At 34.0% G+C, this 61,122-nt stretch overlaps 1 protein-coding gene across 1 annotated transcript; it reads right to left on the reverse strand.

Annotated features, from left to right (window-relative positions):
• Positions 1-28,081: 28,081 nt before the first annotated feature.
• Positions 28,082-44,496, reverse strand: LOC123526590 (alpha-(1,3)-fucosyltransferase fut-3-like). Its single transcript, XM_045305834.2, has 2 exons — positions 43,286-44,496; positions 28,082-29,107 (listed from the first exon to the last, which is right to left on the reverse strand). Exon 1 carries the CDS (start codon positions 44,426-44,428, stop codon positions 43,316-43,318), a length of 1,113 nt encoding a protein of 370 aa, XP_045161769.2. The 5' UTR covers positions 44,429-44,496; the 3' UTR covers positions 28,082-29,107; positions 43,286-43,315.
• Positions 44,497-61,122: the final 16,626 nt, after the last annotated feature.

A 61,122-nucleotide genomic window follows, 5' to 3' on the forward strand; every position in this document is an offset into this window, starting at 1 on the left:
TTTATGTTTTTATTACTGCAGAAATATTTTATAAACGAATAACATCGTTACCAATATTTTACTTAACCATTACATGTTCTGCCGTACTGTCCCGTACTGAAAATATTCTGAAAAAGTTGTCCCCCTTTGAAAATGAATGCCATTTGTAAAGAAATAAAAATAAACAATTGCTGAGAACTGTGTTCCACTTAATTATGTAAAATTTCAACACTCGCATGCGATTGCAAATGAATCAAAACTAACATGTGTAACAGTTCTTTGAAAATGGTGAGTTTTTGAAGGCGTTTGACTGCCCGGAAGTGGGTCCCATTTAGGAAGTCTTTTTTTCGGAATTCAATGTTTATTTTAGTATACTGACACTTGTTGTGTTGTTTTTATAATGATAGCGTGTATATTACTTATATTACTCTACAAAACAAGTGTCAGTATACTGATATAAGCATTGAATTCCGAAAAAAGAACTGTTTAAACAGGCCCCACTTCCAGACAGTCAAGCGCTTTTAAAAACTCACCATTTTCAAGTAACTGTTACTCATGTTTGTTTTGATGCATTTGTAATAGCGTGCGAGTGTTGTAATTTCACATAACTAGGTGGAACACAGTTTTCAGCGATTGTTTATTTTTATTTCTTTACAAATGGCATTCATTTTAAAAGGGGGACAAATTTTTCAGAATATTTTCAGTACGGGACAGTACGGCAGAACATGTAATGGTCAGGTAAAATATTGGTAACGATGTTGTTCGTTTATAAAATATTTCTGTGTTTTGGTGATATACTCATAAACCTGAAACATTTTTATTCATGTCATGTGGGCGACTTAAGGTTTTCCACTTTTTCTATTCCGTATTTTCTCAAATGTTAATCTTTAAAATGTCATTTGATGTTAACCAGTGTGTGTTGAATAACCTATTCTCATTGAAATAAACAAGCACTCTGGTTTTAACATGTCCGACAATGTGTTAATTTATCATATACAGTATTAAATGACATTCAATGCCAGTCTTTCACTAAACTTTTTGATCTTTAGATATTTACTCCGAACGTAACAAATCCTAATAAAATATATTTATGTTAATATTATAAATATGAATAAGTTGTGTACGTGAAGCTGCATTCATACTTATATGTAATAAAGAAATGAAAAACAGTAAAAATCAACAGTTACGAAAACGTCCCATTGTTTATTGGTAGTACACATTAATACTAGTTCTAGCTATACATCTATTAAGGTAGTTCTGCACGTTTGATTAACCGGAAGTAATAGCGTAACGTCAATTATTCTGATAACGCAGAAGAAAGCCTGGGCTCGGCATACGGAAACAAAAACGAGTTCAAGAATAAATGGCAACCTGCGAGAATACTTACAAAAACAGAAACGCTACTGTCTTTCAAGAGATACACTCCGATATTAAAAAGTTGAAAAGGTTGAGTAATTCCACATTATGTCTTAAAACCTATTTGAAAGGTGCGAATCTCTTCCATAATGGTCAAATATCTTCAAAAGAAGCACACGGACCTATACATTTTATTTCATCATAATATAGACCCTAATTATGTTAGTTTATAATCGTGTATTATTTTAGTAAAATCAACATTGCAGTAAAAAAGTTCTATTCGCGAAAATGTCATCAAAATAGTTATTTTCCCATACAATTCCAATATAAAAACATTGTGTGAGATGCAAATTTTTGAAATCAGCCTAGCAAAATTTCTAGCCCTTATCTTTTGTATTTGGCTAATTTTCTTAGTACATTCTGAAGATTTGAAAAATCAGTGTTTAATCAAATTCTAGAGTTGAAAATAAATTATCCGAATGTGCAGCATTACCTTAAGTGTGCAATGTTGTAAATATCTTAAACAAAGTACTATTGATTCAGATCAGCATGTTACTTATATGTTAGCATTAACTATATGCTGAAACTGTTTATTGAAAAAATTATAATCGTCGTAATTGTTTCAGAATTCAGTTGTAATGCTTTTGCTTCAAGAAGTTCCACAATCCGTTTCTGTGAATCAGGAGACACTGTAGATCCCTCTGTAATAAATGTAATCAAGACCTAGTGTTTGTGAGTTGCCAAAAAGAGTTATGCTTAAGTTAATGCTGGGGGACTTAAATGGTATTGCACGGTTCATTAACTACCATGATCATGACCAGACTCATTCAAACAGTCTACTTTTGTTTTGTTTTGTTGTATTTTTTTCTAATCTGCTTTTGTAGCCATGGGGCTTAAAGACGCACCACAAAATAACTGTATTCTTTTGTATTCCAATAATGTTTATTATACATGGTTTGCATTAAAAAAAATGAGAACTGACAAGTATCTAGTTACAAATTGACAGTGACATATATACGGCCGAGGCAATGTGTTAACCATCTAAATATATTATCAAATTTGTGTAGTTGTATGCACAGTACTTGGTGTATTAAGGTGAGTTTAGATCACACTTTGTATCTACAGTGTCAGATAGTTATTATTATATGCTTTTATAACTGTACTGTAAAGAGAATGACTGAATAATTTTGTAGATGAAGTTGAGAAAACGCATTAATTCATGAAGGGCCTAAATTGTTCATCTGTCATCTTAATATAGAATAGTTGTAAATTATATCATTCTTGTGGGAGGAAAAAGTAGGTAACTAGGTTGTATTGGGTCTTTAACTGTACTGCTTTTAGGCACATAATGTTTTGCATCTCTCTCTTAAAAGCTTCATATATGTTCGTCAGTTTTGTTGGATTTCATTGTGCACATGGAAAAAAATATGTTTGCACATGAATAAGGGTCGATTTTATTATAATAGATTATTATGCTCTTTTTGTGCTCTTCTCCGACACTTAAATTTTGTCTAGTAATATCCTTGTTATTTTTACGATTTATATATGTACAACACCCGACATTTCTAACTACTAAACAGTAAAGGAATAGCTTTGGTTCAATTGAAAAGACAAAGAAAAGAAAAATTACCATATCTATTTGGGGATTTACTTAACCACTGTTTCATCAGTGCAAAGAGATATGCAAACTGATTTATCAGTTGCGGGCTATTTGTCTAATAAGGTAAATAAAAATCATCAGACAATTATTTCAGCATGGAAGAAATATTGTCGTATTGTAACAGGCTGTAGATCCTATGATTGTCAGAGAACCTTTTCTCGAGTTTGAAACGGACATATTCAATACAGTGGCAAAATGGTCCAATATTTCATCCGTAAAAGACAACTTCATCCAACGAAAGAATTTTTAATTTTCCATCTACAAAAATAAAGTACATGCAACACAATTTTGAATAATTATATCAATTCATTTAACCAATTTGTCATCCTCAGCGATATGATAACAATAAATATGATAAGATATCAGAGTTCTACATGCAAATAATAAACAATGAAATCAGAGTATTATATTCTAAAAATAAACCTGATATGATATCAACGTCATACACTTCATTATTTATCACAAAAATTCATGATTACATTAATAATATTATTGTTATTAATAATAATATTAACTGCTCAATTCAGTTTTTATTAGCAAAGCGGCACTTACAAAACATTGCCTTTAGTCATCTAGAGGCCTCCATGGCCGAGTGGATAAGGTCGCTGACTTTAAATCAATTGCCCCTCATCGATGTGGGTTCAAGCCTCACTCGGGGTATTAAATTCTTCATGTGAAGAAGCCATCCAGTTGACTTACGGAAGGTCGGTGTTTCTACTCAGGTGCCCGCTCGTGATGAAATAATGCACGGAGGGGCATCTATGGTCTTCCTCCACCATAAAAGCTAGTAAGTTGCCATATGACGTATATAACTATGTCTATGCGACGTTACACCCAACATAATAAATTAATAAATTTAGTCATCTAAGGGCCTCGATGGCCGAGTGGATAAGGTCGCTGACTTTAAATCAACTGCCCCTCATCGATGTGGGTTCAAGCCTCACTCGGGGTATTAAATTCTTCATGTGAAGAAGCCATCCAGTTGACTTACGGAAGGTCGGTGTTTCTACTCAGGTGCCCGCTCGTGATGAAATAATGCACGGAGGGGCATCTATGGTCTTCCTCCACCATAAAAGCTAGTAAATTGCCATATGACGTATACAACTATGTCTATGCGACGTTACACCCAACATAATAAATTAATAAATTTAGTCATCTAAGGGCCTCCATGGCCGAGTGGTTAAGGTTGCTGACTTTAAATCAATTGCTCCTCATCGATGTGGGTTTGAGACTTACTCGGGGTGTTGAATTCTTCATGTGAAGAAGCCATCCAGCTGACTTATGGAAGGTCGGTGATTCTACTCAGGTGCCAGCTCGTGATGAAATAATGCACGGAGAGGCATCTAGGGTCTTCCTCCACAATCAAAGCAGGTAAGTTGCCATATGACGTATACAACTGTGTCTATGCGACGTTAAAGCAGCATGCCTCCAGATTTGGCTAAAAATTATCTTTCATTCAAATTGAAGTTTCGTCTTATTATGAACATTAGAATATGAATTTTTGTTTCTAAAATATTTTACAAGTTCCAAATCAAGAGAAAAAAGATGATCGCGTCGGGAATCGAACACCGGACCGCCGCGGCAATATAGACATTTTCCCGTCGTCGTAACCAATAGCGCTGTAGCTGAAGTAGTGAATAATGACTTCAAAATATAGATATTTATAATCGAGACAGTTTACACGGAGTAAAAGCGTGACAAACGCTTTTCGCTTTTTATCGTTTAAAGTAGTAAAAACAGTAAATTCTCATGTGTTTCCGTAACATAAAGTTTGTCAGTAATTAAGTTTTAAAGCCTTCTTAAAAAATATAGCATTTATTTCAAGATATTCAACAAAATATTTTTTTTGATGTCTAACGATCTGGTGGCATGCTGCTTTAAACTCAACAGAATAAAAAAATAAATTTTGTCATCTAAAAATGTGTAATTATACGCCGAAACACATAGAAGAGCTATTAAAAAACTGTTGTTAGAAGACAGTTTTAATGTACTAAATATTTCCAATATTTCCGCATGAACCTCAAGAATACTAACAATTGTTTAAGGCTATACATTTTACTATGGTGTTCTGTAAGGACCATATTTGTTTCCGCCGGTCCTCGTGCTGATTGATAAGCGCGAGAGTTTACGATGACTTGAGACGAAAACAAAAATGCAGTGACACGGGAGCACGATGCAAAGGCGCGATAATGAGATGCGAGGGTTCTATATTTTATATCACAATTTTGCATCATTTTCTCGTGTCATCTCCGCTTCGAATTAAGGACGATATTACGATACGAAGAAACGAATAACGGGTTGATGGAACAATTTCACGATTTAAATGCACGATACTAATCATATTAAAACATATATTTTTGCATCGTGTGTTAATATTATCGCGCTTTTCGTGATTCACTTTTTTTGGAAATGTTGTTACTGTCGAAATGACAATGACAATGTTCTGTGACTTTTGCTCATAATGGTCCGAGAGCTCATGGACTTTTATTGCAACAAATGAGGCCAAAAGAAGTTTATACTTTTGTGGAAATAATATTTCATTTCCTCCATGAAAACCCATTTCTTAAGTGTTAAAGCCGTGCCTATCTATATTTTGTTCACTTATGTTTGTGATAGGGGAGGTAAAACTCACTTGTAAAGAATTAGGTGTAGGGTAAATTTTACGTCTACCAGTTCTTTACTGTTCAATAACAGTAACTATCTGATTGTCAGTAAATGTATATATGTCAACTAATGTCAGCAAAAAGAATTTCATCAAAAAGGAATGAAGAGCAAACTTTATATTTAAGGTCAAATGTCAAATTTATGTACAAATCACAAAAATTGGCATACATGAAATTTGTTTATATTCTTAAAAATTAGTTTGTTATCATAAGTCACTCAGTTTTATTTATGTAATGTGTATATATCAGCCAAAGTCAGAAATGCAAATCTTATTGCAAAACGTCAAGGTCAGCTTTGATAATTATAGGTCAAAGTTCATTTTCATGCAAAAATGTGAAAAATGTTACCTTTACTTCTTCTAACCTGCTTATTCACATTATTAGTCACTGAAGTTAATTCGTTTTAATGTCTCTATGTCGGGCAAAGTCAGCAGTGCAGATTTAACCCGAAAACTGTCAAGGGAAAAGCTTATATCAAAGGTCAAATTTGTGTGGAAAAATGCATGAGTAGCTTCCTGTTTGAAACAGCTATTTCCAATCATTATTAGTAATTGCTCGTGATTTATTGTAATTAATATATGTCCCACAATGTCAGTAATAAAGATATCGTCTAAAAGCAGACATGTTCAAATGTGATGTTAAGGGTCAAAGATCATTTTCAAGTAAAGACATGAAAAAAGAGCTTTTTAACTTTTCTTCTTGTTAATAATACCTTATCGATATATATCTTGTCGATATTAATCAACGATATCAGTCATTTTAATGTATAAAAATTAGGCGATGTCTGATATGCACATATAATTTTCAAGGTCAACAAATTATATCTAAGGTAAAACATGTGAGTAAAATGTTGCAATAATATCACCTGTTTGTAATAATGTTTATTGTTTAAAAGTATTTGTTTTATCATTTTAGTAACTGATCGTTGTTCATTTTACTGTATATATGTCATACGATGTCATGGAAAAGAAAATAAGTCAAGGTCGAACCTGGTGTAAAAGGTCAGGGGTTATTTTTGTGTAAAAGATCAAGATATAGAATACTTACTCATTACTTTGTTAAAAAGTAATAGCTCCTTGTTATAATTTACTGTTAGCAATTTATTTAATGTATACATGTCAAGCAATGTCAAGAATATAGGTCTTATCCCAATAAGGCAAAGCCAAACCTATTATCAAAGGTCAAGGGTCACATCTGTGTGAAAATTAGCAAACAAAAGCATTTTTGCAATTATTTTTCTATATATTTTTAGGGTATTTCAAAACTAGTAACTGATCATTATTCATTCTAAAGTATATATAACAGATGATATCATTCTTGAAATAATAAGGAATAGTCAGGGTCAAATCTGACATTAAAGGTCAAAGGAGAGGGCCTTCAAAGAACCCGCCATTACGAAAAAAAATGGCTGGAACAAGTTAGGGAGCAAATGCAAAGATCCTACGGCAAATCTTCACAGACACTGTACGGATCAGATTGGAGTGCCAGGAGTAGAAGAAAAGGGAAAGCAACATCATGCTTACCAACAATCTCTTACGCTAGAAATGATCAATAACCGTTATCAAGCACACTCTTGGATCCAAGCACTTACCGACGGATCAGTGGAAAAGACAGTTCAGAATGCTGGGAGTGGTGCCTACATCAAATTTTCAGACAGATCCATTCTCACACTTTCTCATCCAGTCGGCAAGAGATGCTCTAACTACAGATCCAAATCCAGATGCAAGCCCTCACACCGGCCACACTAGAACTGTATGAGCGACGGGAAAATGGGCAATATATTCCTAACAGACTCCATGTCAGCTCTTCAGTCTGTCTCAGCAGGTCCATCAGACAACTTAACCAGACAGCTGTTGAACAACATCAATCTCGTGTCTGAGAACAACAATATAGCATTTCGATGGATTCCAGCACATGTGGGCATAGCTGGAAATGAAACTGAGCACAAACTTGCAATGGAAGTAACCAGACAAATACAGCCCCAACCTCCAACTTCATACAGAGAAGCTCAGACTCTGTGGAAGAACAGCTTTGCGTCAGACTGGAAGAAAAATGGAGGCTACTTGCCAAATCATGACAGTCTACACAAGCTAAACAGGCACAGCCAATTAACTGTCTTCCGTCTGCGCACTCGAGACTGTGGCCTGAGAAAACATATGAAAAGGCTGGGTGTTGTAGAGACAGCTAAATGTCAGTGCGGATCAGAGGAACAAACACCATTTCACATTCTGCAGAGCGGTTCCTGTCTGGAAGAAGCACGCCAGAACGTTTGGCGCACAGATATCCCATCTGAGACCAAGCTGTGGAGAGATGCCAGCGATCTGCAGAATACGGTGCAGTTCATTACCTCATCTAATCATAAGATATAAAACGGCCATAAGAAGATGAAACAAAGTAAGGAAATAAGTAAGTAAAGGTTAACATGAAAATGAATTAACATCTAGTTATAACGATAAGATATGTTTGAACAAAGAAATAAAATAACAGTGCTATCTTTTGAATTAATTACCCTAAAATGAATTTTAAACTTTATCATCAGGGCTGATCTAGACACATGTCTTATGATATCTTTATTGTTGACATTAACCCATATATACATGAAAGTTCAAGGAATAACTATAAGATACTAATAATGACAAAATACTTCTAAACAATGAAAAGTATTGCAAAAATGCTGTTGTTGCGATTTTTCACGCAAAGTTGACCTTTTACCTTTGATATAAGCTTTACCAATCACTGTTTTTGAAAATAGATCTGCATTGCTGACATTGACTTACAAATAAACATAAGACAGAACTATTTTCAATAAAAAAAATGACAAGATAATTTTCAACGAAGAAGAAATTAAAAAAATGCTGTATTTTGAATTTTTACATGAACATTACCTTTGACCTTTAATGTCAGGTTTGACCTTGACTAATTTTTCATTACTATTACAACAGTGATATTGCCTGTTATATATACTTTAAAATGAATAATGATCATTTTTACTAGTAGTGACAAAAATAACCTACACAATATAGAAAAGTCATTGCAAAATTGCTGGTTTTTTTTTTTTGCGAATTCTTACACAAATTTGACATTTGACCTTTGATAATAGGTTTGTCTTTGACTTATAGGGGTAAGACTTACATTGTTGACCTTACCTGACATGTATACATTAAAGAAAATTGCTAACAGTGAATTATAACAACAAGCTATTTTTGAACAAAGTAATGAGTAAGAATTTGTGATTTTTTTATACAAAAGTGACCCCTGACCTCCAATACCAGGTTTGACCTTAACTTATTTTCTCTTCCATGACATCGTCTGACATATATACAGTGAGATGAACAACGACCAATTACTAAAATGACTAAACAAATACCTTTAATCAATAAAATTATTACAAAGAGGTGATATTTTTGCAACATTTTACTCACTTTTTTTACCTTTGACCTTTGATATTATGGTTGACTTTGAATGTTTTGAAATCATATGTGCATACAAGACATCGCTTAACATTTATACGTTAAAATGAACTGATATTTTTGACTAACATCGACAAGATATTATTAACAAGAAGAAAAGTTAAAAAGCTATTTTTTCATTCTTTTATATGAAAATGAACTTTGACCCTTAATACCACATTTGAACTTGTCTGATTTCATACGATATCTTTTTTACTGACATTGTGGGACATATATACATTAAAATAAACCACGAGCAATTACTAATAATGATAAGAAAAAGCTGTTATATTTCAAACAGGAAGATATTCATGCATTTTCTTTTTACACAAATTTGACCTTTGACCTTTGATATAAGCTTTTCCCTTGACAGTTTTGGGGTAACATCTGCACTGCACATACAGACATTCAAACGAATTGAATTCAGTGACTAATAATGTGAATATATATTAAAAAGATTTTAAAAAGTAAATGTAACAGTTTTCACATTTTTGTATGAAAATGAACTTTGACCTTCAATTATCAGAGCTGACCTTGACGTTTTGCAACACGATTTGCATTCCTGACTTTAGCTGATATATACACATTACATAAATAAAACTGACTGACTTAATATGATAACAAACTAATTTTTAAGAATAAAATATGCAAATTTTTGTGATTTGTTCATAAATTTGACCTTTGACTTTAAATATAAAGTTTGCCCTTCATTCCTTTTTGATGAATTTCTTTTTGCTGACATTGGTTGACTTATATACATTTACTGACAGTCAGATAATTACTGTAATTAAACATTGAAAAAACTGGTAGACGTAAACTTTACCCTACCCCCTAAAATTCTAACGTTAAGAATTTTTTCATACTCTGTGAGCTTGAAGAACATTAGTTTCTAAGACAAACAAGAGAAGAAAAAACACTGGTCACCGAACTCGTTTTATCTTTATAGGGCATTTTCTTCACCCACTGTTTAAGTATTTCTGAAATTTTGAAAAATTGAAAAAATGGTGGTACGTTATAAAATATATAATATCCCATTTGATGTTATAGGGATTTCATATCTTACAAGTTAATATGAATACAAGGTGATGTCAGTATTATATAAGCATAAATGTCACTAACAAATCTCTTTCATTTTTACATGTTGACAAAATTACCCCACCCACTTTATTTTCAATGGAAAAAATGTATTTAGATCTGCAAAACAATTCTGATGGTAAGATTTTCAAAATATTTTGCATCTTTAATGACACACAAAAATGCTTCAAAACGGAAAGAAAAGAGGTTGGGTTCACCGTGCATCTAAGAGATTTATTAAGAAAAAACTGTTAAAAACTGTTGAATTTTGATATTTTTTGTAATTTTTGTTTTAATCTATATTTTCTAGATAAAATAAAGTGCTATCTTGAAAAGTTTTTTTTCCCTTTATTTAGGTTACTGACCGCTCCAAGGCGGTGCCCCTATTTTCAACAGGTTGTTTTATCAGTCTTGTATTGCGTGTTGCATATGTTTTCTTGTTTGTTGTAAGCGTTTTTCCTCCGCCCCCCCCCCCCCCCCCCCCCTTGTGCCCTTCCTTCCCCTTGCATTTACGCTACCTTCCCCTTTACTTTTAGTAAGTTTTCGTGGCTCCTCTTTGTTTTGGCAGCCGGGCCCCAAGACAGTGCTTGATTGTTTTTCCTATTTGTGTGGGTACGTTTGTGGGATTTTGAGTCTATTACGGTGCTCTACTGTTTTCTTATGTTTTACTTGTTCGTTTTCCTATGTTATTCGGTTGTTCGTTGTTGTGTGATTATCTTTGGTACATAGTGTCTGCGCTATTGTGGTTTGCGTTGTAGTGCGACTGTTGAAAATGGCATTCCCTTGCATATTCTTCCTTGTTTGGCTTTCCCCTTTGGATTCCTCCTCCACCCCGTCCCCTTTTTGCCACTTACCATTTCCTTCCCCTTTGATGTTTGAAGCAACCCGTCTGAAATATTTTTCCATTACAGCTTCTTTTTGTTGTGCGCCTACTATGTAAATGCGTAGGGCTGTGTTTTTGGTGTTCTGTGCTTCCGAGAAATCTACCCTAACCTTTTATCTTTTGTTAACTGATTTAGCTACCTGTAAGCTAGTTTGTTTTTGACACTTGATTGTTCGTGATAAATCTACCTAATTCGTCAAAAATGACATATTGCGTCTTTTTTTCCATATCAAATGTGGTAAAACTCAACAGGTTAATTGTAAAAACAGGTTGATGTGTATGACCTCATCAATATCTGCGTACATAACATGTAAACAAATAACCAGCTGTTCAGTGAGATGATAACCTTTGATATATGGATCTGTGTAAAGTTTGTTTCAAGTGAATGAAAATGTGTTTACATTACTTCTGTTAGGCTTCTGGTTAGGTAAGTGTAGTTAGTTTGCATAAACTATAGATATTAGATTTTATAGGATATAATTTAATATATTTAGATTGCCATGATCTGTAGATGACCCAAATTGTTTTTGAGATCATTAGCTCACAAAATATCTCTCACAATAAAAAAGGACATTCATTATGACTGATCTGAATATACATTTCTGGCGGCGGAAAACTTTTGCCTTGTTTTGTATGAACAGCGGAAGGAAAGGCGCGTATGTTACGCCTAGGTTTAGCGATAACGGACCGCTGTTCTGACGACGTCCGCGTATAGTCAGGGAGAATGTTCCTTAGATGACGTAACAGTTGTTCCATCTGATGAACAGAATGGCCGGGAAAATTAATTCTAATATTTAATGCAACAAAATTTAATATATATAACTCCTTGTTTACAGATGGAAAAGAAATATAATGTTTATGTACATGTGTATAAGAAATGCATTAATTTTTTCCAGAGTTTATGCGAAATGAACGTCAGAATAGGATCGGCAAAAATGCAAAACGAACGACAGAATAGGATAGGAACGTGCATGTTTCATCCAGGAGCCATTTATGGCGTCATTTTAATGTGTTACATATATATACAGAAGGAAGCTATGTTTTGCTAATCATATTGATGATTCTCTTGTATATATGGCTATTATTCTTCACATTTCTTTCGAGCTGTCCAATCTTTAGCTTTCACATAGCATCATGAAATGTCACATTAACGTAACCCTCCAGTTTTCCGCTATACTCTATTTGTCATTGTCCGTTTGCGAATAGCTTTGTATTAACAGCTATATCACCGAAGTAGAAAACAAAACAACAAAGGCATTATCGAAATAACCTGTCTGAATTAAAGAAAACATCAATATATTTTATTGACATATCCAGTTTGAGTACCAAATACATCAAAAACATGATCAACCAATAGTTCCTGAAGTAATTAAAACATCAACAACATTATCGACAAAACCTGTCATAAGTTAAGGAAACATGAAACTGCTACTGACATAACCTGCTTGAGGTACATGCAACAAGAAAAAATATTACTGTCAGAACGTCAGAATGCCAGAACTGCCATAATCTGTCTGAAGTACAGAAAATATCAAAATTAGAACTTACAACCTGTCTGAAGTACAGAAAGTATCAAAATCATGACTGACATAACCTAACTGAAATTAAAGAAACACCAAAAGCAGTATCGACATAATATACCTGACATAGATAACGTTATGAACACCACTTGCTTCGAATAAGGAAAACACGGTTAAACATCGTTTATGGCACCTGCCTCAGATAAAGAAAACGTGATATAACATTGTCCCTGACACGTGTCTCAAATTAGTAAAACATGATATAACATCGTGCTTTACATCCGTTTGAAATAAGAAAAACATGATCAATTATAATACTGTGCATGACACCTGCATCAAATAAGGAAAACATCATCAATTGTAACATTGTGCTTGACACCTGCCTCAAACTGGTAAAACATGATATACCATGGCGCCTGACACCTGTCTCAAATAAGGAAAACATGATCAGTTATAACATTGCGCCTGAAACCTGCCTCCGATAAGAAAAATATGATATAACACTGTCAGCCACTCCTACCTTAAATAAGAAAAAGCATGACAAAACATTGTGAAAAACTTCTATCTCAAAAAAGGGAAACTTGAGTATGATATTATAACATTATAAGACTACTGGTTTTTTTCTTCCTTTTTTCACAGTTCGTGTCTTCATAGAGTTTACGTTACTATCCTGGTATTTATTCAGCTTTGTTTGACATTTTACTTTTTCATCAAGTAACTACACTTTCTGTTCAGCCTTTATTACTGCACTTTTTAAACTATTTTTTTTTCAGTCTTTATAGAGAATTTTTTTTTGTATTTTGTTTTTAAAATGTTTTCCAAACTCTGCCATAGGGTCCCTGGTTCTGCAACTGGTTAGCCTCATATCTAGCCTGTATTCTAGCCCTTGTAATAGGCTCACCCATGGAGGAATTTCATTTGGGTCTTGTCTTGACAACGGGGGTGGTTGTGGGCTAGACTGTATATGTGCTTGAGATTGTGGTTGTTGAATACTCATATTTCTACCATTCTTGTTAATACTGTTCTTGTCGTACAAACATGTATGTCCTGGTAAACTGTTCATGACATTTAATTATTTGGTGCATATCTATATGGGTGATATGTCATATTTTGCATACCTGTGTTTAGTTGAATTATGGGTGGGGTATTTTATAACATCTGTTGTGCCTGTTGAAGTTGTTTTACCACAGAAGAATGTTCCACGTTGTATTTATAATGTTCATAGTTATTTGCAACAGTTATATTATAGTGCATTTTATTTGACCTGGCGGGGCGTGGTTTCGCGGCGGTCCACTACATTTTGTGCAGGGTATGTTGTACATGTAACCAATGTAGCGTTGAATTTTAGTCGTTGGTTACCGAAGATTACGGAATGAAACAATTATATTGCTTTACCTATTTTGCTCACTGGGACTCTCTTGACTGTGCGACTTTTTGCCTTGTAAGGATGTGGGTGGGGTATTAATGCCCTTTAAAATATTGCCTTTTTACCACCATTTTTTTCGTCCTATCTCATACTTCGATCAAGGTATTTTCTTTATGACTGGCTTAATTAACAATACACAAGAAATAGCCGACTTCTAACGTACAGCCTCACTATTTTGTTACCGTTTTGTTTACATATACGCTGCCGCCATGCTCACGTGACCGTGACCTTTTGCAGACATCTATTTCTTGACATTAACTAGACACATTTGTAGGGAAAGGAAAGAAACAATAAACAGAGCAGACATTTTTCAAAGAGGAAAGTACAGTAAAACTTTTTTACTATGCTATTTTTAATAAGTATTTAAGGACTAATCATTATGTTTGTTTTATAAGTGATTGACATTAAAATGATATTGTTAAGATTAAAAAAAACTGTCGTTGAAAGGTACAGGCATCCGAACTCTTAATCGGTAAAACATAGAACATATATATATATATATATATATATATATATATATATATATATATATATATATATATTATCTTTTCATATCTTGGTAAAATATCAAGTGGACGGAACAGTTTCCTCCGCGGAAATGAAAAAATATGGAAGCTAACATGATTGTATGCTGTAATTGTAACCGTTTTGATGAGATTCGGGTTTCAATTTGTGGAATGGTTGTTTGCCTATGCGTTGTTCAATGATCTGCTTATTTAGAATGGATTTGAATTAAGAATACATCAGTACATATTTTTTTTCAGTTTTTTCTTTGCACATCGGTTGCGATTGTAGAGAAGTGAGAGTGTAAGTGACAGCTAGCCTAAGGGCAATAATCGGTTCCAGCTATTACCTTCTTTTGTTGGATGTTCTTTTACATGTAAATACATATTAATTATATCAGAAAACTTGACTCCTCGTGTGTTTACCTTATCTTTGTCTATGGGTGTGTTTTTCTATGTGTACTAGTCTTTTGCATTTCTGCTTGCTGTGGGCTGTATCTGTCGGGAGGCTGGGTGTTTGAAAGGTGGCTTAACAATGCACTACGAAAAAATATTTTTACGAGACAGTTTTGCATCCGAGAGAGAGCGGCTTTATCTGATTATATTGTGCCAGAATTTACGTCTGTACAATTGTACCAACTAATACACATTAACAGGTATCTTATGTTATAAGAACATAGCTTAAATAATCGACGACTGTCCAGCTAGTGTGATACACGTATTTAAACTGTCCCATAAATTTTATTTATACACTTCAAATGGGGTCGACTGGATTTTGAACGTGCAATAGCTTTGTTGTGAATCAAGTTATCATAATGAAAATTACCCAAGTATTTTGGTTTTGTCCTACCAAAGTTTGATTTTCCTAACACTGATGTCCAACCAGGATTTTTAAAACAAATGTTGATTTGTTAGAATATATAACACTACAGACATTGACACTGGGCGAGAAAAGGAATATTTTTTGCAAACGTTTGGAATAAAAAAAATTGAAAATTCAATTCATCTCCCTTTCTATTGCGTTGCTAAGACAAATATGTTCATTTCATAAATCTAATAAATTGCCTACCGAATCTTTAAACTACAAAAAAACCTGCAAAATTCTTAAACATAACAATGTGATAGACTACCCTAAATTCAAGAATAATACAAATGTACTAAATATTGTACTTGGATCAATATCACAAGGCGTGAGGTACGATAGTCAAAATAAAAACTTATTTATTTGCACAACGTCACAAAAACTTCATGTATTGATTCAAATTAACATAGAATCATTAGAAAAATTAGGCCAACCTACTGACAACGCGTTTGATATAAGTACAAACAAACAAAACATGCATGAAGTTGTAAAGCAAATGCATAGTATTTATGAAGGAGTGCAGCATTATCAAAATTGCTTATCAGACTTATTCTTAGACTGGCATGCCTCGTTGTTTTTTTTTTAGTGGTATCATTTTTCGTCTTTGAAGTACTTTAGGCATTTCAGGGTCAGCCAACCTCCCCCCCCCCCCACCCCCCCAAAAAAAATAAAAATAAAATCATCTTAATTACCATAGAAGTAAATATAGTTGTATCAAACAAACTATCAAATTGAACTTGAAAGTGATCACGTACCTAGATATCGCAACGAAATTGTGGAAAATGTAGAAACACGATATTTTTCTCCCGTGACCACTTTGCTCTATCGAGTTGCAAACGAGTTGAAAATTTTGAATCGAACCAAATCCAACGCATGTTATATCCACTTTGTTCTTGACAAGGAATAATATATTAACTACTTAAGAAACCTATTCTTTATTTAACGTATTGTAACGAAAATACCTGCCCTTGAAAATGTGCTCTGAAATGTTAAAGGCACTGACCTCCAGATCTGGCTAAAAATAATCTTTCTATCAAATCGAAGTTTTGTCATATATTGAACATTAGAATATGAGTTGTTGTTTCTTAAATATCTTAAAAATTCCAAATCAAGAAAACAAAAGTCAGCGTCGGGAATCGAACCCGGACCACCGTGGCAATAAATATATTTTCCTGTCGCCGTAACCAACAGCGCTAGAGCGGAATTATTGAATTATGACTTCGAAATATAAACACTTATAATTGAGCGATGTACCTGGCGTAAAGCGTTAAAAACGCTTTTCGATTTACATCGTAATAAGTAGTAAAAACAGCAAATTATCTTGTCAGTAATTAAGTTTGAAAGCCTTCTTAAGAGATACTAGTATAGCATTATTTCATGACATGTAAAGAAAGTATTATTTTTTGTTGTTGTCGAAGGAACTGTAGGCCAGTCCCTTTATAAGGGTAAAGTACAAAAATTCATGTTTATGCTAAAAGCTGTTGCTATATTACGCAAGTCGTAGATAATGACTATTTTAAAGCACTTACAATAACTTAATGTGTTAAAGGAAACAAATTTTCACCTTTGTCTGTTTAAAAGCGCCTTAAATATTTGTGAAAATAGAGTAATAACATCTGGCTAGGTTTCTTTTAATTCATAAAATTATTTTTACCTTTTTCAGGTTGTAAACAACTGGTTTCAACACTTGTACTGGCGGTTGTTTTGGTCTTTTGGGATAGATATATCAATTATATGATCAAATTTCAAACATTTACAAAGACAGATTGCAGCCGACAGTTAAGAACATACAAAAATACTGACAGGTGAAAAGACATGCCTTTGTGTACTGTATCATATCTTTGAAGCTCTTTAAAATCATGTACTGTGAAATCGTTTTTATTCGCGTAGGAAGAATTTTCGCGTATTTCGCGCTAGATCCGATGCGCGAATTTAAGATCGCACTTATATTTTTTTTTATTTTATTTTTTTCATTTATAAATTGAAAATGCGCGAATTAAAGCCCGCGCGAAACAGTCCTTTTTTTCACGTTTGCGCGAAATTTCATGCCAGCGAATATAAATGATTTCACAGTATTTCTGTTTATTGTAAGAAAAAATATGACGAGCTTACACATTTAGACAGGCTGATATCAGTTTATGCAAGGATAAAGAACAGGAAAAATAACAACAAAAGGTTGTGATTTGGACCATCAGTGACAGACGTAATTAGTCAATAACTGTTCAAACCATTTAGATTGTTGTATATAAGTTTGGAGACCAATAAGTACTTTTTCATTGTATTCTGTAAAAAGCTAATTATTGCCGAAAGTATTCTCAAGTAAGAAAGTAAAAAAGCGTTGATCTTGAAATAAAATTTAATGTTGAATAGTTTCTTATTTTTTTATGCTATACTGAATAACGTATTTCATCAATAGAGTGATTTTCTTCAACTGACCTTTAAATATACATAATGATGATGAATTTCAAATATACAAAACAAGTACAAAAACCCAACCGGAAAAGCAACATTCAGAGAACATATCCGCATATACAGCGACAGGACTGGCACAATGAATGTAGAATGCAATCATTGAAGTGTATAATGTCAATAGAATCTGTAAGAAGAAGCATAAAACGCAACCAAAAATAAAAGCAGCTTCGGTCCGAATGTGTCTGTTTATGAGAGGTAATGCAATATGCAACACCCCTCACTTTCCCTGGCAGCGGCATAAGCTGAATTTTGTTATCCCTAAACATTGAATATATTCCATTATCCCAAATGACCAGGACATATAACAAAACTGAGTCCAGGTGAGACGTTTTACAGCCTCCATACAGCACTTACAGACTGTCGTAGTGAAAGTAAATAAAATTCAACTTCAAGATTGTTCAGAAATTTGAAGATTTTGAACTCATTTTGAATACGACTCATTCTCCTGACTATGGTTATAGCATCATCACCATTTCAAAGTATTTTTTTGTAAATCTAATAATACATTGCTGTAACATTTCTGAAGTATTTTCCTATCAGAAATTGGGACTCGTCTTATTTCAAGCACCTGTCTATTAGTTTGAACAGATTTATTGAAACCAGTAAGTATTTTGGGACCTTATTATTGAAATCTTTCTCATGTAAGTCGTTCATACTTCTTGACAATATGTACTTGATGTACTGTCTAAGCAAGAAAATAACTTGTAGATACATATACCTTGGTTCGAAAAATTCTTAGTTTAACTCGCAGAAATAAGAGAGCACAGTGTTTGGACTATTTAATATAACTTTTCATGTAAGAGAATGAAATATGTAGAATATTGGAAAATGAGTTCAATTATAATATTTCTTCATTATCCTTTTCATAAGGAACACGTTCAAAGTTCAAAGGCGCTTTACATATAGCCAACGCAGTTTAAACAATATGGAAGACGAATGTTCAGTGTAATTCTCATTTAATTCTTTAATAGTGACATGCCACGATGATATATTTTCTGTATTCACCATTTTCAGGTAAGTTTACATCCAAAACCGGATGCTGGAGGGGACTTGTGTAGGCAAATGTGTTAGAGACTTAGCTAGCTGTCTTGTGTGACTATCCATCTGCCCGCCCGTGCATTGAATGATTTCCTTAGGGTCATCTTAATTTTTGCAATAAATTCAGTATGAAAGTATATCGTGCAAACAAGGTTCTTTTATACGTAACTTTTATTTTCAACATTTTATTAGTGAAAAATCAAAATCGTTTATAGATTTATACAGAAAGATCAATGTTCAAACAGAATTTTGCTTAATTTATGACTGTTTTGAATTTGAATTTTAAAAGAATATTGAAAAATGCCCAATCGTAATGAATTGATAACATACACATAATGTAATACTGATATTATCACCGTGACATCTGAGAGGACATATCCACTTACTACATGAAATAGCACTATACACGCGAGAAAGATAACTCGTGGAACCTTTTTAGGATTATTTATCCGATCCTTTCCCTTTAAACATGACTTTTGTTTTGCTATATATATACATTGTTGTTTTGTTACTGACATTATTTAAAGTATTTAAATCAATGATGTAAAAGGAACTCGATTTTTGATAATGCATGTACGTGTAGTTATGTTCATTTTAAGAGTACTTGTAAGATACACAGTGCATAATGAATCTCATTGTATCGTTTGGGATATTGAGCTGCTACTTAAATTTGGTTAAAGGAAAACAAGACATCCATTACAATCTTTGTAAGCTTACTTCAAAATATGTCGGAAAAATAGACACCAAGTGTAGTAAAGTACCTTGGTCCTGAAAAAGCATTTCTACTGGAATCCCGCCATTTATCTTTGCAGTGGGGTTCGTTAACTGTTTGTAACAGAAATATTTCACATAAACAAACGAGATGTCAATGTGAAGCACCTACCGCAAAAAATTGTCTTACTGAATCCATCAATCCATCTGATCGTCTCTCATCTCCATCTTCTTTCACCTATAATATGCATAAGTAATCTATTTCATTTTAACATACGGTCATCTGCTCAATTTGTGGATAATCCAAGTATTAACATCAGCATAATGATACGACATGGGCTCGTGTTACATGGCTTATTTATCGTAGCGTATTACCTGTTCTGTCTATCATGGTAATACCTTACTGAAACAATAAAATCTGCAAAACGATCCTTTGGAAGCAAAGGACGCAACCAAGAAGAAAAATAGACTCGGTTTGATTGGGTCTGTTCATGAGAGGTAATGAAATGTGCACCTCTCACGTCCCCTAGCAAAGCCTTAAAAGGAATTGTATTACATATTAATTGAGTGGACTCCATAATCCTAAAGGACCAGAAAATGTAACAACACTGAATCCAAGTACGGGGAGACTTTTTAAAGCTGTCAGACGGCAGTTACAGATTGCTGTTGTCATAGTTAATACAATCTGTAAAAAGATCATTTGGAAGCAAAGAACGCAACAAAGAAGCATAATAGCAGACTCGGTTTGATTGAGTTTGTTCATGAGAGGTAATGAAATGTGCAACACATCTCAATTCCCCTAGCACCGGTTTAAAGAGAACTCCTATACTTTTTTCCCTTTCATAGAATTTTTTTTTAAATTCACATATATGATAGGAAAATTTGTGCTGAAAACAATGAACAAATAAAAACACTAGGTCATTAGGCTTGTTTTTGTGAAAAATTGTTTTAAACACACCCACTGTTGCTGAAACTGCCAGCGATTTTTCAACATTTTCATAATTTCCTTTTTTATAAATACCAACCAAAATATACATCAAGACAGCACAAAACTGACTTTTTTTTCTCTTTACAGATTTTATTATATACTTATTTGATATCATAGTCATATTTGTAATACTCTATCCTTACAATTATGGGTACAAATGGAAAAAAATATTGTTTCATATCTACTTTTGTGATTTTTTTTCAATGAAATATACCCATAGTGAAGAATATATTTTTAAAATTTGCAAAAAACTCTTTCATAGAATTTTTCCTGTTTTTTCTTGTGTATAGATAATTGTATTGTGAGCATAAAAATGGCTAAATATGTATGGGTCACCAGGCTAAATTTTATGTTAAGTCCGCTAGAATACAACACCTGTTCGGACGGAAAATGGCGAGAATCTGGCCAAATTGATTACATGTATGTCTGCTAGAAGATAAAAAAAGGTTTTACAAATTCTTAATTCTTTCTATAATTGAATACTAAATAATCTGAAAGGTGATATTGTCGTATCAGTACTGAGTCTATTATCTTACATTATATTAACAACACTGTCTTTGTACTAAAATGCGATGTGAAAACACAACCACAAAAAAGCAAGATACCTGTCAGGCATGATACTTGTCAATACAACATAAACCAGTATCAACAGTATCAATTCCCTTTAAGCAGAACTCTATTACACATTAACTGAATGGCCTACATGATCCCAAAGGACCAGAAAATATAACAACACTGAATCCAAGTACGGGGAGAATTTTTACAGCCGCCATACGGCACTTAAAGATTGCTGTTGTGATAGTTAATAAAATATGTAAAAAGATCTTTTGGAAGCAGAGAACGCAACCAAAAAGAATAATAGCAGACTCGGTTTGATTGAGTCTGATCATGAGAGATAATGAAATGTGCAACACATCTCACGCCCCGTAGCACCGGCTTAAGCGGAACTCTATTACACACGTATCTCCACAAACAACAAACATGTACTAAATTTTGTATTTATTTTGTATCTGTATTTCCGTGTTCGTCGCTGGAAACCCATGTTGGCGAGTGATCTACAGGAATGGTACTTTTAGAATCAGGATAGTGCAAGATACAGATGATGCTCAGATTTTAGAAGCGTCCTTGCTTTTAGCGTGCCCGATACACAGCACCAATTCTCGGGCGGGACCTTCATCCTACTATTAGAAGGAGGAGCGTTGAGTGTAACATACGGCTTCTGATTTCGTAGTCCTCAATGCAACCACTGTACCACTGCTAATTATACAAATTATAGCTTGATCATTAGAAATTTGGTTAGACGCAAAAGGACTTAACAGGCAGTTCGTACTACAAAAAGGGAAGACTACTACAGTTGTGACCGTACAAAACAAATGTTCCAAACAGGAGCATGGATTTGTTTTTGTCAACAGGCTTAGGTTCTCGGGGTACTGAAAACCTTGATTTACATAAAACAAGTCTTAACATTCTATATCCTCGGACCGTCTACAAACACTAAACCTAAGTATACACGAAATGAAAACAGCGTGAAATTAATATGTTTAATTGACAATCATGTTGGAAAGCGACGCGAAACCAATGTATTACAGGTGATATAGTAATTAATGGCACTGAACTTCAGACGTTTATTAAAAATAAAGATCTTTCTTTTAAGGGGACACATATTGCTACATTCACAGTTCATACAGAAATGAGGAAGGGGTGCATATTCAAGAAATTGATGGTGGGAAGATAAAAAACATATTTCTAAACTGATATGATATTGATGGACATATTCAGTACTTTGTGGATAAGGATGTGGTACTATGAATGTAATAGGTCTTTGTGAAAGTACATTCAACACAATATATTAAGCTTTTGTATAAGGAAAGAACAGGTTTTTTTTTACAATACCAGTGTTACAAATAATGTTGAAGGGATGAGAATTTCTTTCTAACGCATCAGGTTTGCTTAAACATGTAAAAAATAACGCCACGTCATTTCAACTCGGGATGGACGCCATCTTTCTCATTGATAAAAAATGTAAACAACAAAATCAGAATGGGATTAGCATTGCAAGGGGATAACATGACATTCTACACAATGAATACCTTAGAACAGATATGTAAGATGCTACACAGGTCTGGTGGGTTAAATGCATAACGTCGATCACTTGAAATTGATCTTGAAAAGGTGGTTAATTTTAGTTTATTTACATGGTTTTTAATTTTCCACGACTTCTCGGCGATTCACTGCAAAAAGAATTACTGCGACGGACGAACGGTAACTCTAATAAACAACGGGAGACAACTTAGGTGTCAGCACGTGTATGATTTTTAAAAAAACATGTCGATGATTATAATTTCTTATCAAATAACGAATCCTATTCAGATATTCGTCTTTAATATCAGAATATTATTAATTTATATGGACATTTATCAAAAAATATTACTTACAGTGGACTACTTTGCGCATCAAACTGGTTTCCGCTTCAGTTGTGAGGCACAACCGTTATACTTTTTCACAACAATAACAAAACACAAAATGAATCAATAAAGTCACTTATGAACCGATTGCTACTTAGATCAGTGTAAGTATAGTTGTTGTTACAACATTATACTTGTTCATTACGTTATGAGATAAAGTTTTTCTTGAAGTGTATAATCCATTAATAGAGATTTTCAGCTTACTTCGACGCATACTGCGGACCACGGACTGCGAACTTACCATAGGGGTTTTCTCAAACTGTATATACGTTTTTTATGCAAAACTGAGCAGCGCCATATTTAGCACGTAATACGTACTATCCGAGAAAAGACAGTTATAAGATATATTAATATCCTTTGTATTGTATATATGAATTACCGATATACATGTATTTCGTCTTACAAGCATTCTTAACAGTGTGGGCGCATTTAAAAAATATCGTTTCATCTTTTATATCTTTTTTATTAATGTATCTACACAAATCTTTCGGCTACCGTATTTATAAACAAGACACCGCAAACTTATTCTTTTTATCCCCCACCCATTGAAGAAGGAGAGGGGTATATTGTTTTGCAGATGTCGGTCGAGCGGTCGGGCGGAATGTAGACCAATCCGTTTCCGGATGATAACTCAAGAACGCTTTGGCCTAGGATCATGAAAGTTTATAGAAAGGTTGGTCATTACCAGCAAATGATCCCTTTTGATTTTGAGATCTGTATGTTAAAGGTCAAGGTCAAAGTGACCCTGAATAGTTAAACGGTTTTCGGATGATGACTCAAGAACGCTTGGCCCTAGGATCATGAAAGTTGATAGGGAGTTGGTCATAACCAAGAGATGACCCCTATCAATTTTGAGGTCAGTATGTCAAAGATCAAGGTGACCCTAAACAGTTAAACGGTTTCCAGATGATAACTCAAGATTGCTTGGGCCTAGGATCGTTAAAGTTAATAGGGAGGTTGGTCATCACAAGCAGATGACCCCTACTGATTTTGAGATAAGTAGGTTAAAGGTCAAGGTCACAGTGACCAGGAACAGTAAAACGGTTTCCGGACAATAACTCATGAATGCTTGGGCCTATACCGCTTGGGCCTATTATACGCTACTGAATTAATTCAGTTTTCCCAGCCACGTTATCAGGATATAAAAGATGGCTACTTAATAAATTTTTAAACCATATACCGTGAGTTTTCATGAGTTTAAATCTTTGTCCAAGTTTCCCACAACCGAGTATCTACACATACCATATGTATGCATGGGTTCGAAAAGGTACCCGACTAAAAAGGCTTTGTCAATAATGATTAAGGCTAGTCTCAACTGCTGAGCTGGTTGTTTCAAATGACCACACAGAATTGCTCAAATGGTGTCAAAAATATAATTTCGTTGACAATTCTATGCATACACTGGTCATAAAACATTTTTTAACATGATCTGAATTTGACCTTAGACACTTCCCATGCCTAATGTTCACAAAACAATTTTTGGTCTCCGCTTGGTTTTAGATCGACATTTTGACAGCCAGTTTTGATAGTACTTAAAGATTAAATTCCTGTTGAAACTGATAATCCATACTAAGTAGACACTTAAGATAGTAAATTTAAAACAACCTTTGTTACATGCAATTCTGATATCAGATTATGAAAATAAGAAGAGGCTATTTCCTTTGTTTATTCCAAAACATGCTGATACACGACTAATTGAGTATGTTTTAGCTAAAAAATGGTAATGTATTGGATCACGTTCCGACGGGGTTGAAAGAAACATGTATGAGAACTTCCTGTATGTTTAGACAAAGTGTTGAAGTAAATCATTCAAGATATTTCAGTAAAACTGCTATTTTATCGAACATTAGATACAATTATCAAAATTAATGAAAAACATTAACCTTTTTCGTATAGAAGTATACGAGAACACGGTATTGATACTGTGCAACAAAAATTAAACGGGCTTTCATTTCATTCAGAATGCTTTATTATTTTTTTTTTCACAATAATATTTTGTACCGCATTTTTTTTTTTTATTTTGTTGCTAGGAAAAAATAGTCTAGGAATTGTATGGACGGACATATATTAAAACCAGGAATCGCCGTTATCTTCAAATCCATGTTTCAAGTTATAATTTTAATGCATGAACATATTAAGCTAAGGTATTGTAGTACAGTTGGTTTGAAACTTCACATGTCATGTCGTTCGAATCGCGCGGAGGTTAAGTAACGCCAGAAATGTCTCAAAATATAGAAACAAAATGTTAAAGCATACGGATAATTGAAGATCCTGCTTAACGCAAGTAAAATGCAACAGAGTATTTAGATGACATCTGCATATTGCTGTTACGTGTTTTAATTGTAGCCTGTTCACTATCCATATATTTTCAAACGTAGGTATTGCATAATAGCAGATAATTATATCACAATACACTAATATGTACATTTGTACAATGAAGGCAAAAGTTACTACACATATAGGTAAAAGAATCATATATACCCTAAGAATGTTTTCTTTTTTTGCGAACCTTTAAATATTTTGAGAAAACCCCTACTGTAAGTACGCAGTCCGCTGTCCGCAGTCCGCGTCAAAGTAAGTTGAAAATCTCTAGTTACGTTTAGATGATATTGCATTTACAACTTGTCTGACCCCGTTTTTCACGTGAATGACAGCAATCTCGTGCAACTCGTGCAAACAGAGTTATGAAAAGTATGGTGGAGAATTCAAGGACAAATTATAAATGACATTTAAGTGAGGATAACTGTATATTCGTCCAGTTTTGATCATTGACATTCCTGCTGTGTATTAGTAAGTTTTGTGAATAAGATTAGAATGTTACTTTTGCACATATACACATTGATTGGACCTCTCAACCAAATTTCATACCTTATTTTAGGAATTTTTAAGACAATACGTTTTTAAAAGTTTGTTGTGAATGTGTTTTGATATTTAAGTGCGTTGTAGTTCATGAATACCAAGTTGAAAATTAATAATGGAACCATTTCTAGGCTGTTATTGTAAGCCACTCGACTTCTGTAACGATAAATGTTTAATGTATTAAGGGGAATATACTCTTTTAGTTTTGAAATGTGGCATTCCTTGACCACCATATCTTTTTTTATGCACTACTTTGTAAACAAACTAAATATTATGTTTTAGCTTACATATGCAAAATGAAAAGAAAGACAGTGAACTTATTTCAATTTTTTCTTTAAATTAGAATCTGTAGGATATTGATAAATGTTTGGACAAGGTAAAGCACTATTATTTTCACACAAAAAATATTAATTGTTGACTTTGAATGTACACAATAAGTCGTATGTAATTCAACAATAACTTTCTTGTTTCAGTTTTTCTCATTTTTATTTTTGTGAGCAATCCTTTGTGTACTTATAGCAGTTGAAACAGTATCCATTTCATGTACCAAAACTTTGTACTTTTTTGCAGGTAAATGTTATCATACCCCACCCACTTTTTTCTAATTTCAAAGTATGCGTCCCCTTAAATTGAAGTTTGGTCATAATTATGTAGTTAGAATATTGGTTTTTGTTTCTAAACTATTTTAAAACTGCCATTAAAGAAAAACAGATGTCATCGTCGGTAATCGAACCCGGGTCGCCGCGGCAGTAGTGAATTTTCCCGCTGTCGTTATACCAATACCGCTATGGGGGATTTAATGTTTAATAACTCTTAAATATAGAGAACGTTTACCTCGAGTGAAGCGTTACAAACGTTTTTCGATTTCCATCGAAAAAGTAGTAAAATATCTAATTCTCATGTGTTTCCATAACATATAGTCTGTCAGTAATTAAGTTTCAAAGCACCATTAATAAATATAGCATTAATTTCCGGATATCTAATATTATTTTGCTGTTGAACGATCTACATTCCAGTGCCTTTAAAAAGGGCTGACGGGTACTAGGTAATCATTTATAAACACCAGTAATGTTACATCAGGTAACTGTTTATCTTGTAAAGTTGACGCGCGCTGAGTTATATAACTTGATAGATGTGTGGTGGTCTAGTGGTAACATGCTTGATTGTCAATCCAGAGGTCCAGGGTTCGAATCCCGGTCCAGGCACTGAAAATTTCTAAGAAGCTCTTTAGTGTATCTCACCTAACTGAGAGGCCTGTACTGGTTCTTCCCAAGAAAGACGGTTCGCGTGTATCGGTGCTATACACCGGGCACGTTAAAGAACTAGAATGGCTTTTCGCAAAATTAGTCGGACAGACCTGTATCTGAAAAGGAGTTCTCCTATCTGTTATGGAGGCTTTATTTCACTCTATCCCTGTGGTCAGATCATGACAAGAGCGCTATATAAATCTGGTATAGTAATAATAATAATAATAATAACTTGCACAACTAGGATGTAATATAACTTGCACTCCTACACTTACTTTAAAATACAGAAACATACCATACACAAAGTGTCAATTCCTGAGAGACGTCATAATCTCGATTTTTAATATACAATTAATGTAAACAATTAATCGCGCAAAGAGGTCAATACTTTACATTGCATCTTTATGTATCTCATAACGTTTCTTTTCTTTCTATTTACCGCTCGAAGATTTTGACAAAATATAAAATAAAACAAGAGCTGTCGGAGGAGAACAATGCTTGACTATTCAAAAAGCCTTGTAAAATGAATAAAAATAAATATGAGAAAGCGGCATAATGTTGTGAAAATGCATAACAGTAAAACAGCGTTATGGACCCTTCTGCGACCACAGTGAACAAAGTGTGAGGTTTCAATCAATTCTCCTTAGTTGGAACTGCGATACCATCTTACATACAAAAACCGATGCCAAAAAGTGGCATAATTTTGTGCAACAGCAAAATAGCGTCATAGATCCTATACAATGTTAGCCAGTTTATTTCAGTGAAATAGTCTGTAAAGCTAGAATCCAATCCCACGGATAGTGATTAGCTTACATAAACATACAAATTATGCGGTGATGGCCTTAACTGGACACTATAATTTTCTCATATAGATATACAGACTGAAAATTTAGACGCAGGATATTCCACAGTCTAAATTCAGAAAATGTCACAAACATCTTATATTTGCAGAGCTTGGTACAATAAAAAGTGAGGGAGGATAAAAAGTCCGTGTTCTATGCCACCATTACAGCTCAGTGTCACAATATGTAGGCAGCGTACTAAAGATTAATCGTTGCTACAACGATAATCCTACATGCAGTTTATCTTTGCACCTGTTTGACACAAGTTAAAAGTATCATTGAAATATTTGTATAGTTAAGTGATAATAAATAGTAAAATCATTTTAATTACGGACGTACCTACGGTAATGTAAAATGATAAACGGAAATTCAAAATTTTCAAGACTCTTTATCAGAGATTAGATTTACACTGTCACAAAAAAGCTGATGATTTCCCAAAACCTTACAAAATATGGAATTTCGTTAATTGGGCTATCGGTTTTTTATGTTTCGTGCAGGATATACTAAAATTTTATCGTAATGTCACGAAAACAAAATCGCAATTCTCCAAAATCGGCGTTTTTCGGACATGTCACTAGAGATTTCAGCATTGTTTGAAACTGATTGCACTTGACATTAAGATCATGCTTATACGGGATACGTTTGTATGTAATAATAGAAAGTATTGCACAAGGAACATGAATTGTTTTTACATCTATCATCATGTAATGGACCCGTCCTAGTCTTTGCGCGGGGATCACGTTATAATAGGGGTTTGTATGATAAATTGCAATCAAAACCAAATACTAGTATTGTCTTGTTCAGTCAACGAAGGAGACTTTGAGAGCCCCTATTGGAATAATTTCAGTCATAGGCTATAACCTGGATAGAACAAACGGCTTCCTCAAGCATGCTGGATGGCTTCTCCATATGCCGACATGAAGAAGACGCAAATGTCAAGTGCATTGAAGTCAACGATCTGAATCACCCCGCTTTAATGAATAGGTGTCCACACTATTATGCTTTACATCAACTGCACGTGTATCATCTACATAGCTACAAGAACGATATATCTAGCCCAAGTTTCTGAAACAACCACCAGTTTCTATCTCTTATCATTTTGTTCACAATCTGAAAAAGATAATATAAAATATTGCGAATTACACATAATCTGAATGAGATATAAAAGGGCATTTGTTTTATCAATATAATTCCCTGAATCAAAAAAGAAAAAAGAAAAACAAGAGCGAAGGCAGCGATGAGTTCTTAAAACTGTCCAGATGCAAAACCTTGCAATACTTTTTGAAACCATGAATAAAACTTTACAAAACTTGAGTCACTGTAGAAGAAACAAAAGTCATAATTTTAGATTACATAAACAGAAACATGCACTAACATGCAAGAAAAAAAAACGTTATCATAAAACGATTGACCTCGACGCTATCACTAGAACAGATTGAATGAACTTTGAATGACAAACAGGTAGTGAAGTAAAGTTTTGTTATGGATAAATTCAGATTGTATTCCACAAATGGTAACGGTAATTTGACGAGTTAATCGTTTTTTAGAATTACAGAGTAGACCCAACTATAAAAAAGATGCAAAACGCTAAATAATTGTATGATTTATAGACTATATAGACACATGCATTATTTGTTTGTCCGTCTTTTTGGGGTTAAACGTCACATCGAAACAATTACAGGTCACATTGCAACTTTCATGGTGGAGGAAAAGCCCTAATGCCCCTCCGGTCATTATTCCGTCACGGGCGGAAACCTGGATAGTACCCCTGACCATCCGTAATCCAGAAATTATACCTAGTCAAGTGTATAAACTAAAAGATACCAAAGACAAAAATTTCAGAGACAAGAAAGATGCCGTAAATACAGATCGGATAAGAGAGGCAGGAATTTCGGAAAAAACTTTTAAGATTAAATAGAGATTTAAACACGTTATATTGAGAGTTGCATGCATGATATATAACCTGAAAGTTGATAGATACCACGTTTGTAAACATCCCGATGGAAGCAGCACTGTTAAATGTATTTCTAGTATTAATTGACAGAGTTTGTTTCTTATCTTTCTAATGACATGCTCAAATGACTCTAGTCCTGACATCTGACATCCAGGTTTCTTTGAAATATTGAAAACTGTCGTATAATGTTGTAGAGACTGTACCTAAACAATTCAAATTCGGATTTCCTTTTTATTAATGAGGAAGTTAGCTAGGTGCACTGAATTTCTAAAAATAATTATTCTTATCAAAACAAAAATATCTGACACTTTAGGAATGTGCGTATAAGAGTATCCGAAGTAAAATGTTCAACTCTGTATTTTCATTGATATTGCAAGTTCACTAATGGATGCTTATACAAGCACAAATTATCACATTAAAACGACATAAATTAGATAAGTTCACAAAGCTGTGAAACTCTGTCTTCTGGCATTGTTGTCATATTTAATCTTATCATTAACGCATGTAATCTTTACATGCGTTAATGATTATGACAAGTGTCCTTATTTGTTTGCTATAGTAAATGCTAATTCTGTTAGCTAGTAAATGTCTAGTTTAACCCTTACAATAGTTGCCAGGTAAATATTGCAAAAAAAAAAATACACAAAAAAAACCAACAAACAAACAAACCGGGATGTAATGTGGTGGCTAGATATTTCTCTCAGAGATTTAAGATTTAAAATATTATTCAAAACTTTATATTTCATGAATTATAAAAGTCAGACAAGATTGTCAAATCTTCAGTTGCTACAGGGTATGAACATGATCAGGGGGAGCAGCCTATGTGACGGGCTAGGGTCGACATGGTCCCGCTCTAATGAGCTGAAACTCCATAAGCATTATTAAAAGCTAGGTTGAAATACGTTTATAACTAAGAAATGTTGTTAATAGTTCAGTAAATAGAACTGTTTTAAAAGGCTAATTGAACATTGATTATATCTTAGAAATTCGACTGACCATCATAGGTAATTATGCATTGCTCGTCGTAGGAAATAACAAGAGCTGTCACTAATAGTGACAAATGCCCCCGCAGCGTCTTGACCTTTGACCTGGTTACCTTGACCTTTGACCTGGTGACCCCAAAGTCAATAGGAGTCGTGTACTCAATAAGTACTATCAGCATGTGAAGTTTGAAGGTCCTGTGTGCAGTGGTTCACGAGTGAAAAGCCTTCATGCAAAAAGTTAACAGTGGCCCCTGTGACCTTGACCTTTGACCTGGTGACCCCAAAGTCAGTAGAGGTTGTGTACTCAATAAATACTATCAGTATGTGAAGTTTAAAAGGTCCTGGGTGCAGTAGGTTGCAGATAAAGTGCCTTCATGAAAAAATTCAACATTGGCCCCTGTGACCTTGAATTTTGACCTGGTGACACCAAGGTCAACAGGGTTCGTGTACTTAATAAGTACTATCAGCATGTGAAGTTTGAAGGTCCTGGGTACAATGGTTCGCGAGTAAAGTGCATTCATTGGTCACTGTGACCTTGACCTTTGATCTGGTGACCCTAATGTCAGTAGGAGTCGTGAACTCAATTAGTACTATCAGCAGTGAAGTTTGAAGGTCCTTGGTGCAGTCGTTCGCGAGCAAAATGCCTTCATGCAAAAGTTAACGTTGGCCTTCATGCAAAAAGTTAACGTTGTGACGAACGAACGGACGGACAGTTGAAAACTAATATGCCTCCCTTCGGGGGCATGAAAAAATATTAGAACTGTCATAATGGTGTTGTGTTTTAAAGACAAACTTCAGGTGCAGGCCACTACGTTACAACGTACTTTTATGGCGCCGCAGACAGGATGTCGAACTTTTACAATGGGTTGTCGCAAGATCATGCGTATGCTTACCACTACAACGACACGCCGAGAACGAAGTGATGGCGCTAACATATTTTACTGCAATTCAGATGAAAACGTGATAAATGGACATAGCATGCACAATATCACAAATATTGAAAGGAAAGCATTTTGTTGAATGAAAAGCTGAAACAATAGAATGTTACATGATATTAATTTGCAGAACTTTAGAAAATTTTAGTGCATGGAGGAATGAAGCCACAACTTTCGAGTTGGATATGGTACGATCAAACGATGTTTACATCCCCTTTGGTGGATATCGTTACGATGGCAGCGGACTTGTTTAAGAAGCTACGGATTGTGAACCACCGTCTGCTGAAACTTTGGTCGTTTAATGTCATACTATGGTCGGAACTATGGTAATGCGCAGTAGATGTCACATTTCACAAGCCAACTTGGAACACAAACGGAAAATTTCTCACATTGCATTTGTTTATCTTTATTCTTTTTATCACTTATATTTTTAAGCAAGTTGTTTTATTCTATCAATTGTTCTTTTTTTTTCATCCTAGACTAGTACATTGCTTATGGTTAAAATATCATATATATTTAAACATCTTAATATGATATTCAAAAATGTTAATCTCAATAGAAACGATACTATAAAACATGTTAATGTGCAGAACAAAATGTGTTAAAATACAAAGTAATAAGCTTTAATGTAATGTTAAACAGAATTTATATTGGGCTTTTTAATTTCAGAATTTGATGTCAGTATTTGTACCTATTGCTTCAGAATATCAGTGAACACACATATATTGAATGGAATCCCTACGCAAACTAGCGCATTCTAAATATGGAGAATGGAAATGACTTTCATTGCATACAAATGAATAGGACTATACCGAATAATGAATGATACGTACACATATGAAATGATATTTACTGTATAACCTTGTTCTGTGTTAAGTGATTACTAATTGGTATGTTCTAGCTTTGTTGATCTAGCATATCACTTAATTTTTGAAACATAAGCTAGTAGGGATTGCTGTTCATTTGATTTTGTTGAGACATGCAAGGGAACGAACAATTAAAGGAACTTCTCTTGTATCCTTAATTGGCGTGTCCTGTTATATTGACAACATTATTCAATTTCCTTCCCTAAAACTATGCTATACACCTAAATACACCTTTAATACATCGATCTTCCAGACTTCTACCATTTTGCTATTTATTTTCATCATACAGACATTTCAACCATTCGTATTCAAAACTTTACATTTCATCAATTATAAAAGTCAGACAAGATTGTCAAATCTTCAGTAGCTTAAGGGTATGAACATGTACATATAAGTGAATTCTTTTCTACGTATCCTTATTAGTGGTCAGGAAGTTAGATAATGTGTCTGTTGTTTTCCCGTATAATCCCATATAAACTCAATATACTTTGTGATCAGTGGGAGCAGCCCAGGTGACGGGCTAGGGCCGACATTGTCCCGCTCTCATGAGCTGAAACTCAATCAGCATTGTTAAAAGCTAGGTTGAAATACGTTTATAACTAACAAATGTTGTTAATAGTTCAGTAAATAGAACTGTTTTAAAAGGCCAATTGAACATTGATTATATCTAAGTGTTACGTCAGAGGGTAACAATTTCTCGTTACAGTGAATAAAAGTAACAGAAAGACAAACCAGCAACTATAACAATAACAAGTTTTTATTCATGAAATCCAAATTGCTTTGAAAATGACAAAAAAACTTTAAAATCCAATCTAATAACTAAAATAGTCCAAATCCTGTCCAGGTCAAATTTAAATCCAGTCAGAATGAATTCCACAATGTTTCACACAGTTCAAAAGTAATAAGCAAAATTTATAATTCCTCTCTTCAAAGATAACTTTTTAAATCCAGAAATTTTTAATATAAATCCTTCAAATCATCCTTCCAAATATTAAATATCCAAACTGGTAATAGTTTGTATTAAGAAATACAGGAAAGTTTCATCAATATCTACAGTTTAACTTCTTAGGTTATTAGGTTCTGTTTTAATCTAAAACATCTAACTATATATTGTATCATGGAAGGTTCCAGAATTTTCAGGTAACAATAAGAATTAAAAGAAATTTACGGACAGTCTTTTCTAAAAAAAACCTGACATACACTGTTTATCAATAACTGAACCATTACTGACAGAATTTTCTAGATTAAAGGAGAATGTTATAGTAAATACAGTATAATGTCTTAAAACAAGGTCAGTAAACAATGTTTTGCCTCAGGAAAAATATAAAAAAATCTATACATAACACCTCCCCACCTAAAGAAAAAGAAAGTTTGATAAAACTTTCTTTTAATTTCAGCAAGTTTACAACATATCATACAACTGAAACATACATAATGCATGAAAAGAAATATATCAGTTTTACAATTATCACACATATACTAAATACATGTATATCATTTTCACAATTATAACACATAAAATTATTATATCATTTTTACAGTTATAACACATGCACTAAATAACAATATTTATAACATATAGAACCCTTGGTTCAAATCCTGGATAGGGCATCTGCTATAAGACTATCTTTGCCCTTGATGTGCTGAATATCCAAGTAATACTCTTGGAGTAAAAGACTCCATCTAAGCAATCTCTGACTTTTGTTTTTCATTTTGTTAATGAAAGTGAGAGGATTGTGGTTACTGAAGACAACAATAGGGTATGTGGCTGCACTTAAATACACTTCAAAGTGCTGAATAGCCAAAATAAGAGCTAGACACTCTTTTTCAATAGTAGAGTAATTTCTCTGATGTTTATTGAACTTCTTTAAGAAATAACAAACAGGATGATTGATTAATCCAAGAGTTGTCTTCTTGTAGCAATACCCCTCCAGCACCAATATCACTAGCATCTACTGTTAACTTAAAAGGTTGGTCAAAATTTGGTGCCAAAAGAACTGGTTCACTCTTAAGAATGGCCTTCAAATTTTCACCTGATTTTTGACAATTATCATTCCAGATAAATTTTGACTTTTCAGAAAGTAAATTGGTTAAAGGTTCAGCAATAGAAGAAAATTTGGACAAAATTTTCTGTAATATCCAGCCATTAGTTGTCTTTTATTAGTTGGAACTGTAAAATCAGAGATTGATTCAACCTTAGCATCTATAGGTTTTACTTGACCCTGTCCCACAACATGACCTAAAAAAGTAACACAAGCTTTACAAAATTCACTTTTTGATAAATAAACTGTCTACTTTGCCTCACTGACCCTCTTGTAGAAATCCTTGATGGTCTGTAGATGACTTTGCCAAGTGTCGTGGTGTATGATGACATCATCAATGTATCCATCACATCCTTTAAGTCCAGAAATAATGGAATTTACAAGTCGTTGGAATGTTGCAGGCGAGTTTACCTGCATACCTTATGGCATAACTTTGTAATGAAATAATCCAAATGGTGTAACCATGGCTGAAACTTGTTTAGCTTTTCTGTGAGAGGAACTTGCCAAAACCCTTTTAACAAATCAAATTTTGTTACATATTTTGCCTGTCCAATTTTATTTATACAGTCATCAATTCAAGGTATTGGAAATGAATCTGTTTTTGTGACACTGTTAACTTTCCTGTAATATGTACACAGGCGTTAGGATTTGTCAGATTTTGGAACAAGAATACATGGGAAACTCCATTCACTGTTACTGTGTTCAATGAAATCATTGTCCAACAAATATTGAATTTCTTCTTTTAGATGATTTTGTTTTGTTGGGTTCATTCTATATGGATGTTGTTTAATTGGTGTGGAATCTGTAAGTTCAATGTCATTAAAATTTTTGACAATTCTAGAAGGTACATCCGGAAATAAATATTCATATTCATGGATAAGTTGTTTCAGCTGCTCTCTATGTTGAGGTTCCAAATGTGAAAGTTTTTCATCAAGGTGTTGAAGAATGTCTGAATTTTGAAGTTTTGTGTGACCATGGACAGTGCTGTTTTTTTGTTCAAACTTACATTCAGTTGAATTATCAATTTCCTCACAAACAGGTACACTAAAACTAACAGGATGTGGGACAGAGTTATCTCTATCAATGTATTCTTTTAACATATTTATATGACAAAGCTGCTTTTGCTTGCGCCTCCCAGGAGTGTTAATGATGTAACTTAGATCACTTCACTTCTTGTAAACAGTATAAGGATCATAATATCTAGCTTGTAATAGTTTACCAGGGATAGGTAAAAGTGCCAAAACTCTATCACCTGGTTTAAAAGTTCTTTCTACAGCACATTGATCATACCTTGATTTCATTTTATTTTGAGCAGATTGCAAATTTGAACGTGCCAATTCACATGCTTTTGTCAATTTAGTTCTGAAGTCAGAAACATATTGAAGCAAATGTAAAGAACTGTCATCTTCTGAAAGAATTTTTTCTTTAAGTAATTTTAAATGTCTACGGATAGTGTGACCAACCACTAATTCAAATGGACTGAAACCAAGTGATTCTTGTACAGCATCTCTGACCGCAAATAACAAAAAATGAATACCTTCATCCCAGTCTTTTTCTGTATCAAAACAATATGTTCTAATAATATTTTTCAATGTCTGATGAAATCTTTCTAAGGCACCTTGACTTTCTGGGTGATAGGCTGAAGATTTGTATTGTTATATGCCTAAGCTATGTAATACTTGTTGAAATATGTTAGAAATAAAATTACAACCTTGGTCAGACTGTACAGATTTTGGTAGACCAACAAATGTGAAAAATTTAGTTAAAGCTTTCACAATGGATTTAACTTTAATGTTTCTTCAGGAAAAGCTTCAGGAAATCTTGTTGAAGCACACATAATTGTCAGAAGGTACTGGTTCCCTGATTTGGTTTTAGGCAAGGGACCAACACAGTCTGCTATTATTCTACTGAAAGGTTCATCAAATGAGGGTATTGGCTGGAGATGTGCCTTAGGTATTTTCTGATTGGGTTTGCCTACTATTTGACATGTATGGCAAGACCTACAAAATTTAGACGCATCAGATTGCAAATTAGGCCAACAAAAATGATTCAAGATCTTTTGGTATGTTTTATTTACACCGCAATGACCTGACATGGGCGTTTCATGAGCCAGAGAAAGAATTTCCCCATTCATCATCTACAGGAACATCTGGTGGCCGCCATTTTCTCATCAAAATCCCATGTTTAGCAAAATAGCAGACAGGGACCTGTGAAGCTTCTTCTTCACTAACAGCCTTTTGAAATTGTAACGAAATTTCAGGATCATTGTTCTGTTCCTGAATAAGCTGTGACCTTGACAGCGAGTTTTGACCTTGTTCATTAAAAAGAGAATGATCAGAGAAGTTGTCAGAGTCTGATTGTTGAACAGTCAGATTTGAAGAAACAGCATTATCTGTCTCAGAATTAAATGTTTCATTGATAATAGTATCAGACAAATCAATGTCTGACACAAGATCACTCTCAACGGCTTTCTTAGCCATAGAACGGCTAACTGCACAAGAAGGGTAAATGTCAAGAATTTCCTGTTCAACAGGATCAGGTTTTTGATCCAAACAAGGTGTGTCAGTTACAAGTGGATTTACCACAACCTTATCTCCAGCTAGGTCATTTCCTAACAATAAATGGACACCTTTAAACGGTAAATCAGGTCTAACACCCACAGTCACAGGGCCAATAACCAAATCTGAGGTTAAATAAACATTATGGAGGGGTACAAAACAAAACCACACTCCATCCCTTGAATAAGTACATTTGTACTAGAAGTCTTCTCAGAAAAAGGCAGAACATCTGCACGAATAAGAGATTGAGAAGCTCCAGTATCCCTTAGGATTTTAATAGGAGTAGACTGGGTAGAATCACCGATAAGTGATATAGAACCATCAGATATGAATGGCTCATAAACCTCTATAATAGAATCAGACTGGTGTCCTTGACCCCTATAACAGTATTAAAATCAGAACAAGGCTGGGGTTTAGACTTAAGAGAGGTAAGGCCAGTACGTCTTCCCTCGTCTCTTCCCTGCTTCCTCTTTAGAGAAAAACATTGAGAGATAATGTGTCCAGGTTTCCTGCAGTAACTGCAAGTAGGTAGAGACAAGGGTTTTTCAGCAGGTTTATAACCTGAATTTTCAGCAGGTGTATTACCTGAAAATTTTGACTTATGAGAACCTAGAATTATTTTGTGGAAAATATGGTTTCTTGTTCAAATAATTCGGTTTGTTGAAGGAAATTCTATGAGTTAAAGTATAATCATCAGCCAATCTAGCAGCCTCTTCTAAATGTTCAACCAGTTTTTCATCCAGGAAAGTTTGACCTCGGTGACAACCCACTTTTTGAATTCTTCAGTTAACATCAACTGCCTTTGTTTGTCATAGCTAGTACCTATCTTCTTTAATGTACACCACCTATCAAATAACTGCTCTTTAACTCGGGCAAACTCAACGTGAGTCTGGTCAGACTCCTTTCTGCAATTTCGAAATCTTTGCCTGTAAGCCTCAGGAACGAGGCCATAACCGTTCAAGATAAAAAATTTCACATAATCATAATTTGAATTTTGTTCTACAGACAGCTGTGTATACATTTCACGGGCTTTGCCAGTCAAAACACTTTGTAAAAGTAGACTCCAATTTTCCTTAGGCCATTTAAGATTTTCAACTATTTTCTCAAAATGCATGAAATATTTGTCAACTTCTTTCTCCTGAAATGGTGGAACTAATCTGATATGTTTGGTGACATCAAAGTGAGGACTTGGAGGTTCTGCACTTCTACTTGCCAATTCTAACTTTTTAATTTCTAATTCATATTGCATTTGTTTTTCTCTCTCTCTCTCTCTCTCTCTCCATTTCTAACTTTTTCTCTTCTAACCGTATTCTTTCTTCCCTCTCCCTTTCTCTTTCTTGAAAATCTAACTTTAATTGCATTTCTCTTAATTTCAAATCTAGCTGAGTTTCTACAATAAATGACTCTGCAGAATAATCAAAAATATCTTCATCCATGAGATACTGAACAACAATATTCTTAATTTCTTGATTGAGCATGGAATACTTTACTTAAGAAATATTATAATGCTTAGCAAGCAGAAGTAAATCAGATTCTTAGCTAATTTGAACTTCTCCTGGGATGGTTCAGCCACAAATTTATCAAATTCAAATGACATTTTGATAGCTGCTTGTATGTATACTGTACCAAAAATAAAGTCTAAAAAGTTTTCCAATACAAAATAATCTGTAATATTAAGCTGAAAAGTTTCAAGATATTAAATTCAAAACATTAAATTCAAAACTATAGCTGTTAATGGTTTATCCCGGACGAGCCCCCAATTTCTGTTACGTCAGAGGGTAACAATTTCTTGTTACAGTGAAAGACAAACCAGCAACTATAACAATAATAAAATTTTATTCAGGAATTTAAGTAAAAATCCAAATACCTTTGAAAATGACAAAAAAAAAAAAAAAAAACAACTTTAAAATCTAATCTAATAACTAAAATAGTCCAAATCCTGTCAAGGTCAAATTTAAATCCTGTCAGAATGAATTCCACAATGTTTCACACAGTTCAAAAGTAATATCCAAAATTTATAATTCCTCTCTTCAAAGATAACTTTTTAAATCCAGAAATTTTTAATATAAATCCTTCAAATAATCCTTCCAAATATTAAATATCCAAACTGGTAATAATTTGTTTTTAAGAAATACAGGAAAGTTTCACCAATATCTACAGTTTAGCTTCTTAGGTTCTTAGGTTCTGTTTCAGTCTAAAACATCTGACTATATATTGTATCATGGAAGGTTCCAGAATTTTCAGGTAACAATAAGTAAAAAAGAAATTACTACGTTACAAGGATTTATCTATTATAGGTTCATCAAAAGTTTTCAGAAATTGTAAGCTAAGTGTACTTTCAACACCTTGACAGAGTCTACATTAAAATCTATATCGTCTTTTGGTAAATTCAAACACAAAACAAGTTAAGAGTTTAAACCTAATGAAAATCTGAGTAAAAGAAAAACCACATGCATGCTCTTTATTTCGATCTTACAAAAAACAAAACAAAACAAAACAAAAAAAAAAAAAAAAACAACACTAACATTGTGTCAGGATGGACATACCGGGAACATTAACTATCAGAACAAATCAACACCCACTACAATATTTACAAATTTATTTACAGAAAACAATTATTTACAATGAATAAATGAAAAATGAAAGTAAAATCTTATTGTGAGAAAGAAAGAAAAAAATCTGAGCTCAGTAACTCTTTTAACAAGTATAAAGTCTTAACACTAACAGATGTTTTCGTTAACTTTGAACTTTAAGTAGCACAAAAATAAACAACATATCTTCAAGTAAAGTCCCTCTAAATCGTAAAAACGTTGACTCCGTTTTGGCTATGATGGTAGGTGATTGCATCCCTGAGCTGACTTCAGTGGATAGCAAAAATCGTCGTCTTTGCGGGTTACGGCCCAACCATGGGACGAAAGCTCTGCGCTGGGAAAATCACATCCAGGCGAGTGAAGACAAACGGACCTCGGGTATTGTACTTCCGGGTCGTGACCTCACCAGGTAAAAGTCGTCTGGTGGAAGAAGCTAAAATATATAACATATGGTAAGCACCATAGCAAAACAAATAAGTAAAGGCATAAAACTGATCCTTTGGGTATACCATACCTCCGTAGGCTCCCATAAATAATACGTGCTACTTATACAAAATATGAGTGCTACTAAGTTCATACGTCACATGATTAAAATACTTCACTTATTACTTCCATTTTTTCTAAAATTAATTACTTACAGGTCTAAGGTTAAAGTATGAAAAAGATACGAAAAGTTTATGATGAAAGATTATAGATAAGGAAATGATAAACTGCAGCTATTTTTTACAACAAAACATTAACGAAATGTAATGCAATTTAAACGTTATACAAAAGCTAGCATGAATATAATATCAATTTCAATTCAACAAAACGGACATTTTATCGATACGCTTTAGACTGGCACACAATAATTTCAAACTACAATAACAAATTACATACAAAGTGCTAGACTTGCCACATAGATTTATACATTACAATGCAATGCAGTAACGGCGTTCCATAATTAAGAACGAAATAACTGACATATAGTTATGATAAAGAGTACTTTACCATTATCCTGTTACACAAATTTCAGTACAAATCTTACAGCTTATAAAAACGAAACATTTTAGATTCCTATTTCGAAATTATTTACAAAAGTCTGAAAAAATTTAATAAATTATCCTGACATACTAAAACTAGCTGATCTCATGCCAGAAGTAAAAGTTACAAAATCCTGTAGAATGAACAAAAATTTACTAAATAAAAATTGTAATTCAAAAATTATACAAAAATCTATCAAATAAACTTCTTACCTCGATCGAGCATAAATTTTCCACCAAGAAAAATCCATTTGACGTAAATTCGTCTTATGTCGAAAATGGTGTGCATTAGGCATATCTAGTCCAGTCTGTTTGTAGGGTAATGTCCTGCCAAATACTAAATTTCATGGGACTCACGACATATGCGTGTACTCTGACTATTTGCATTTCCACGGGAATCACGATACAGCCGGGAAATCTGACTACTTTGGCGCGGATTTAAATTTGACAATTTAAGGCCTGTTAAAGTTGTTTTGGGGATAAAAACATAAAGTACTGAAGTTTATAAAGTATCAACTTTCTTATTGCTGAACCGAATTTAATAAAATTTACATGGAAATTTAAGTTATGAAATACAGAAAAAACATGAGCGGTATTTTATGCGTAAAATCAGACATTTACCTCAATAACTCAAAAATTTACAAAAAGATGATGCGATGCCTGCATTACACTACAGGTACATTGAGGCCCGTATGTCAGTTTGTGACAAACATTAACCTAAAAGAAGTTATTAAAGATAGTATAGTGTATAAAAACCTGTACACCATTTTACCTTCAATAAATTTCAACACACAAGAATGCATTTTTTAACAGAAGAATACACCCAAAGCAGCTAGTGAAACTTGTTTAAAGCATTGTCGGCATAATGAAAGCCCCAACCTATCCCTCATCTCCAAGCCACCTATCCCCGCCAAGAAAATATTTTATTTGTAAGGTATGTAGACAGTTATTATTTTGTCTAAACAAGGTTTCCCTAACTGAGAGCTAGTGCTTGTAACTTAAATATTTGCATAAGTCGAAATATTTATTAAACTTCCTAGCAAGAGAATCAAGACAAGTGATAAAATAGCGGATAAGTCTAAACATGTTAAAACTGTGCATGTTCTGTATCGATGGCAAGAATTTTACTTTTTGTCTAACTGATCAGTTGCTGGGAAAAGAGTACATTTATTCTGTTTCTTTCATCTTTGATCACTGCTGTTGGCTTTAGTTTATTGATTAATTAAGATTAGTCCCACCCCCTTACTCTTATCCTTGTTAATATTTTTCCTGACTAAATCAAATTGTCTGACCCAACATGTTTTCCAAAATGCGTTTCTTTTACGTGTTTATTCCGCCATAAATAAACCATATTTACACGGAACTGTTCGATAGCGGCTATCGTGGATTTATTCAATACTGGTAAATTTACACATTATAATTCCAAGCAGGTTTATACAGGGTTATTATTTTTGATAAGATAAATAGCCGAAAACAACTTATTCAGCTTGTTTTATGTGGTTTGCATGCTAAGTATAGGATACCCAAATAAAAAAAAGGTAGCGCAGGAAGGGTCGCGCAAGATCATGTCTCATAGATCACTTGAAGTCTGTTCTGTTACTATTTTTTCAGCACCAAGCAGTGCTTGGTCTGCAAAACTTACGACAAGCTACCAGATATTACATTGTCTTGCAATAGTAATTAGTTGTAAGTTGTTTGATATATATTGAGAGTTATTCCATGTTTAGCTCTATTCCATCCAGAGTAGAATGTTCAGGTGTCAGGGAGATATATCTTTTACACCCTTATTGTTTTATATAACTTATTTATCGAGTATTATAATTTATGTACATGTACATGTACGATTTGCGCAAATGTGTTTTGAACAAACGTTGCGCAAAGGTCACGAAGCGCATAGTCGCGCTGCTCGAAATTGAGTAAACGCTTTGCTGTACAAAGTTGCACCGTATAAAGATCGCACACGCAGTCACTATCACATGTCTGCGTACCACACTATTGTACAAGAGTAAGGCAATAACAGGTGAGAATGCTTTCCGTTTCATTAAAAAGAATGGCGTGTTCTGATTTGCTATTCTGAGAGTTGCTGATGATGTTGAATGAAATATAAGACAGTATCATGATCTTATGGGTTTGTTTTTTGAATAACATTATATGTTAATTTGCATGATTTTGTCGATTCGCCGTAAAACCCAACTCATTCATTTATAATTTGCATGAATAAAAATGCGACGCTGTCAAAGACAATGACCTTTATTACCATAATCTGTTTATTTAGTTTTGTATGTCCAACATAGGAGAATTTACGTATTATGGAATAAGTAACAAAACAATACTAACGGTTACTTTAGGACATATATCGTCCCTGATCTAGTTGGAGAAGCCAGAATAAACCTGCCTCTGATAACTGTTGCGACTGAGTAACTGACACAGTTCAAAGGAAATGCACGTCCCTTTGTCTTTGTATTTTGTCTTCCACTGAAAATAACTATTATATAAAGTTGCATTTGAACTCACTTTTTTCACATATTTTGTCAAAGATTTTATGTCTTTGAAGTCGTAAACATTTATATACGACCTTGGTATGACGATATTTTCACTTATATTCTTCCAGTTAACTATAGGAATCTGTTCCCGATTTAAAGCATTCCAGTATTTTTCTGTAACATAATCATTACACAATGAGTTTTCAAAAGCCAGGTAGAATTTATATTGTTTTAGAATCTCATCACAACTTTTATTCTCGGTTTTCATGACATTTTCACAAGGTCTATCATAGCATCCACCGTACATATCTACAGTTACATATTTTTGCATTTTATGAACTAGTTTATACCTTTCAGCTTGATCTTTACAATTAGATATCATCCCAGCTACTTCTCTTGTTTTCTCTTGATAAAAGTTTGTGTTTCCAGATAGTTCCCTGGCATCATTACTTTCTGAATAATTCAGCGTGTACTTGTGGCCATACAGCCACATGAGAGTAGCATCTTGTCTATACCATGCAGTCCAGTTGAACACTCCATTTAAGATCGCCGGATCCCAAAACATATTGCTTGGTGGTTCCATGTTGAAAAGAATCCAAACTTGATCAGGTCGACGGTAAGCTGGAAATGATACTGTTGTTTTTGTTCCAATTTCCCAATTAACTGACCTTGGAAAAAGATCATAATTTTGAAATATAACGGCGTCTGCAGTAGTAATTTCACTCTTATTTACTGTAAAAGTACACTTGCACGTATCTTTACAGTTTGACTGACATTTTTCAAAATATTCTATAATTGTGTCCGACAGAAAAGGTGTCCAAATTAGAATTTTCTTTGAAACGTTTTTGTTAACATTTCTTTCCAAGAAATAAGTAACAGACGGCTTATTTTCATCACTGGAAGACATAAATATCCGTATTATATATATCAAACAATATGAGAACAGACACACAAAGAAGCATTTGAAGCCGCTTTTATATCTTCTGTAAAACCGCATTGCAAAATCTTTCCTATCATTTAATTGTCGTACAAACTAGCAAGCATTTTATCAAACTATTGTTTGCCACATTGAATATATTTCGATCGCGTATGACGGCCTATCTCAAGATAGGTATCATTAGGCAGTAGCGTAGCCGTCGTTTGTTTTAAGTTGTTACAATACGTCACCGGTGCTACTCCCTCTAAATGTATATGAAGACAAAAGTCTTAGAATTAAAGATACATTTAAAAGCGTTTATAGAGGTCACCATTTAGAAATCAAAAATAGCGGTCTTTGTGGACAGGTGCTCAATAATTACAGGTAAAATTACACTATTTACAGTTAAACGAAAAGAGAAAGTAATGAAAGTATGCTAAACACGACTGATTCTGCCTTTGCGACCAGTGTAGACTATGATCAGCCTGCACATCCGTGCAGTCTGATTATGATCTGCACTGTCGCCATTCTATCAGAATTGTTTGACAAGCACCCTTTTTAACAGTTAGTGGTATTGTCCAAATTGAAAGAGGGACAAATTAATACTAGAAATTTAGCAGGGAAGGGCTAACATAGTGGTCTTTGTTTGGGAGTAGTTTTTAGCACAGGTTTGACACTACTTAATTGTTTGGAAGCTGTTTCTTACGAATTTGTAATGGAGTATCTATTGTAAAATGATATGAAAAAAATCTTTCGTTCATATGCAAACAAGCGCACTTCATAAATATATATAAATGAATAATTAAGTTCAAAAGAATACACATAAATCTAGTTCTATTACGTAAACAAAGATTATTTGTAGAGTACTTGAAAAACAGTTACTTGGTCGGCAAGGTTGTTTTCGCCTCAATGGAATTTTTCAGGCCAGGATCCCATGAGGACCTTGCGCCGAGATTCGGTAGATCAAGGTGCTGTTTTAATGGCCCTTTCATTATATTGTATATACATGTTCCTATCTTTAATGTAATGTCAGACAAAATTGTTATAATATCAGATGAATAAGACTGAAAACTAGTTTGAAACGGTTGTCTCTCTGACGCATGGAACGTTGAGATGCCATCATTACGTCACTTTAAACGTCATATTTGACGTCACATTTAAAGCACTTAGTTCCACCATTGAATATTTTTCCGTATCAGATTGGAATAGAATACGGGATTTGTATTCGTTATTAAAGATAATAGGTATTTAATATAGTTATTAAACCATATGCTGTATTTCAGACACAAAATACGTTGGTATATAATAAATTCATCTGTGCAAAGTATCTAACTATTATATACTTATTTTCTAGCTGTATTTGGAAAAATAAATTTTATCAGCCAGACCTGCGCCTGAATCAAACGTTTTGCATTATCATTTCAATTTTCAGACAACAAACACTTGACCAAGACTTGTACTTTGCTCCTCAAACTTGATCATGTGCCCAATGATAACAATGGGCATAATGCAGTTTTGCAAATAAAATGCGACAGGACAGTAAATTAAACAGTTAAAAACAGCAATAATTTTGAAAGTGTATATGCGGGGAGGGAGGGTACCTTTAAAAACGATATTCAGAAACACAAGAAAGGTTTAAAAATGAGAGTGGGGAATGACGGGAAAAGAGAATAATGTACCAGAATGTAAAAATAAGATACACCGGGAGGAATGGAGAGTTGGGGTCTGCACAATATTGATGATATATATCAAGATAAAATATCAAGCGGCAGATAGGGGGCAGGTATGTGGAAGCGGTCTTCAGGAAGTTGATGAGGAATACCGAGATCCAGTATCAAGAAACTGAACTGATAGTAAAGAAAAAAGTACAGGGATGGAGTGTGAGTGGAGAGGGTATGTTACGGGTGCGACGATATGGATAAGGGATACTGAACTAAAATGAAATACAGGGATGGAGAATAGGGGAACATGTATATGTGAGGGGTTACACTTTGAATGATGGATGCTAAAATTAATTATCAAGAAATTGAACTGAAAGCGAAAATAAATGTAAATGAACAACTGAATGTAAAAATAAATGTAAATGAGCGGAAAGAGAGTACTGTGGAATCATTAATATTCGTGGGGGCTAATTTTCGTGGATTTCGTGGTTGAGTCAATCCACGAAATTTAATCCCAACGAACAAGTAAAATTCCCATTCATTTTATGTTCAAAAGTTGAAATCCACGAATTCATATCCCCACGAAATTGCCGTTTGACCAAAACCACGAAATTTCATGCCCACGAAATTAAATGATTTTACAGTATGTTGGGAATGTTGAATAAGGGACATTACTATCAATAATTCAGTAATATTTAGGGACGGATTCGGGTATGTGGGGACATGTGTGTGTGGGTATATGCAGGTTGTTCATTACAAATACTAAGTTACAAAATTACGAAACCTCAGATGAAAGTACAAAAAGAGGACCATAGTGACAGTAGGTTGCTCACCGGAGGCTCACAACTCAAACGTGTTTCTGTTCGGGCTATGTTGTTTTAAAAACTTTACTTAGGTAGAGGATCGCCAAAGAAAAGATTGTGCGAAATTGTTCTGAAATCGAACTGTTAATTCCTTGCAAAATGAACTATCAGTTACACTTTATGAATAAATAAATGGCTGACCGTAATCACCTTCAGGGTATTAGTCCTTGGAAGTACTCATCAAATCAGATTATTACTGTTTTATTGCCATTAGCATTAGAACTAGCCCCTCAATCAATTTCCAATACAATGCACCATCAAGGTATATTTTAGAGTAATAGATGTGAACAGCCATGCATCTCAAGTATAATGAAGACATGAATAAATAAATATAAAGAAAAACATATAAAATTAGGAATCATATGAAAATCTAATCAATTCATGGAGGCTATTTCATCAATCGGATATCAATTTATAATTACAATTTTACATTATATTGTATATGTTATATCAATCAGATATCAATTTATAATCAGATTTGACAATCAGATATCAATTTATTATTACAATGTTACATACACTGTTTCATGTTATAACAAACTGAAAGGACCTTACTAGGACGCTACAGACGAAGTTTGGTAATGTTCATGAGAAGAAGTTGAGTAAATGTTTTTTTTTTTCTTTTTGGCTCTGACGATTCCTAAATCACTCAAGCGGAACCATTTTAACAAATCTGAGACAGGACCGTACTAGAATTCTACAGACCAAAGTTGGTGATGATCCATTAAGTGGTTCATGAGAAGTTTATTCTTTTCTATTTCTAGCTCCAGGGGCCCCTTAAATCAGTCAAGCGGAATCTTTGAATAAATCTGAAAGAAGATGTTTCATAGATGTTTCAAACAAAGACCAGTACTTAGTATTTCCTCAAGTAGTATTTACTCAGTGGGTCAAGTTTTAAAGCCGTAGCTGTAGAAATTACCAGAAAATAAACATCCCCTTCTTAATGGTTCTGTCCGGCTTGCCTTCTGATAAACAACACAAATATAAATCTACAGAATGGAACAAATCATTCTCAACAACAATCATGTAGTAATAAAAATAACAATATAAAGTAACAACTCTCCCAATATTTCTATTACAGATCAAAGGGGTGCAACCCTATGTAATTATAGTTACTTACCGGAACCTGACCCGGAGGGGGACTGGCTCCAAGATTAATTAAATGTAATTTTTCAAACTGAATAATTGACAGATCATGAAGAAAGTGAAAATTTATTTGATTCAAACTCACCAGAAAACAACATTTTATTTCTTAGTTATATCAGTAATGTTCTATATACTTTTGATGATCTGAAAATGATATTAGATGACAAACCTACTGACCTAGTAATAATTTCAGAAACAAAAATTGATGACAGTTTTAAGTTTTAATGATAATCTTTTCAATGCAGGAGCGTGAAGATCGAAATGCTCAACCTCTTTTAACTTAACCGTTTAGCTAGGTATCTTAGTATTGCGCATGGAACATCTTCTAATAATGGGAAACTTTTGTGTCAGGTATTTTTTAAATTACTCTATGGATAATACAGTTCAGTAATGGACAGGAAAAAGGTCCTGTTGAACTTTGACTTCAATTATGACCTAGGCCTTTGGATTAGGGATCCAGTCGTGTCATTATTGGGGACATTTATAAACAGAGACAAAACAGATCCTGTTTATGGTATGCTAATATTTGACCTCAATGTGTGACATTGAACTGTAAGCTAGGGGTGTGAGCGTTGTTCATAACACATCATATTACTTTTGGAAATAGTTTTGCCAAGTAATATTTCAACTCCTTGACGAATTATTGAGTTACATGCTGGACATGCTTGACCTCAAAATGTGACCTTTAACTTAAATGTAGGGATCCGTTTTTGCACAAGACACGTTGTGTCGTTATAGAAAACTTTGCGCCAAGTAAATGAAATGATAAAATTCTAGATGAATAACAAAGTTATAGACGGGACACGAAATAATAGATGGGCAGACGGACTGACATACAAGAGCAATTCCATTGTCCCGGAAACTCGTTTTCAAGAAGACAATTCGGAAAACTCATGCCTGGATGCTACTTACAAAGTTAAATGTTTTACATATATACGAGATATGCTGTGTACACACTTATAAACTTGTTTCAGTACATTGTTTCAATGTGGATGCGGCTTACTTTGTTGGACTTCTATCTTTTTTTCCATTGGTGTATAAAGCAGTCTGTGTGACTCAAGTTATTTTCCAAAATAGTATTGAGCAAAACTGTTTCTTCTACTCCTGTTTATATCAATTTGATCAACAAATACACTGGTAAAGTTAATAGTCAAGGTTATCTCTGATCCAGTCACCAAACCTGATAACTGTGGCAACTTAATACATGTAATACCTGACACAATTCAAAGGCAAACCACATCACTCTGTCTTTGTATATTGTCTTCCATAAATAACTATTATATACAGTTTCGTTTGACCTCACCTTCTTCACATAAATTGCTACAGGTTTCATGTCTTTGAAGTCATTTATATACGAATTTGACATGGCAATGTTTCCAGAAAAATTCTTCCAGTTACCACCAGGAAATTGTCGACTTAAAGCATTCCAGTACTTTAAGTAATGTAAGAGAGTTCTTAATAGCAAGGTAGAACTTACGTTGTTTAAGAATCTAATCTGGCGGTAAGGTGGTATCATGTTTTGAATTTCCGGTGAATACCTAAAAAAGGAAGAATATTCAGTTCTTTGATTTTCTTAAAATGACTATTCTATTTTGTAGCTTACAATTCATAAATTAAAACAAAAAAAGAATATATTGTTACCTTACTATCGTTTTGTCTATCAAAATCACGTAAGAATTCCTATTGTTTCAGTCATTTTCATTTATTAGAGCAACTCGCAGTGTTGAAATCATACAAAACACAGCCCTTATTTTCATACTTTTCATACAGATATTGAGGATTTATGTAATGAGCATTTGCACAGGAAACACAATTTTAATACCAACTGTGTATTGCAATAATGCTAAAATATCTCAGCCGTGACGTGCCTTTAGGATGTAGAAATGAATTTTTTCTGACGTTAAGATTTTTTTCATACTCTGTGAGTTTGAAGATTAGATGTTTCCAAGACAAACAAGAGATAAAAATACAGGTCATCGAACTCGTTAGTATTTTATAGGGCATTTTCTTCACCCAATGTTTAAGCATTTCTGAAATTTTGTAAAATTGAAAAAATGTAGTACTTTATAAAACATACAATAATCCACTTAATGTTATAGGAATTTCAGGTCTTACAGGTTAATATGAATTCAAGGTGATGTCAGTATTTTATAAGCATAAATGTTTCTAACATATCTCTTTTATTTTTACATGTTGACATAATTACCCCACCCACATTATTTTCAATGAAAAAAAACGTAATTAGTTGTACAAAAAATTCTGACGCTAAGATTTTCAAGATAATCTGTTGCTTTAATGACACACAAAATTGTTTCAAAATGGAAAAGAAAAAGTTGGGGTTTCCATGCATCTAAGAGTTTTATTAAGAAAAAACTGTTAAAAACTGGTGAATTTTGACCTTTTTTGTTCTTTTTGTTTTTATTTACATTTTCTAGATTATATTAAGTGCTATCTTGAACACTTGTATTTTAATTATAGGTTATCATTATATGCATCAGTCGGGAAAATATCAAAAGCAAACCTGATCTACTTTAATAGATATTTGAAATTACCTACCCCTACTCCATTGCAAATATTACGTCAATTTTAGGCAAATGCCAGCCAAAAATAAGGGTAAAAAATCTTTTCGCAAAAAGAAGAATCTATTTGGTTAAATAGTACATTATTAGCCATAATTTAATTATTTAGCATTAATATTTTGCAAAACTTTTGTAAGAAAGCAGTATTCAAAAAAACAATCTTCAAAATGGCGGATACCCTGAAAAAAACGCTCGTACATCCTTAATGGCACTTTCACAAGATCTGTCATGGAATTCGCTCTTTATATCTATAGTTATATATTTTTACATTTTATAAACTAGCCTTTTCCTTTTAGTTTGATCTTTACAGTTAGATATCATTCCTATAACCTCTTTCGATTTGACTTTTCCCGAAACTTTCCATAGTCGCATTGCTTTTTGCACGATTCAATGTGTATTTTGAACCATACGGGCACAAAAATGTGACATATTGTCTATACCATTCGTTCAAATATTTGTTATGGAATTCACTATATATATCTATAGCTATAAATATATTTTGCATTTGATTATCTAGCTATTTTAGGGCAAAACAAAATTTCAACAGCGAATCATGCCCATTAACTGCAAACTTTATTCGCAAGTACTTAAGTTGATGGAATATATAATCTAAACTCATTGAGCTACAATCAAGTTTTATCTTCCCCTCATCAATGTATGTTCCTCATATGAAACACTGATATGGCAAGGAGTTTTTATTTGCATTATGCGTCCGCTTCCTTTCATCTTATAAGCTTCCCATTTTATTGACAATAGTGGGACATTGAAACCGCCTCTTTAAGGTTTAATAGCTATATAAATACATGTTTGGTTTTATATATAAATAACTAGACTGCAGACCTACGTTTTCGGCTTTTTTTTTACTGCAAACGAAGCACAAGAAACGCATTTAAGAAATGTTTTATATATCCCAGTGAGCAAACATATGACCTACAAAAATATTAACCATATCTTTATATTCGGAACAATTCTATATCTCTCTATTAACACACTTGTATGTGTTTCTTTAAGTTTTGTGTAATTTCCTTTCATGACAATAAGATGTATTTTATAATGACCTAGCAAGAACCTAGAAAAATATCCAGTTTCTGTTCCTGGAAAGAAATCACTTTCTGCACCTTGAAAGAAATCAACTTTCTGTACTAAAAGCACGAGACCATAAGCCGAAGCCCGATATTCTCATTGTAGATTATTGTTGCACTTGGGTTGCAAAGAAATATTACACAGTGTTATTATTCTTACTAACGATAGAGCGACGACATTATGCTATTTCTACGCGTTTAGATCGTTCATCACGACATTTGAGCCGCGCCGTGAGAAAACCAACATAATGGGTTTGCGACCAGCATAGATTCAGACCAGCCTGCGCATCCGCGAAGCCTGGTCACGATACATGCTGTTCGCTAACAGTTTCTCTAATTCCAATAGGCTTTTAAAGCGAGCAGCATGGATCCATGCTGGTCGCAAACCCACTATGTTGGTTTTCTCGTGGCAGGGCTCATTTATGTTTTATAAGTGTACTGTTTAAGATTTAGTTTTAAACATATTGGCTTGGGTGGTTCTAATACTCCCGCTTATTGGATATGATGTTGCCTTTTGGCAGTTTCTATAATATGCAGGCTCCCTAATTTAATTCCAGCTTGTTTTTTATTATTTTTTTTTATTTTTTTATTTTTTTTGAAAAACCCATTATTTTAACTGTGGACCATACGCTGCTTTTCATAGAATTGCAACATGTGTATTAGTAAAGGTTCCATGTGAACCGTCGTATGAATGTTGTACCAAGTATTGGGATATTACTCATATTTAACATATTTATTCCCAAATAGTAAACATATACATTGATACATAGTCATATAGTGAACATTGTAATTTAGGAAAGGATAGGAATGGAAGACAAGTCTTATAGAATTCTTCTCCTTCGCGGACAATTAACTTGTAGACATACTATAAGTTTATAGCTAAAATGGGACTTGAAAGAAAACAATAATGTTGTCATTATGCTATCTGAAAACAAATGTACAAAGATTCTCAATCTCCAAATTGCGCACTACGATCAACTTGAAAAACATTGTTCAGTAATTAGTAATATATGCATACATATGAACAATTCATTATCTTAATCTGTGTCAGATCAATAGTCTTGTGATTTTTTTCTGGATAAAGTAGTTTTTTATTTTTTTTTTTGTAAAACAAAAGTATATTTCGTTTGTTATTTTACGTTCTCTCTAAACAAATTTTATGAATCGAGCTAATATAATTTTGTATGTATTACGAGTGCCTTAGAAACGGATTTTGTTTTACATTTAACAAAAAGTTGCGTTACAGAATTTGTCCTGAAAACTTATTTTGTGAACCACCACTATAATTTGGGGTTTCGTTTATGAGCTGATGTTACAAGTGTGTTTTTGTGATTGAAACTATTTGTCTAGCATAAATGTGACCTCAGCTTTTCTTTCGATTTTAATTCTGTGATCGTCAAAATAATGTTAGTTACAGACGTATCAAAAGGGTCATGTTGTGTACCACAGACATTCGAAATTATGTAGAGAAAAAGAGGCAAACTATTTAGTGTGAATGTGCCTTGAAATCATTTATCATATACATTAATATAGGTAACAACAAAATAATCAGTTAAACCTTGGGCAATTATGACACGAGAGTGCCATAATGCTAGAAGGCACAACAAGGCCGTTTCCTGCATGCCAGACATGATTTTCCAGCTTTCACCCGGGATTTAAGAGGACTCGCGTGAATGAATGTGCGTAAATACACAAGCTACTATAATAAGATAGTGCTTTTAAGAAAAACGTTCGTTTCATTTTATTTCTTCTAGTAACTGACGAATACAGTATGCAAGAAACAGAATCTTTCGCTAGTTGAAGATGCGAACGAAAATATCTGGATCTCGGATAACTGTTTCGTGGTAACTCTTCAGAGCCTCTTTACTACTCACACATGTACCCTCGAGCCAGATATTTTAATCCCATATATAGTAACAAAAAAAAAACGTTAAAAACGGTCAACACGGCCGCCGCTGACTAATATTATTCAAGCTTGCAGACTTTATGCTTTATAGTGAAATATCTTAGCAAATGCATTAAAAAAAAAAATTGCAGTGTCAAAGTAGCCATGATTGTCTTTAGAAGGAAAAAAATGACAGTGTATTTTTATTGTCTAACGCTTAAAGATGTCTTTCGAACGAAATACTAGGTAAAACCGACACGCTTTGAATCCATTTAAGAACATATGAAACCGTCATATGTATTTCGCCAGATGTAGGCTTCATATTTCTGCGCTCCTATATTTTGATTGTTTTCCAGCGTTTCTGCTCTATGTAGAATGTTGAAGTTGGGCTGATGTGAGCAGAAAATAGCCAGAATTGGATTTTGCGTTTACTACTTGGATTCATTTTGCGCTTTTTGAGAAATTTGAATTTTAAAAGCAAAAATGGTATATATTGTGACATTTTATACATATACATTTTACCTATAGCAATAATGAGTAGGGGCCTCCGTGGCCGAGTGGTTAACTTCAAATCACCTGCCCCTCATCGATGTGGGTTCGAGCCTCACTCGGCGCGTTGAATTTTTCATGTGAGGAAGCCATCCAGCTGGCTTACGGAAGGTCGTTGGTTCTACCCAGGTGCCCGCTCGTGATGAAATAATGCACGGAGGGGCACCTGGGGTCTTCCTCCTCCATTAAAGCTGGAAAGTCGCCATATGACCTATCATGTGTCGGTGTGACGTTAACTAAAAAAAAAAGGATACAATAATGAGTGGACACATATCAATGCGAATAAAATACGAATTTCGCGAAAGATCAATTTTTTACAATATTGGAAAATCAGTGACTGCCCAGGGTAGTCGACCTAGTCCTATTGTCATGGAACAAATCAAACAATTATGCATTCAAAAATACAAAAGAGACAAGAGAGGTGGTCAAAATCATGTGAGTAGGACATGGGATAATAATAATGGAGTCAATGAAAATAATTTGCAAACTTTACCATAAGAAAGTTTTCCACTGTCTCTCAAATAGGAATAATAATACACATAACATTAGTTATAATACAAAGATGAAATGTGAATTTCTCAACATAACAAAAGGTCAGAAACCCCGTAAGGTATGTTCTATAAACCCAAAATCTGTGAAAAACAAACCAATACCCCTTTGTGATGTAATCCTTTCAAACGATTTCGACGTTGTTTCTATCAAAGAGACGTGGCTGAATCAAACCGAGCCTGCAACATTTTCGTTTTTGACGTGTTGAGCGACCTGTGAAGTTTCCACTTTTCTCTATTCTAATTGATAATACCATTGAAAAACATGCAGTAGTCAGCAAGTCCCTCGTCCCGGGACAATGCATGGATGTGGAGTTGCTATTATTTCTAAGGCCAATATAGAATTCAAAATGCTGACATCTTCTGTTGACGGACACTTCTCAACGTTTGAGCACATTGATTGTAATATTGTTTTGAATAAGAACTCCTTGCCTTGCGTCTTTCAGTCGTATACAGACCACCACCTTAATGACTTCCTTCAGCATGAGTGACCTCTGTTTCTTTCAAAATACGCAAACATTAACAAGCCAATAGTTATATTGTTGCTGACATAACCTTCCATTGGGACATACCTATGGATCGTTACGCTTCCAAATTCAACAGATTGATATGGAACAACATGTCCGAGGACCAATACAATGTACATGTTGTTGGACATACTGTGGATGTGCTTATCACAAGATAAACAGAACATATTATATCAAATACAGAAATTACTGACCCAGGACTATCTGATTCTGATTGGAAGGTATCACGTGACCATTTTGCTGTGACATTTCATATTCGAGCAGAAAAACCTGCTCAAATAAGGAATCTGTTACGTTTCGAAAGTTGAGATCCACCGACATTGAATCATTCGGAAACAAAAAATAAACTCTTTGGAGATTCTAAACACAAATATGTCAATTTCTGATGTTGACGAGCACGTGGAATCATTAAACAACAGTTGGACATAACTCGTTGATCAACACACCCCTTGGCTTATAAGAACAATAGTGCATAGACCGACATGTCCATGGTATAATAAAGAACTACACGAAGCCAAACATTTGAAACGAAAACTTGAATGCAAATGGAGAAAAACAAATCTGACAGTAGATCATGGGATATATAGAAACCATTATGCTTCTGTGAATTAATTGCTGCAACAAACACGTGTTAATTTCTACTCTTAAAAGATAGAGTCCTGTATTATTCGAAGTGAGAAAGAATCATCTTGGTAGAGACGAGGAGGCCATGCTGCTTAACCTTCCTCTTCCAAAAAACTAGCACAAAATTTCAGCGACTTCTTCTTCGATAAAATTGATAGAATAAGAAATAAATTAGGTAAGAAACAGAATTACAAACCGGCGCGGTTATCACCGAGGAAATTCCGGACACGCAAATAGATAAACTTGTTGAACTTACTCCAGTCTCACAGGATGGAGTGAAAGAACGTTATTTCAAAATCTGCAAGTAAATCATGTGAACTAGATCCAATTCCGACATGGCTTTTAAAAAATGCTTAGAAGAACTGCTACCATCTCTCACCAAAATAATAAATGATTCTTTGGAGAAAGCATATGTACCGAAATCCTTCAAAAGTTCGTTGATCAGACCACTCATCTAAAAGTTAGATCTAGATGCAAATGTTCTGTAGAACTAAAAACCTGTTTCTAACATACCGGTACGTGATGTCTAAAATACTTGAAAAGGTAGTCGATGCTCGTTTGGAAAGCCACTTGTCTTTGAACAATCTCAGTCTGCATACAGAACATCCACTGAGACTGCATTACTGGAAGTTCAAAATGATATTCTCAACTCCCTCGAGAAAAATGATTTGACAATATTAGTGATACTTGACCTATTAGCTGGTGTCGATACCATCGACCACAAGACACTATTGCAACGCCTCAACGACCATCTTGGTACCGCAGGGAAACCATTCGAATGATGGATGATTTCATATCTGAGCAACCTCTACCAAACTGTGACCATTAAATTAAATAGTGAATTGTCAAAACCAGTGCGTCAAATAGGCCACATCAGATAATATTTAAATACAGATACTACAAAATCGCTAGTAAATTCTCTCGTCACTTCATGCATTGATAATTGCGATGCGCTTTTATATGGTGTTCCGAAGTCCTCGTTGAATAAACCTCAAATCTTTAGAACACAACAGCTCGAATCATAACGAAAATATCGCACTGTGATCACATTATACCGATCTTAAAAGAAATTTCGCCCGTCGTGTCGTGCATCGTGCGATACCAGTTACTCACAGAATGGACTTTAAGATTCTAGTTCACATATTCAAAGCACTGCATGACCAATCACCGATCTTGGTAAATCTTGGCCAGCAAGAAATTTGAGATCCAAGAACAACTCAAAACAACCAGTTGCTCCAAAAAGCAAAACCGTGAGCTACGGAGATAGTACTGAAGTTATGGAATAATCTTCCGGCTATCATTAGGGACGCTAAAAGTTTGGATGCTTTCAAAAGATAAACCACATACTGTTTCTTCAAGGGCTATGGAAACTTACTTTGCACTGGAAAGCAAGCTGTTGTATGACTGTGCAATAGAAGTTATTTAATTATTTACTGTTGTTTATTGCTCTTTAAAATATCTAGTATAATTAATATGTAAAGTCTAACCTGGTTTTAGCTAACTACCTCTGTTAAATTTCATGTTGATATGTATTTTGTGTTGAATTGGGCGTCCATATCATTCTGTGATATGTAGTCTGTACAGCGCTTTTGAACGTTTATTTTATAGATGAAAAGAAAAACAATCTGGTAAATAATAATTATAAAATCATAAACCAGTATACATATATGTACTATCATAATACAATAAACTCAGAACTGAAAATACATGCATGTCCTCGTCAAATGATAACCTTAAATATATACGTGGATTACATACAATATGTCAATAAAGGCAACTCACGAAACTTAAACAATTTTACTGACGTCATTTAATTGCTGTTACAGTTCATTCTATTCTTTTTCACGAACTCACAGTTGATTTACAAAGTTCAATTTGTCTTATATAACCGCACCCGTGAAAGGAATTCGCGAACTTATGAAGGTTAATCTTGTGCTCACACCTTGTACTTTAACCTTGCTAACATGGCGGTAATCAACTTAATTATAATGAATTTAATCAGATGAATCTCGGTAAGTTGGTTTTATCCCGAAATGGCATATATACAACTTTTACAACGGTTGATAATTGACAATAAAATTATTAAGCTTTTTAAACAATTTTAAACATGTTATTAAAATCTTCTCAAGTGGTTTCTTTTTAGTTTAAGATATGAATGTCCTAGAAGTGTAGACAATCGACACACAGCACGACGCGACAATATGATACAACATGATTCACAACAATGCGACACGACACGCGTATTGTCGCCCTTCGTACCGTGTGTCGAATGTCGTATCGCGTTTTCGCGCGTCGTGTTGTGTGTCGACCGTCGGCTCATCTATGTTGAGGCGGGAAATACGATACGACGCGCAACAATATTAAACGACGCTCGCTAAACATTTAATGTCGCAATGCGTGTCGCATTGTTGTGCGCCGTGTCTTATTGTCGTGTTGTAAACTATTTTAGGTTTACGCGTTACAACGCACGACAATACGACATTGTAGCCTACTTGACGTACGACAATGCAACATGACGCGCGACATCGATGTCTCGACGTCGTGTCGTCTTGTCGTCCGTCGTGTCGCGTGTCGAATAATATTGTCGCGTGTCGTGTCGTGCGTCGGACGCCACACGACATGAGCTGAACATGATTCCGTAAGACATTTATTGGAAACGCTAATGTCTCTTTTGTTGTTTTCTATCGCTAATTGCATGAAAACAGCTTTCATTCTGTATAACACAAATGGACGATTTTTTTATTCCAATGTTAAAATGAATTTATTGAGAATATTTTGTGTTTTTCATTTTCATGCGGCTATATCTTATAGGCAAAGTTCTAATATCAACAATTTTTACTGAAGGAGAATTTATTTTCATATTCTCCAGACGGGAATAGTGTTTTCATGATTTAGACAACAAACTACATGTATGTGGAAAAAGTGAGTTCAAAAGCAACTTTATACAATAGCTATTTTCAGCGGAAGACCCAGTATAAAGACCGAGGCTCGTGCATTTCTTGTGGTTTGTGTCATTTACTAAATCGCAAAAGTTTCCAAAGACAGATTTACTCGAAAATTGGTGACTGGATCGGAGATGATATACAATGTATGTCCAAAAGTTACCGTAAGTGTACTTTATTTTTTATAACTGCTTGTGATAAATTCCAGGTAGAAATAAGTTACGAGTTGTAGAAGTTTGTTTCGGGAAAATGTCAGTTGTATACTTACAATTTGAATGGCACCTTTCGAAACGTTCTATAATATTGTCCGACTCTTAAGGTGTCAAAACAAGTATTTGCCATGAAACGTGTTGTTAACATTTCTTTCCAAGAAATACGTAAAACAGTGTTTAATTTCAACACATAACATAACATGTAGATGAAGACGTATGAGACACATCTCAGCAATACAGTCGAAGCCACTGTTGTGTCTTCTCTAAATCTTCATTGTGCAAATTGCAGCTACGCCGCAGCTGCCTACAGCTTAAGTGTTTAATATCCAAAATAGTTTTATTTTAAGTTTTCTATCTTTTGTTCCCACCTTTTTATGTTTTGTCTAATCAGTATGCGGTAGTATAGCTGTCGCGTGTTTTCCTACATTTACATGTATATGATGCCAGTGATAAAAGAAGTAAAGATATCTTAATATTTCGAATCCGTTTCTTGTAGATTTGTAATTAGGTGTCTATTTTATAATGATTTTAATATAGATGCAATCGATTCAATTGTAAGGTGATAGTACAGTCTTAGGAGCTGGAGAGAAACGCCATTTAATGAGTTATCTATATACCTATACAATAACGGTCAATTTATCATATTAAGTATCAACGACAACGAATAAAATCACATAAACATACGCTATACATACCTTCCCGGCGGCATAATAACCAGCTGTCTTGTCCTCTTCTGGTTAATGGCCTGGGTTACAAGTAAGATTCAAGTCAAGTCAAGTAAAATTTATTCAAAGTCAGATATCACAACAACATAAGCTCTGCAGAGCGTTTAAACCGGCTAGTAAATAAAATGCAAAATGCATGACATGATGACAAAAGCAAAGCATAGCAAAGCATAGCCCATTAAGTATATTAAGTTAAATAAACTTGAAACTAAAAAAAAATATGCTAACTAATGAAATACTGTATTCTATCTGTTAAATATTTTTTATATCTCATCACTCACACTGTCAAAATATGAAATCTATATTTTCACACTGTGAGAGATATAGCTCTGCCCTCATACATTGTGTATAAATCTTAAATTATTTGCTGAAAATAGGATGAAAATTGTAGTCGCACTTTGTTCAGTATAGTATATTTCTCGTTTCAAGTTGTTTTACTTAATGAGAATTTCATAACGTTATGCAGCAAAAAATAAAATAAAATGGAACTTTATGTTGTGTGCGTCTTTCTAATGTCACAACACGTCTGACGTCATGCCTGTTTACGCGCGTGTGTTTCCCTCGCTGAGATTAAAATTGTTGCAAAATGCACTTCTCAACGTATTTCAGTATAAAATAAAAACAAAATTGGTTTTGTTTTTCGTGAATATGGAATATATCTCACTGAGAAGTGAGAAAATTTTCACATTTTAACTCGCGCTACGCGCTCGTGAAAATATTTGAAATTTTCTCACTTCTCAGTGAGATATATTCCATATTCATTCAAAACAAGCAAATATCCTCTATATATTACATATAAGGCTTTCCAGAATAAAAAAGGAAATTCCATTTGTCCTTTTTTTGGGGTGATATTGAAAAATAATTATACAGATATATAACACATACAGTAGAGCCATAGATAGGGTAACATCCCCCCACGTCCGTTTTAACAAAATCAATTTTCAATTTTTCAAATACAGTAGAGCCATAGATAGGGTAACATCCCCCCACGTCCCTTTTAACAAAATCAATTTTCAATTTTTCAAATACAGTAGAGCCATAGATAGGGTAACATCCCCCCACGTCCCTTTTAACAAAACCAATTTTCAATTTTTCAAATACAGTAGAGGCATAGATAGGGTAACATCCCCCCACGTCCCTTTTAACAAAATCAATTTTCAATTTTTCAAATACAGTAGAGCCATAGATAGGGTAACATCCCCCCACGTCCCTTTTAACAAAATCAATTTTCATTTTTTCAAATACAGTAGAGCCATAGATAGGGTAACATCCCCCCACGTCCCTTTTAACAAAATCAATTTTCAATTTTTCAAATACAGTAGAGCCATAGATAGGGTAACATCCCCCCACGTCCCTTTTAACAAAATCAATTTTCAATTTTTCAAATACAGTAGAGCCATAGATAGGGTAACATCCCCCACGTCCCTTTTAA

This window comes from Mercenaria mercenaria, unplaced genomic scaffold (assembly GCF_021730395.1).
Source record: "Mercenaria mercenaria strain notata unplaced genomic scaffold, MADL_Memer_1 contig_3227, whole genome shotgun sequence".
Taxonomy (NCBI): Eukaryota; Metazoa; Mollusca; class Bivalvia; order Venerida; family Veneridae; genus Mercenaria; species Mercenaria mercenaria.

Bases quoted from the DNA above. Each gene is read 5' to 3' on its own strand.
- LOC123526590 (XM_045305834.2), bottom strand. From the start codon at position 44,428: ATGCGGTTTTACAGAAGATATAAAAGCGGCTTCAAATGCTTCTTTGTG.